At 40.3% G+C, this 72,089-nt stretch overlaps 1 protein-coding gene across 2 annotated transcripts; it reads right to left on the bottom strand.

The window, feature by feature from the left end:
- Positions 1–14,938: 14,938 nt before the first annotated feature.
- Positions 14,939–66,719, bottom strand: DYNLRB1 (dynein light chain roadblock-type 1). Of its 2 annotated transcripts, XM_053713141.1 has the most exons (5): positions 66,566–66,719; positions 66,126–66,308; positions 54,431–54,506; positions 53,601–53,768; positions 14,939–15,344 (listed from the first exon to the last, which is right to left on the bottom strand). In XM_053713141.1, the coding sequence occupies exons 2-5, from the start codon at positions 66,174–66,176 to the stop codon at positions 15,301–15,303; spliced, it is 339 nt and encodes a 112-aa protein (XP_053569116.1). In that variant the 5' UTR covers positions 66,177–66,308; positions 66,566–66,719; the 3' UTR covers positions 14,939–15,300. The 2 variants fall into 2 exon arrangements, 1 of the variants encoding a protein (XP_053569116.1); XR_008402439.1 differs by lacking the exon at positions 66,126–66,308.
- Positions 66,720–72,089: the final 5,370 nt, after the last annotated feature.

The following is a 72,089-nucleotide window of genomic DNA, read 5'->3' as shown; positions in this document are numbered from 1 at the left end:
CGAGTTCTTTGAAAGGACAAATCTCCGCTCTTTCTGTTCTTTTTCACAGAAAGATTGCTATTCTTCCTGATATTCATTGTTTTGTACAAGCTTTGGTTCGTATAAAACCTGTCATTAAGTCAATTTCTCCTCCATGGAGTTTGAATTTGGTTTTGGGAGCTCTTCAAGCTCCTCCGTTTGAACCTATGCATTCATTGGACATTAAATTACTTTCTTGGAAAGTTTTGTTCCTTTTGGCCATCTCTTCGGCAAGAAGAGTTTCTGAATTATCTGCTCTTTCGTGTGAGTCTCCTTTTCTGATTTTTCATCAGGATAAGGCGGTGTTGCGAACTTCTTTTGAATTTTTACCTAAAGTTGTGAATTCCAACAACATTAGTAGAGAAATTGTGGTTCCTTCATTATGTCCTAATCCTAAGAATTCTAAGGAGAAATCATTGCATTCTTTGGATGTTGTTAGAGCTTTGAAATATTATGTTGAAGCTACGAAATCTTTCCGTAAGACTTCTAGTCTATTTGTTATCTTGGTTGAAATCTTTAATTCATCTTGCCTATGTTGAGTCGGGTAAAATTCCGCCTCAAAGAATTACAGCTCATTCTACTAGGTCAGTTTCTACTTCCTGGGCGTTTAGGAATGAAGCTTCGGTTGACCAGATCTGCAAAGCAGCAACTTGGTCCTCTTTGCATACTTTTACTAAATTCTACCATTTTGATGTATTTTCTTCTTCTGAAGCAGTTTTTGGTAGAAAAGTTCTTCAGGCAGCGGTTTCAGTTTGAATCTTCTGCTTATGTTTTTTGTTAAACTTTATTTTGGGTGTGGATTATTTTCAGCAGGAATTGGCTGTCTTTATTTTATCCCTCCCTCTCTAGTGACTCTTGTGTGGAAAGATCCACATCTTGGGTAGTCATTATCCCATACGTCACTAGCTCATGGACTCTTGTTAATTACATGAAAGAAAACATAATTTATGTAAGAACTTACCTGATAAATTCATTTCTTTCATATTAACAAGAGTCCATGAGGCCCACCCTTTTTTGTGGTGGTTATGATTTTTTTGTATAAAGCACAATTATTCCAATTCCTTATTTTATATGCTTCGCACTTTTTTTCTTATCACCCCACTTCTTGGCTATTCGTTAAACTGATTTGTGGGTGTGGTGAGGGGTGTATTTATAGGCATTTTAAGGTTTGGGAAACTTTGCCCCTCCTGGAAGGAATGTATATCCCATACGTCACTAGCTCATGGACTCTTGTTAATATGAAAGAAATGAATTTATCAGGTAAGTTCTTACATAAATTATGTTATCTGATAAAAAGTTTGATGAGTCTGAATTGAATTTGTTAGCCAAAGGCATGAATTTTGCACCTACTAATAGTCCTAACCAGTTCGACTTATATATAGATTTCCAGAGATTCATTAGGAATCTTACATTAAAAAGGTATTTTCACAAACAGACAGATACTGATACATATTCATCTGGATCTACATTAGACCAGAATGACTTACAGATATTGGACACTATAATTAGTCTAGATAATAACACCAATACCAATAGTAATGACATTTCAAGTGATAACTCAGATTGGGCAGATATTTCTATGTATGAAGATGATGAAGATTTTCCCATAAAGCATTGTGATTTAAAAAGAAAATCAATTTTTTTATCCCCAACACACACAATCTGAGTATATTAAAATATTCAATAAATTAGTTTGTAAAGATTTAGAATCGCTTTCCCACAAATCAGTACCATATGTTTCAAATATAAGAGATAATCTTACAAAGGCAGAAAGAGTGGCCCTAAATAACCTCAGTAAATGCACAGACGTCGTCTTCAGGGCGGCGGACAAAGGGGGAGGTATTGTCGTACAAAATAGGTGCGACTACCTAAAAGAGGCCAATACTCTACTCTCTGATTCCAAAACCTATCAGAAGTTAACCTTTAACCCCACGGAAAAATATAAAAAAGAATTGTTTGAATTCTTATCCTTGGCTAAATTAGAGGGAATTTTAAACACCAATGAATACAATTACTTATATGAAGTTGCACCTAAAATTGCATGCTTTTACCATCTGCCAAAAATCCATAAGGATTCACTGAATCCCCCGGGTAGACCTATAGTCTCTGGGATAGGCTCTTTGTGTGATAATCTATCTAAATTTATTGACAATTATTTACAACCCATAGTCAAATCCACCAGAGCCTATCTCAGAGACACCATTGACGTGATAAATAAATATGAAGACACCCCCTGGGTCGACAATTACATATGGATTACTTGTGATATATCCTCCCTTTATACAAGCATACCCCACACTAAAGGGTTGGCAGCGATTAAAGATGTGTTGGGAAAGAATAAATTTGCAGAAAAACAGATAGAATTTTTATTGGAAGGAATTTCATTTATTTTAAACCATAATTATTTTTTATTTGAAGGCATTTACTATCGTCAACATCAAGGCACAGCGATGGGGACAACCTTCGCCCCATCCTATGCCAATTTATATGTATCTCATTTTGAGGATCATCTTATTTGGAATAACAATCCATTTAAAGATGATATTGCCAAATATCATCGGTACATAGATGATATTATTATCTGGCAAGGTCCTCAAAATAGGATAGATGATTTTTTAAATTATTTAAATAACAACACATATAATCTCAATTTCACATTGGAACAATCACCCGTCTCTCTTTCTTTTCTGGATCTTATTCTCTATCATGATGTATCTACAAAAAAAGCAGCTGTTAGAAACTACCGGAAACCTACTGAGAGAAATAGTCTACTAAACATTAAAAGTAGTCATTTGAGACAGTGGAAACATAATATTCCTCTGGGTCAATTCCAGAGAATAAGACGCAATTGCACCAATTCAGAAGACTATCATAAAGAATCAGACATTCTAATAGATAAATTCAGAGAAAAGGGTTATAGTATGGACCTTCTAAAGGAAAGTAAAGCGAAAGTGGATATGATGGATAGAAATTCTCTTTTGAATAAGACCGGTGCACCCAAATACAAAAATATAAACAAAAATAATCATCCTAAATTTGTAACACAATACAATAATCAGCATTTCAAAATAAAGAATATTTTGAGGAAACATTGGAATGTATTAAAACTAGACCCCGTTCTTAATCTTATTTTGGAAGATAAACCACAGGTAATTTTTAAGAAAAGTAAAGACATCAAAAATTATATTGCTCCCACAAAATTAAGAAATAATAGAAAACAATCTATCTCTCTTAACAAATGGCGTGGCGGGAAAAATGGTTTATATCCATGTAAAAAGATTGACTGTGTCTTGTGCCCCTTAATAGATCAAGACAGTACCCATTTTTCCAACTACAACCACAGTAAAAAGTATGCATGTAAAGATAGATACACATGTCACACCACATATGTGGTTTATCAACTAGTCTGCAAATGTGGCCATATTTATGTAGGGCGCACGAAAAGGAAAAATCAAGTATAGAATTAGAGAACATGTAAATAATATTATATCTGGCTTTGACAATCACAGTGTGTCTCGACATTTTAAAACCCACCATAATCAAAATCCCCAAGATCTTTCAGTTAAAATTATAGAGTGGATAAAACCTAATGTATGGGATACCAATAGGCTATTAAAACTTAGAAAACAGGAAACGTTTTGGATTAAAAGTCTCAATTGTTTGGAGCCTAATGGACTCAATATAGAAATTGACTTGCAGGCCTTTTTATAACATATATTTTTAATATATTTATATACTATTTTCCAATATTAATTGTGTGTTATTGTCTTTGTTATATATATATATATATTTATTATATGCATTTATTATGTATGGGTGCATATCCTGTTTTGTTTTATATATGTATATATACAGTTTTCTAGCATCTGATTGTTCAGCCATTTTAAGCATATCGATATTAACTTATTTTTATCATTGTTTTTATCTTTTGGTATCATGAATATGTTTGCTTTTCATATTAATTGATATGTAGATGTATTATGAATGTACTATTGTGATATTGTATATTATCCAATTTTTATCATTTTAACACTATGCTTTTAATCATCTACCAAATATCATCGTGTTTTACCTTACACGATTGGTTAAAAAAGAGGGTGTGTGTAGTGACACTCCCCTTCATAAGAGCCTCCCTGCCCCCCTCACACCGCACTCTTGAGAAAGTCACGCCGAGACGTGACGAAACGCGTAGAGAACCGCCCGCCCACCCTCTGAGCTATCCGTTCCTGTGAAGCCGCCCCAGCTCTAAGTCTGCAGCTACGAGTTTGGAGGTTAAAGAGCAGAGGAACGTTTTACTCATTGCTATAACGCACATTTAGCTTGCCATTCTCCTTGTTACCTATTCTAGTATTGGCTTAGAATTTTGGTTCACAATTGATACTATTCAATGAACTTTGCTTGGAGGTAATCCTCACGGACTGACTCTGACATACCTGAATCTGGCCACACTAAGGAGGAAGTAAAGGGACACGCTTACTCTGACATCTCCTCAACACAGAAGAATGCTGGCATGAGACGATAAGTCTATGGTTTTATTACATATACGCTGATTTTATATTTTTATTTTGTAAGTGGCCATTTGTCGTGTGTATTATTAAATTGTTGTTACTCTGCATTTGAGTCCGCGCTCTTCTCTTCTCTACTTTTAGAGAAAAACGTATTTGCAACCAAGGTCTGTGGAATCACCTGTTCCAGAGGAGCTGCTGGAGTCTTTTGCTTCATTTCAATTATCAATATATTTCCGGAACAAGTATTAAGAACTGTCCTTGTATCCAAAATAATTTTTTGAATTTTGTGTTGTTTTTTAATTTTGCAAAACCATATACATATTTCTGTCAGATATTGCTATTTATTTATAATATATGATATCTAATTGGTAATTTCCAGGTTCATTGCGCTGCTTTGGTGTGTGTGTCACACACACCTTAATCTGTGTTCTATTTTGATCTAGATTTAGCAGAGGGGACAAATCTGTGTAATCCCCATTCCACTGACTGAGCATGCATAGTTGCAGCAGTCTGAGATGTAGGCGCGCAAATGGCACTATGTCCATCGCCGCTACCATCAAGCCGATTACTTCCATACACTGAGCCACCGAAGGGCGCGGAATAGAATGAAGAACACGGCAAGATTTTAGAAGCTTTGATAACCTGGATTCTGTCAGGTAAATCTTCATTTTTACAGAATCTATCAGAGTCCCTAGGAAGGAGACTCTTGTGAGTGGGGATAGAGAACTCTTTTCCTCGTTCACCTTCCACCCATGTGACCTGAGAAATGCCAGAACTATGTCTGTATGTGACTTGGCAATCTGAAAGCTTGACGCCTGTATCAGGATATCATCCAGATAAGGGGCCACTGATATACCTCGCGGTCCTAGGACCGCCAGAAGCGATCCCAGAACCTTTGTAAAGATTCTTGGAGCTGTAGCTAACCCGAAGGGAAAAGCTACAAATTGGTAATGCCTGTCCAGAAAGGCAAACCTTAGGAACCGATGATGATCTTTGTGAATCGGTATGTGAAGGTAAGCATCCTTCAAATCCACTGTGGTCATGTACTGACCCTCCTGGATCATAGGTAGGATGGTCCGAATAGTTTCCATTTTGAACGATGGAACTCTGAGGAATTTGTTTAAGATCTTTAGATCCAAAATGGGTCTGAAGGTTCCCTCTTTTTTGGGAACCACAAACAGATTTGAATAAAAACCCTGTCCCTGTTCCGACCGTGGAACTGGACAGATCACTCCCATAACTAGGAGGTCTTGCACACAGCGTAAGAATGCCTCTTTCTTTATCTGGTTTACAGATAATCTCGAAAGGTGAAATCTCCCTTGAGGAGGGGAAGCTTTGAAGTCCAGAAGATATCCCTGAGATATGATCTCCAACGCCCAGGGATCCTGAACATCTCTTGCCCACGCCTAGGCGAAAAGAGAAAGTCTACCCCCTACTAGATCCGTTACTGGCTAGGGGGCCGATCCTTCATGGTGTCTTAGAGGCAGCAGCAGGCTTTCTGGCCTGCTTGCCTTTGTTCCAAGACTGGTTAGGTTTCCAGCCCTGCTTGGATTGAGCAAAAGTTCCCTCTTGTCTTATAGCAGAGGAAGTTGATGCTGCACCTGCCTTGAAGTTTCGAAAGGCACGAAAATTAGACTGTTTGGCCTTTGATTTGGCCCTGTCTTGAGGAAGGGTATGACCCTTACCTCCAGTAATGTCAGCAATAATTTCCTTCAAACCAGGCCCGAATAGGGTCTGCCCCTTGAAGGGAATGTTAAGCAATTTAGACTTTGAAGTCACGTCAGCTGACCAAGATTTAAGCCATAGCGCCCTACGCGCCTGGATGACGAATCCAGAATTCTTAGCCGTTAGTTTAGTCAAATGAACAATGGCGTCAGAAACAAAAGAATTAGCTAGCTTAAGTGTTCTAAGCTTGTCAAGTATTTCAGTCAATGGAGTAGCTGTCTGAAAGGCCTCTTCCAGAGACTCAAACCAGAACGCCGCAGCAGCAGTGACAGGCGCAATGCATGCAAGGGGCTGCAGGATAAAACCTTGTTGAATAAACATTTTCTTAAGGTAACCTTCTAATTTTTTATCCATTGGATCTGAAAAAGCACAACTGTCCTCGACAGGGATAGTGGTACGCTTTGCTAAAGTTGAAACTGCTCCCTCCACCTTAGGGATCGTCTGCCATAAGTCTCGTGTGGTGGCGTCTATTGGAAACATTTTTCTAAAAATAGGAGGGGGGGGGGAAACGGCACACCGGGTCTATCCCACTCCTTATTAATGATTTCTGTAAACCTTTTAGGTATTGGAAAAACATCAGTACACACCGGCACTGCATAGTATTTATCCAGTCTACACAATTTCTCTGGTACTGCAATTGTGTCACAGTCATTCAGAGCAGCTAACACCTCCCCAAGCAATACACAGAGGTTCTCAAGCTTAAATTTAAAAGTAGAAATATCTGAATCAGGTTTCCCCAAATCAGAAATGTCACCCACAGACTGAAGCTCTCCTTCCTCAGCTTCTGCATATTGTGACGCAGTATCAGACATGGGCCTTAAGGCATCTGCGCGCTCTGTACTACGTCTAACCCCAGAGCTATTGCGCTTTCCTCTGAATTCAGGCAGTCTGGCTAATACCGCTGACAGGGTATTATCCATGATTGCCGCCATGTCCTGCAAAGTAATCGCTATGGGCATCTCTGATGTACTTGGCGCCATTTTAGCGTGAGTCCTTTGAGCGGGAGTCAAAGGGTCTGACACGTGGGGAGAGTTAGTTGGCATAACTTCCCCCTCGCCAGAATCCTCTGGTGATAAATTTTTTAAAGATAAAAGCTGATCTTTATTGTTTAAAGTGAAATCAATACATTTAGTACACATTCTCATATGGGGTTCCACCATGGCTTTTAAACATAATGAACAAGGAGTTTCCTCTATGTCAGACATGTTTATACAGACTAGCAATGAGACTAGCAAGCTTGGAAAACACTTTACATCAAGTTAAACAAGCAATATAAAAAACGTTACTGTGCCTTTAAGGGAAACAAATTTTGCTAAAATTTGAAATAACAGTGAAAAAAGGCAGTTAAACTAACACATTTTTTACAGTGTATGTAACAAGTTAGCAGAGCATTGCACCCACTTGCAAATGGATGATTAACCCCTTAATACAAAAAACAGATTAACAAATTGAAAAAAAAAACAACGTTTTTTAAACAGTCACAACAACTGCCACAGCTCCACTGCGGCTTTACCTTCCTCAATATATGACTTTTGAAGCCTTTTGAGCCCTTCAGAGATGTCCTAAAGCATGCAGGGGACTGCTGAGGGAAGCTGAATGTCTCTGTAATTTTAACTGCGCAAAAAAGCGCTAAAATAGGCCCCCCCACTCATATTACAACAGTGGAAAGCCTCAGGAAACTGTTTCTACGCAAAAACATAATTTATGCTTACCTGATAAATTCCTTTCTTCTGTTGTGTGATCAGTCCACGGGTCATCATTACTTCTGGGATATAACTCCTCCCCAACAGGAAATGCAAGAGGATTCACCCAGCAGAGCTGCATATAGCTCCTCCCCTCTACGTCACTCCCAGTCATTCGACCAAGGACCAACGAGAAAGGAGAAACCAAGGGTGAAGTGGTGACTGTAGTATAATTTAAAAAATATTTACCTGCCTTAAAAAACAGGGCGGGCCGTGGACTGATCACACAACAGAAGAAAGGAATTTATCAGGTAAGCATAAATTATGTTTTCTTCTGTTATGTGTGATCAGTCCACGGGTCATCATTACTTCTGGGATACCAATACCAAAGCAAAAGTACACGGATGACGGGAGGGCTAGGCAGGCTCATTATACAGAAGGAACCACTGCCTGAAGAACCTTTCTCCCAAAAATAGCCTCCGAAGAAGCAAAAGTGTCAAATTTGTAAAATTTTGAAAAAGTATGGAGCGAAGACCAAGTTGCAGCCTTGCAAATCTGTTCAACAGAGGCCTCATTCTTAAAGGCCCAAGTGGAAGCCACAGCTCTAGTAGAATGAGCTGTAATTCTTTCAGGAGGCTGCTGTCCAGCAGTCTCATAGGCTAAACGAATTATGCTACGAAGCCAGAAGGAAAGAGAGGTAGCCGAAGCCTTTTGACCTCTCCTCTGACCAGAGTACACGACAAACAGGGAAGACGTTTGTCGAAATTCCTTAGTTGCCTGCAAATAGAACTTGAGGGCACGAACTACATCCAGATTGTGCAGAAGACGTTCCTTCTTTGAAGAAGGATTCGGGCACAAAGAAGGAACAACGATCTCCTGATTGATGTTCCTGTTAGTGACTACCTTAGGTAAGAACCCAGGTTTTGTACGCAGAACTACCTTATCTGAATGAAAAATCAAATAAGGAGAATCACAATGTAGGGCTGATAACTCAGAGACTCTCCGAGCCGAAGAAATAGCCGTTAAAAATAGAACTTTCCAAGATAACAACTTTATATCAATGGAATGAAGGGGTTCAAACGGAACTCCTTGTAAAACGTTAAGAACCAGGTTTAAACTCCATGGCGGAGCAACAGTTTTAAACACAGGCTTGATCCTAGCTAAAGCTTGACAAAAAGCCTGGACGTCTGGAATTTCTGACAGACGCTTGTGCAACAAAATGGACAGAGCTGAGATCTGTCCCTTTAATGAACTAGCCGATAAACCCTTTTCTAAACCTTCTTGTAGAAAGGACAATATCCTAGGAATCCTAACCTTACTCCAAGAGTAACCTTTGGATTCGCACCAGGATAGGTATTTACGCCATATCTTATGGTAAATCCTTCTGGTAACAGGCTTCCTAGCCTGTATCAGGGTATCAATAACCGACTCAGAAAAACCACGTTTTGATAAAATCAAACGTTCAATTTCCAAGCAGTCAGCTTCAGAGAAGTTAGATTTTGATGTTTGAATAGACCCTGAATCAGAAGGTCCTGTTTTAGAGGTAGAGACCAAGGTGGACAGGATGACATGTCCACTAGATCTGCATACCAAGTCCTGCGTGGCCATGCAGGCGCTATTAGAATCACTGATGCTCTCTCCTGTTTGATTCTGGCAATCAATCGAGGAAGCATCGGGAAGGGTGGAAACACATAAGCCATCCCGAAGGTCCAAGGTGCTGTCAAAGCATCTATCAGAACCGCTCCCGGATCCCTGGATCTGGACCCGTAGCGAGGAAGTTTGGCGTTCTGACGAGACGCCATGAGATCTATCTCTGGTTTGCCCCAACGTCGAAGTATTTGGGCAAAGACCTCCGGATGAAGTTCCCACTCCCCCGGATGAAAAGTCTGACGACTCAAGAAATCCGCCTCCCAGTTCTCCACTCCCGGGATGTGGATTGCTGACAGGTGGCAAGAGTGAGACTCTGCCCAGCGAATTATCTTTGATACTTCCATCATTGCTAGGGAGCTCCTTGTCCCTCCCTGATGGTTGATGTAAGCTACAGTCGTGATGTTGTCCGACTGAAACCTGATGAACCCCCGAGTTGTTAACTGGGGCCAAGCCAGAAGGGCATTGAGAACTGCTCTCAATTCCAGAATGTTTATTGGAAGGAGGCTCTCCTCCTGATTCCATAAACCCTGAGCCTTCAGAGAATTCCAGACAGCGCCCCAACCTAGTAGGCTGGCGTCTGTTGTTACAATTGTCCAGTCTGGCCTGCTGAATGGCATCCCCCTGGATAGATGTGGCCGATAAAGCCACCATAGAAGAGAATTTCTGGTCTCTTGATCCAGATTCAGAGTAGGGGACAAATCTGAGTAATCCCCATTCCACTGTCTTAGCATGCACAATTGCAGAGGTCTGAGATGTAGGCGAGCAAAAGGTACTATGTCCATTGCCGCTACCATTAAGCCGATCACCTCCATGCATTGAGCTACTGACGGGTGTTGAATGGAATGAAGGACACGGCATACATTTTGAAGCTTTGTTAACCTGTCTTCTGTCAGGTAAATCTTCATTTCTACAGAATCTATCAGAGTCCCCAAGAAGGGAACTCTTGTGAGTGGAAAGAGAGAACTCTTCTTTTCGTTCACCTTCCATCCATGCGACCTTAGAAATGCCAGTACTAACTCTGTATGAGACTTGGCAGTTTGAAAGCTTGGAGCTTGTATCAGAATGTCGTCCAGGTATGGAGCTACCGAAATTCCTCGCGGTCTTAGGACCGCTAGAAGAGTACCCAGAACCTTTGTGAAGATTCTTGGAGCCGTAGCCAATCCGAATGGAAGAGCTACAAATTGGTAATGCCTGTCTAGAAAGGCAAACCTTAGATACCGGTAATGATCCTTGTGAATCGGTATGTGAAGGTAAGCATCCTTTAAATCCACTGTGGTCATGTACTGACCTTTTTGGATCATGGGTAAAATTGTCCGAATAGTTTCCATTTTGAACGATGGAACTCTTAGGAATTTGTTTAGGATCTTTAAATCCAAGATTGGCCTGAAAGTTCCCTCTTTTTTGGGAACTACAAACAGATTTGAGTAAAACCCTTGTCCTTGTTCCGACCGCGGAACCGGATGGATCACTCCCATTAATAAAAGATCTTGTACGCAGCGTAGAAACGCCTCTTTCTTTATTTGGTTTGTTGACAACCTTGACAGATGAAATCTCCCTCTTGGGGGAGAGAATTTGAAGTCCAGAAGGTATCCCTGAGATATGATCTCTAGCGCCCAGGGATCCTGAACATCTCTTGCCCAAGCCTGGGCGAAGAGAGAAAGTCTGCCCCCCACCAGATCCGGTCCCGGATCGGGGGCCCTCGATTCATGCTGTCTTAGGGGCAGCAGCAGGTTTCCTGGCCTGCTTGCCCTTGTTCCAGGACTGATTAGGTCTTCAGCCTTGTCTGTAACGAGCAACAGCTCCTTCCTGTTTTGGTGCAGAGGAAGTTGATGCTGCTCCTGCTTTGAAATTACGAAAGGAACGAAAATTAGACTGTCTAGTCTTAGCTTTGGCTTTGTCCTGAGGCAGGGCATGGCCTTTACCTCCTGTAATGTCAGCGATAATCTCCTTCAACCCGGGCCCGAATAAGGTCTGTCCCTTGAAAGGTATATTAAGCAATTTAGATTTAGAAGTAACATCAGCTGACCAGGATTTTAGCCACAGTGCTCTGCGTGCCTGAATGGCGAATCCTGAATTCTTAGCCGTAAGTTTGGTTAAATGTACTACGGCTTCCGAAATGAAAGAATTAGCTAGTTTAAGGACTCTAAACCTGTCCGTAATCTCGTCCAGCGTAGCTGAACTAATGTTCTCTTCCAGAGATTCAATCCAGAATGCTGCAGCAGCCGTGACCGGCGCGATGCATGCAAGGGGTTGCAATATAAAACCTTGTTGAACAAACATTTTCTTAAGGTAACCCTCTAGTTTTTTATCCATTGGATCTGAAAAAGCACAGCTATCCTCAACCGGGATAGTGGTACGCTTAGCTAAGGTAGAAACTGCTCCCTCCACCTTAGGGACCGTTTGCCATAAGTCCCGTGTGGTGGCGTCTATTGGAAACATTTTTCTAAATATTGGAGGGGGTGAGAACGGCACACCGGGTCTATCCCACTCCTTAGTAACAATTTCAGTAAGTCTCTTAGGTATAGGAAAAACATCAGTACTCGCCGGTACCCGCAAAATATTTATCCAACCTACACATTTTCTCTGGTATTGCAACTGTGTTACAATCATTCAGAGCCGCTAAAACCTCCCCTAGTAATACACGGAGGTTCTCCAATTTAAATTTAAAATTTGAAATATCTGAATCCAATCTGTTTGGATCAGAACCGTCACCCACAGAATGAAGCTCTCCGTCCTCATGCTCTGCAAGCTGTGACGCAGTATCAGACATGGCCCTAGTATTATCAGCGCACTCTGTTCTCACCCCAGAGTGATCACGCTTGCCTCTTAGTTCTGGTAATTTAGCCAAAACTTCAGTCATAACAGTAGCCATATCTTGTAATGTTATCTGTAATGGCCGCCCAGATGTACTGGGCGCCACAATATCACGCACCTCCCGAGCGGGAGATGCAGGTACTGACACGTGAGGCGAGTTAGTCGGCATAACTCTCCCCTCGCTGTTAGGTGAAATTTGTTCAATTTGTACAGATTGGCTTTTATTTAAAGTAGCATCAATACAGTTAGTACATAAATTTCTATTGGGCTCCACCTTGGCATTGGAACAAATGACACAGGTATCTTCCTCTGAATCAGACATGTTCAACACACTAGCAAATAAACTTGCAACTTGGCTACAATTTTATTTAATAAAAACGTACTGTGCCTCAAAGAAACACTAAACGATTAATGACAGTTGAAATAATAAACTGAAAAACAGTTATAGCATCAATCCTTGTAAACAACACAACTTTAGCAAAGGTTTCCCATTAGCAAAGCAAAATTAATTAAATTACAGAGTAACGTTTTTAATCACAGTCAATATATAATTCTCACAGCTCTGCTGAGAGAATCTACCTCCCTCAAAAGAAGTTTTGAAGACCCCTGAGTTCTGTAGAGATGAACCGGATCATGCAGGAAATACAATGAGCAACTGACTGGAAATTTTGATGCGTAGCAAAGAGCGCCAAAAACGGCCCCTCCCCCTCACACACAGCAGTGAGGGAGAAACGAAACTGTCATAATTAGAATAAGCAACTGCCAAGTGGAAAAATAGCCCAAACATTTATTCACTCAGTACCTCACTAAATGTAAACGATTCTACATTCCAGCAAAAACGTTTAACATAATCAATACATATAAAAAAATTCTTATGTACTTTTTACAGAGTAATTCCAGTGAAGTACCATTCCCAGAATACTGAAGTGCAAAGTATACATACATGACATTATATCGGTATGGCAGGATTTTCTCATCAATTCCATTGTCAGAAAATAAAAACTGCTACATACCTCTATGCAGATTCATCTGCCCGCTGTCCCCTGATCTGAAGTTTTTACCTCTCCTCAGATGGCCGAGAACAGCAATATGATCTTAACTACTCCGGCTAAAATCATAGTAAAACTCTGGTAGATTCTTCTTCAAACTCTGCCAGAGAGGCAATAACACACTCCGGTGTCATTGTAAAATAACAAACTTTTGATTGAAGTCATAAAAACTAAGAATAATCACCATAGTCCTCTTACACATCCTATCTAGTCGTTGGGTGCAAGAGAATGACTGGGAGTGACGTAGAGGGGAGGAGCTATATGCAGCTCTGCTGGGTGAATCCTCTTGCATTTCCTGTTGGGGAGGAGTTATATCCCAGAAGTAATGATGACCCGTGGACTGATCACACATAACAGAAGAAAATCAAGCCAGCCATGTGGAAAAAACTAGGCCCCAATAAGTTTTATCACCAAAGCATATATAAAAACGATTAAACATGCCAGCAAACGTTTTATATTGCACATTAATCAGAGTATATACCTCTGATAGCAAGCCTGATACTAGTCGCTATTAAATCACTGTATTTAGGCTTAACTTACATTAATCCAGTATCAGCAGCTTTTTTCTAGCAAATTCCATCCCTAGAAAAACTTAAACTGCACATACCTTATTGCAGGATAACCTGCACGCCATTCTCCCTCTGAAGTTACCTCACTCCTCAGACATATGTGAGAACAGCAGTGGATCTTAGTTACTTCTGCTAAGATCATAGAAAAACGAAGGCAGATTCTTCTTCTAAATGCTGCCTGAGATAAAATAGTACAACTCCGGTACCATTTAAAAATAATAAACTTTTGATTAAAGAAAAAACTAACTATATTACAACACTTTCCTCTTACTACCTCCAGCTATGTTGAGAGTTTGCAAGAGAATGACTGGATATGGCAGTTAGGGGAGGAGCTATATAGCAGCTCTGCTGTGGGTGATCCTCTTGCAACTTCCTGTTGGGAAGGAGAATATCCCACAAGTAATGGATGATCCGTGGACTGGATACACCTTACAAGAGAAACTAACATTTTTGTCACCACACTTGCTATGCCTTTCCTAGTTTCTTAGAGTAGGCAAAGAGAATGACTGGTGGGTGGAGCTAAGGGGGGAGCTATATAGACAGCTCTGCTGTGGGTGCTCTCTTTACCACTTCCTGTTGGGAAGGAAAATATCCCACAAGAAAGGATGAATCCGTGGACTCGAAACATCTTACAAGAGAAAGTATGCTTTTTCTTTAAACTCCAGACAGGCTGGAAATTATATGCCATAACGAAGTGTGAACATGTTTATGTCTCTACTAGCGCAATTAAGAAACGCATCTAGTTGGTCATAATATTGATATACTGAAGAGAGATGCATAAGATCATACAGGGACATATATTGTATCTTGAAAATGTTAGAACAATACTTATTGGTAGGTCCATTGCTTTAATCATACATTTTCCTCTTTATCTTTAGTTTCTCCTTTGAATAGTAGGACAAAAATGACCATTCAAACCACAATTTGTAAAATGGATTTATTGTTCAAAGGAGTTTGAAGAGAACATAAATACAGAGCAGAACATAATACTTTTATTTTAGCTTCTATCCATATTAATAAGGGGTTTAGCTTGTGTGAGTAATATTCTGTTAGGACATGCAGAACACGACAGCTTGTCTACATCCATTTGCTGCTTATACATCACCAAATGTACTTCATTACAACATGTTTAACGATGAGCGTTGTAAACATCATTTTATGGGTTATAGGTAGGCAAATATAGTCCAAGGCTGCAGCTTGTCAATTTCCCCTCTTTAAAATAAAGGAAGAGACCATGGCAAATTAAATTTAACATAAAAATACAACTTTATTGGCCAGAAAGGATTCATTCTGTTGGCTGCTGAATGACGATTAAGAAATAGTCTTTATCTAGAAATAAAGAAAAAAGCAACATTAATTATGGCAGGTTAAAGAAATAATAAGCATAACACAACAAAAAACAAGTTTGTATTTTGGACTTGTCAGACAAAAAATTAATGCTTATTGCTTAATATCATATCCAAGAACAAATGTAACACTATTAAAGGGACATAAAAGTGTAAAAAGAATACACTCTAATGTGTTAAGAGTGTGTTATTATTGCCCTATTTCCTGCAAATCATTATGTGTTTAAACCCTGCAAAATGCTTAAACATGTCAGCTCCAGAGAAACCATGCACTACTGGGAGACAGCTAAATAAATCTGGTGAGCATATGTGTGTAGCCACCACTGACCAGCTAGCTCATTGTAATGCATTGCTGTTCCTGAGACTACCTAGAATTGTTTTTTTTAACACATTTCCTAACAGAAGTAAATTCAAATCGTTTAAAATTGTATGCTCTTCTCAGAGCCAAGAAAGCTTAAAAGCAAGTCAAGTCCAAAAACTTTCATGATTCAAATAGGACATGTAATTTTAAACAACTTTCCAATTTACTTTTATCACCAATTTTGCTTTGTTCTCTTGGTATTCTTAGTTGAAAGCTAAACCTAGGAGCAGGGCAGTCTTTAATACTGATTGGACCCTGGGCCAACAGTTTCTTGCCCTCCCCATGCAATTTCTCTCTCCACCCCAACATCACAAAAAACACAGCCTTTCCCAGTAGCCTATATAAAGGGATAACAATGCAGAGCTGCCATTCTGCCTCACTCACACACATAACCCCTCCCCACACACACACATTTATAGTGTGTGTGTGTATATATATATATATATATATATATACACACATACATACACACACACACAGTGTATATATGTAAATATATATACACACACAGTGTATAAGTGTATATATATATATATATATATATATATATATATATATATATATATATATATATATATATATATGTGTATACTTTGTCAACATAAAATAAATAAATTTTGTCTAAATGAACTGTGCTACATACAAGGATTAAGATGCACATTATAGGTAGATAGGGATAGACAGAGAAATAGTTCTTGTATCTAAACATCTAACATTTCATGCTTTAGCGCATTGTGTAAGCTAATGTAATTAATGCCTCTGTAGAACACACACACATTTGTCGGTCTGTCTCCTGTGGTTTACTGGAATATTTGTGACATTGCCAATGTTATTAGGGCACAGAAGGGCAGCCATAATTTTCCACCGTCGGGCAAAAAACACAATTTATGCTTACCTGATAAATGTATTTCTCTTGTGGTGTATCCAGTCCACGGATCATCCATTACTTGTGGGATATTCTCATTCCCAACAGGAAGTTGCAAGAGGACACCCACAGCAGAGCTGTTATATAGCTCCTCCCCTAACTGCCATATCTAGTCATTCGACCGAAAACACGCAGAGAAAAGAGAAACCATAGGGTTCAGTGGTGACTGTAGTTTAAATGAAAAAATGACCTGCCTTAAAATGACAGGGCGGGCCGTGGACTGGATACACCACAAGAGAAATAAATTTATCAGGTAAGCATAAATTGTGTTTTCTCTTGTAAGGTGTATCCAGTCCACGGATCATCCATTACTTGTGGGATACCAATACCAAAGCTAAAGTACACGGATGAAGGGAGGGACAAGGCAGGTACTTAAACGGAAGGTACCACTGCCTGTAAAACCTCTCTCCCAAAAATAGCCCCCGAAGAAGCAAAAGTATCAAATTTGTAGAATTTTGAAAAAGTATGAAGCGAAGACCAAGTCGCCGCCTTGCAAATCTGTTCAACAGAAGCCTCATTTTTAAAGGCCCAAATGGAAGCCACAGCTCTAGTACAATGAGCTGTAATCCTTTCAGGAGGCTGCTGGCCAGCAGTCTCATAGGCTAAGCGGATTATGCTTCTTAGCCAAAAAGAAAGAGAGGTTGCCGAAGCCTTTTGACCTCTCCTCTGTCCAGAGTAGACAACAACAAAGCAGATGTTTGACAAAAATCTTTAGTAGCTTGTAAGTAAAACTTTAAAGCATGAACCACGTCCAGATTGTGTAATAGACGTTCCTTCTTTGAAGAAGGATTAGGACACAAGGATGGAACAACAATCTCTTGATTGATATTCTTGTTAGATACCACCTTAGGTAAAAACCCAGGTTTTTTACGCAGGACTACCTTATCCGTATGGAAGATCAGATAAGGAGAATCACATTGTAAAGCAGATAACTCTGAGACTCTACGAGCTGAGGAAATAGCTACCAAAAACAGAACTTTCCAAGATAAAAGTTTGATATCTATGGAATGAAGAGGTTCAAACGGAACTCCTTGAAGAACCTTAAGAACCAAATTTAAGCTCCATGGGGGAGCAACAGGTTTAAACACAGGCTTGATTCTAACCAAAGCCTGACAAAATGCCTGAACGTCTGGAACATCTGTCAGACGCTTGTGCAAAAGAATAGACAGAGCAGAAATCTGTCCTTTTAAGGAACTAGCTGACAATCCTTTTTCCAAACCATCTTGGAGAAAAGATAATATCCTGGGAATCCTAACCCTTGGATTCACACCAATAAAGATATGTACGCCATATTTTATGGTATATTTTCCTGGTGACAGGCTTTCGTGCCTGTATTAAGGTATCAATGACTGACTCGGAGAAGCCACGCTTTGATAAAATCAAGCGTTCAATCTCCAGGCAGTCAGTCTCAGAGAAATTAGATTTGGATGGTTGAAAGGACCCTAAAGTAGAAGGTCCTGTCTCAGAGGCAGAGTCCATGGTGGAAAGGATGACATGTCCACCAGATCTGCATACCAGGTCCTGCGTGGCCATGCAGGCGCTATCAAAATCACTGATGCTCTCTCCTGCTTGACCTTGGCAATCAGTCGAGGGATCAGAGGAAACGGTGGAAACACATAAGCCAGGTTGAAAGACCAGGGCGCTGCTAGAGCATCTATTAGCGTCACCTTGGGATCCCTGGACCTGGATCCGTAACAAGGAAGCTTGGTGTTCTAACGAGACGCCATGAGATCCAGTTCTGGTTTGCCCCAACGATGAATCAATTGTGCAAACACCTCCGGATGGAGTTCCCACTCTCCCGGATGAAAAGTCTGACAACTTAAAAAATCCGCCTCCCAGTTCTCTACACCTGGGATATGGATAGCTGATAGGTGGAAAGAGTGAGTCTCTGCCCAGCGAATTATCTTGGAGACTTCTAACATCGCTAGGGAACTTCTTGTTCCCCCTTGATGGTTGATGTAAGCCACAGTCGTGATGTTGTCCGACTGAAATCTGATGTACCTCAGAGTTGCTAACTGAGGCCAAGCCTGAAGAGCATTGAATATCGCTCTTCCAGAATATTTATTGGAAGGAGTGTCTCCTCCTGAGTCCACGATCCCTGAGCCTTCAGGGAGTTCCAGACTGCACCCCAACCTAGAAGGCTGGCATCTGTCGTTACAATTGTCCAATCTGGCCTGCGAAAGGTCATACCTTTGGACAGATGGACCCGAGATAGCCACCAGAGAAGAAAATCCCTGGTCTCTTGATCCAGATTTAGTAGAGAGGACAAATCTGTGTAATCCCCGTTCCACTGACTGAGCATGCATAGTTGCAGCGGTCTGAGATGTAGGCGTGCAAACGGCACTATGTCCATTGCCGCTACCATTAAGCCGATTACTTCCATGCACTGAGCCACCGAAGGGCGCGGAATGGAATGAAGAACACAGCAGGAATTTAGAAGCTTTGATAACCTGGACTCCGTCAGGTAAATTTTAATTTCTACAGAATCTATCAGAGTCCCTAGGAAGAAAACTCTTGTGAGTGGGGATAGAGAACTCTTTTCCTCGTTCACTTTCCACCCATGCGATCTCAGAAATGCCAGTACTACGTCCGTATGAGACTTGGCAATTTGGAAGTTTGACGCCTGTATCAGGATGTCGTCTAAATAAGGGGCCACTGCTATGCCCCACGGCCTTAGGACCGCCAGAGGCGACCGTAGAACCTTTGTAAGGATTCTTGGGGCTGTAGCTAATCCAAAGGGAAGAGATATAAACTGGTAATGCCTGTCTAGAAAGGCAAACCTGAGAAACCAATGATGATTTTTGTTATCGGAATGTGAAGATAAGCATCCTTTAAATCCACTGTAGTCATATATTGACCCTCCTGGATCATAGGTAGGATGGTACGAATAGTTTCCATCTTGAATGATGGAACGCTGAGGAATTTGTTTAAGATCTTTAGATCCAAAATTGGTCTGAAGGTTCCCTCTTTTTTTGGGAACCACAAACAGATTTGAGTAAAAACCCTGTCCCTGTTCCTCCTTTGGAACTGGATGGATCACTCCCATAACTAGGAGGTCTCGTACACATTGTAAGAATGCCTCTCTCTTTATCTGGTTTACAGATAATTGTGAAAGGTGAAATCTCCCTTTTGGGGGGGAAGCTTTGAAGTCCAGAAGATATCCCTGGGATATAATTTCCAACACCTAGGGATCCTGGACATCTCTTGCCCACGCCTGGGCGAAGAGCGAAAGTCTGCCCCTACTAGATCCGTTACCGGATAGGGGGCCGTTCCTTCATGCTGTCTTAGAGGCAGCAGCAGGCTTTTTGGCCTGCTTACCTTTGTCCCAGGTCTGGTTTGGTCTCCATACCGTCTTGGACTGAGCAAAAGTTCCCTCTTGTTTGCATTAGAGGAAGTTGATGCCGCACTTGCCTTGAAGTTTCGAAAGGCACGAAAATTAGACTGTTTGGCCCTTGATTTGGACCTGTCCTGAGGAAGGGCATGACCTTTTCCTCCAGTGATATCAGCAATAATCTCCTTCAAACCAGGCCCGAATAGGGTCTGCCCCTTGAAGGGAATGTTAAGCAGCTTAGATTTTGAAGTCATGTCAGCTGACCATGATTTAAGCCATAGCGCCCTGCGTGCCTGTATAGCAAAACCAGAATTCTTAGCCGTTAGTTTAGTCAAATGAACAATGGCATCAGAAACAAAAGAATTGGGTAGCTTAAGTGCTCTAAGCTTGCCAAGTATGTCATCCAATGGAGTCGCTACCTGTAAAGCCTCTTCCAGAGACTCAAACCAGAACGCCGCAGCAGCAGTGACAGGAGCAATGCATGCAAGGGGCTGTAGGATAAAACCTTATTGAATAAACATTTTCTTAAGGTAACCTAATTTTTTTTCCATTGGATCTAAAAAAGCACAACTGTCCTCGACAGGGATAGTAGTACGTTTTGCTAGAGTAGAAACTGCTCCCTCCACCTTAGGAACTGTCTGTCATAAGTACCGTGTGGTGGAGTCTATTGGAAACATTTTTCTAAAAATAGGAGGGGAAGAGAACGTCACACCTGGTCTATTCCATTCCTTATTAATAATTTCTGTAAACCTTTTAGGTATTGGAAAAACATCAGTACACACCGGCACTGCATAGTATTTATCCAGTCTAAACAATTTCTCTGGCACTGCAATTGTATCACAGTCATTCAGAGCAGCTAAAACCTCCCTGATAAACACGTGGAGGTGTTCAAGCTTAAATTTAAATGTAGAAATATCAGAATCAGGTTGCATCATCTTTCCTGAGTCCGAAACATCACCCACAGACTGAAGCTCTCCTTCCTCAGCTTCTGCATATTGTGAGGCAGTATCAGACATGGTTCTTAAAGCGTCAGTATGCTCTGCATTTCGTCTAACCCCAGAGCTTTCTCGCTTACCTCTAAATTCAGGTAGTCTGGCTAATACCGCTGACAGTGTATTATCCATGACTGCCGCCATGTCTTGTAAAGTAATTGCTATGGGCGCCCTAGATGTACTTGGCGCCATTTGAGCGTGAGTCCCTTGAGCGGGAGTCAAAGGATCTGACACGTGGGGAAAGTTAGTCGGCATAACTTCCCCCTCGTTAGATTCCTCTGGTGATACATTTTTTTAAAGACAGAATATGATCTTTATTGCTTAAAGTGAAATCAGTACATTTGATACACATTCTAAGAGGGGGTTCCACCATGGCTTTTAAACATAATGAACAAGGAGTTTCCTCTATGTCAGACATGTTTGTACAGACTAGCAATGAGACTAGCAAGCTTGGAAAACACGTTAAATCAAGTTAACAAGCAAATATAAAAAACGGTACTGTGCCTTTAAGAGAAACAAATTTTGTAAAAATTTGAAAAACAGTGAAAAAAGGCAGTAAATCAAACGAAATTTTTACAGTGTATGTAATAAGTTAACAGAGCATTGCACCCACTTGCAAATGGATGATTAACCCCTTAATTCAAAAAACGGATTAAAAAAACGATATAGACGTTTTTTTAACAGACACAACAAACTGCCACAGCCTGCTGTGGCCCTACCTTCCCCAATAAACGACTTTGGAAAGCCTTTGAGCCCTTTAGAGATGTCCTATAGCATACAGGGGACTCCTGAAGGAAGCTGGATGTCACAGTTTGTAATTTTAACTGCAACAACTGTAACTTTTAAACTACAACAGTGGAAAGCCTCAGGAAACTGTTTCTAGGCAAAATTTAAGCCAACCATGTGGAAAAAACTAGGCCCCAATAAAGTTTTATCACCAAAGCATATATAAAAACGATTAAACATGCCAGCAAACGTTTTATATTGCAATTTTATAAGGGTATTACCCCTGAGAGTAAGCATGATACCAGTCGCTATTAAATCACTGTATTCAGGCTTAACTTACATTAATCCGGTATCAGCAGCATTTTCTAGCATTTTCCATTTCTAGAAAAAATTGTAACTGCACATACCTCATAGCAGAGTAACCTGCATGCCATTCTCCCGCTGAAGTTACCTCTCTCCTCAGACATATGTGAGAACAGCAATGGATCTTAGTTACAACCTGCTAAGATCATAGAAAACTCTGGCAGATTCTTCTTCTATTTACTGCCTGGGATAAAATAGTACAACTCCGGTACCATTTAAAAATAACAAACTTTTTGATTGAAGATAAAAAACTAACTATATTTCACCACTCTGTCTTACTACCTCCATGCGTGTTGAGAGTTGCAAGAGAATGACTGGATATGGCAGTTAGGGGAGGAGCTATATAACAGCTCTGCTGTGGGTGTCCTCTTGCAACTTCCTGTTGGGAATGAGAATATCCCACAAGTAATGGATGATCCGTGGACTGGATACACCTTACAAGAGAAACTCTCTTTATTGTCTACTCTGCATGATGGTTTGGTCTCTTTACTAGACTCCAAATACTTTGTAATGTACTAGTCTGCAACTCATTAGTCAGGTGCACTTGCATCCCCCAGCAGCTGGTGACTTATCTGCAGGTGTCACTGCTGCAGCACCCGGCCGGGGCTGGCAGATGAAACAAACAGATAGTGCTCATATCTCTCTTATCTTATCTACATACCTCTGTGGCTACTGTCAGGACTGAGCTCTAGCGAGTGCTCGGCTTACACTTCTGGCTGCATCTCTAACACAGTATTGGGTATAGGTGGCTGTTCAGAGGCTGTGCGTTCATGCGAGATGTTACATCTGTGTTTATATCATGTTGGTTATAATACGCTCCCATGCAATACAGGCACATGCATTTATAATGTGTTATACTGACCATAAGAAATAAGAATGTTGTTTAGAGATGGGTCGCCTCATCAATGTAAAGCTACAAAACTTGCAAATATATCATTAGACACCTACTGCTTGCCTCCTGAGTACCTCAGCTCGCTCAACTCGCCCGCTGCTTCCCTATCTTCCCGCGCGGGCGGCTGCATGCATAGATAGGCTGCTGGAACTGGGAGGGACTAACTCTGGGAGGAAGTAATTAGTGTCAGCTGTCAGGGCGGGGAGCAGCAGCGCCATGAGGGAGTTCACATGCAGACTGTCAGGTCACATGAGGCCCCTGATCCTCCCACCCCCAGCCTCAGATAGAACACCGGATCAATAGTTTTATAGCAGGCTAGCAGCGAGCGGCCCATTTTACAGACTTGTATATCAGTCTCAGAGAGGCCTAGTCCGCCCCTGCTGAGCGGGATCAAGGGGCAGATGCCCTTTTGCACTGCGTTAAAAAGACAGGTTTATATGCTAATTACTTAGACCTTGAAGACCTCTAATCTAAATGCATTTTGACAGTTTTTCACAACTAGAGGGCGTTAGTTCATGTGTTTCATATAGATAACATTGAGCTCATGCACGTGAATTTACCGAGGAGTGAGCACTGATTGGCTAAAATGCAAGTCTGTCAAAAGAACTGAAATAAGGGGACAGTCTGCAGAGGCTTAGATACAAGGTAATTACAGAGGTAAAACGTGCTGGAGGCGGAGCGTAGCCGTTTGAGGAAATGGCTGCATCTCAGTGAGGCTCCGTGGCTTTTTCGGTGTCATTAGCCCCTAGATGCATTGAATGGAGGTAATTAAGTCCCAAAAAGAGTTATAAGCTTTGGGAGCACTTGGACACAGCCTCTAATGAGTTGTATAGCGGAGAGGAGCATTTACACAGCTCACTTGTTAGTTTTGCGATCACACCCGGTCGCCATTTTGGAGTGAGGCCTATGCTTGACAGATCTCTGGTGGACAATACCTAATTAGTAAGATGGCATACCGGGTCACCAAGCACACAATGCGAGCAAGCAACGGAAGAAGTGGCTGAGACTGTGCTATCAAGTTGCGCTGATAAGGTGAGTCGTTGCGACTTTAAACTAAAACTGCAGGATGACACGCTTTCTCTGTCTCTATAAAACAAACGCCCCAACAAGTGTATAGCCCATGCTGTATAGAACCGGACTGAGAACACGACTAAATAAGCCCCTGCACTCTCAGTACTTAAGGGAAATGTTATTTTATTAAGGAGAATTCAATGTAAGCTAAAGACAGATTTGAAGTTTTGGTGCCAGGATACTTAGTTTACCCACAGTTTACAGGAGGCGACACACTTCATTATTCATGAGCCATGTAACTGTGCTGCCTGCTATCAGATTTATTAGATTCTTAGAGCTGTGGGGATAAAGCACAATTTAAAGGAGACAACAAATTATAGTGCTGGAAACCCTCACTCCAAAGGGACATAAAAGTTAAAACAAAAGCTACTAATAATAGTACTTCCATATACACTAAATCCAAGGGACTACCCCTGCAGGATATACTTGGGAGTGCAAGAAACAGGCCTTGGGTGACACCTAAGGGAGCTATAGTTTAAGATATACCTGCTCCTCTTTCAGCATATGGCAACTAAGAAATCTAAAAGAGTGGGCAGTAAACTGACAGCTTCTAAGACCCCTTCAGTCAGCTCTTTCTTTTCACAACAAGACCAGGACCTGAGCCAGTCATTAAGTGATAATTTGCCCCTGGCCATGGCAACTCCAACACCCCCGCAATCACTTCAGAACCCAACAGACCAGCTATCACAAATTCAATCTACAATCACAGCTCTCCCGTCTAAATCAGACATTGCAGATCTCAAATCTTTTATCAAATCTGAAATCTCTACTATCAGAAAAGACATCGGAGAACATGGTTCCAGAATTGAATGCTTGGAGGAGGGACAGGAACATCTGGAGGCCACCGTCAGCAACAATATTCAACATTTAAACTGTCAAGATTCTGTGATACAAGACCTGCAATCGAAAGTTGAGGACCTTGATAATAGAAACAGACGTAGCAACTTAAGGATCAGGGGGGTACCCGAAGACGTCTCTCAAGAAAATCTGATCACATATCTTCTCCAACTATTTAAGCAAATTGCTCCCTCACTGGAATTGTCTGAGCTATCTCTGGACAGAGCACATAGAGCCTTACGGCCAAGGCCCTAGCCTACAAGCCCCCCTAGAGACATAATTATGAAATTTGCTTTCTTCACACACAAAGAAACTATATGGAAACAAGCAAGGACCCAGGGTTCTATCTCCTTCCAAGACCATACTTTACAAATTTTTCAAGATCTATGCCCGACCACAATTGAAAAGCGACGCTCCCTTAAATTCATAACTGCAACCCTACAGGAAAATAAAATAAAATATAGATGGGGTTTTCCATTTAGCCTTTTGATACAGAAGGATGGTAAAACACTAACTTATAAAAACCCAGAAGACCTGGACAGCCTTTCTAAAAGCCTTGGTTTATCCTTTCAACAACCACAGCCGCAGCAACGGACAACACCAAATCTCATGCCGGGGGACTTGGGGAAACACCCCGGTTTTCAATGGCAGGTGGTTTCCAGAGGGAAAAAGAAGAGCTGAAGACTCTTCATGAACACGAACGGCTGTTAATTCGGTTCAACAATGAGCCGACACAGGCCTGGAGCACGATCACTTGTACTAAGGTCGTATGAACATTATCTAAGCAATCACTCTAAAGGGTAATATACACATTTTAGAGGGGTTACCGGGCGAGATTAGGCTCTGAACTTTAGGACATCTACACTGTGAATGTTAAGCATAATAAATATGGGTCATTGAACTTCTATAACAGACCATGTGTATTTTGCTCAAAACGGTCAGTAAATGATGTGTTTGGTTAACTGTTTTTCATTTATTCGAAATGTTTTTGAATGTTTTACTCATCGCACTCAATTATTTGGTGGGATAGACACAGAGACTAGATTGCATTCTTAAATAATCGTGAATGACACTGTGCTGTGCCGATGATTTGACATTGTAGTTATTTGTGTATATTCCTGCAAGGACCTGTTAGTTTCTAACGAGGACCTGTCCCACTAAGGTCACCTTAAGTATACTAACACCCCCACACAGCTGTTGGGAGAGACCCCGGTTTGAGAGGTCGTGACTAAGCAATAAAGCAACTGAGATGCTGTACTTTGTAAAATGTTAGTAAGAAGAAGACTAGCACTACACTGTTAAGAAACTAGAGAAGTAACCTCCCCAAGAGTTAAAATGTTAGAGTTTACATGAATAGTTGTTAATACTACTTTGTTCACCATTGATTAGGTTTGATTGGGCAATGATGCTGAAAACGCTTCCTCACCTAAGTCAACTTTTGACTAAGTAATGTTTTTATTATATGTACAATGTTATTTACTTGTTATCTTTTCCTTTCCTTCTTTTCTTGCTGCCAACTATGTCCACACACCCTACACTAGTACAGTTGCATGCTTCTCTATAACGAGAATGAACTTCTCAACAGACATCTGCATATTCTCCATTAGTAAATTTCTCAATGTCCAATACACACCAGACTAGAAAACCCTTAGATTCCATTAAATAAATATATCAGGCAAGCATAAATTTAGTTTTTCTTTCTTAAGATATGGTGAGTCCACGGCTTGAGTAATTACTGTTGGGAACCAATACCCAAGCTAGAGGACACGGATACATAGGGAGGGACAAGACAGGCAGTCCTAAACAGAAGGCACCACCGCTTGAAGAACCTTTCTCCCAAAAGAAGCCTCAGCCGAGGCTAAAGTATCAAATTTGGAAAATATATGTAGAGAAGACCAAGTTGCAGCCTTGCAAATTTGTTCCACAGAAGCTTCATTTTGAAAGTCAGGGAAGAGGAAACAGCTCTTGTGGAATGAACCATAATTCTCTCAGGAAGCTGCTGTCCAGCAGTCTCATAAGCCAAACGATTTATACTTTGTAACCAAAAAGAAAGAGTAATAGCAGTAGCTTTATGACCTTTACGTTTCCCAGAGAAACAGACAAAGAGGGCAGAGGACTGTTAAAAATCCTTAGTCGCCTGTAAGTAGAATTTAAGAACACGTACAACATCCAAATTGTGTAACAAACGTTCTTTGTAAGAAGAAGTATTAGGACACAGAGAGGAAATCACACTGCAGAGCTGAGAGTTCTGAGACTCTTCGAGTAGAAGAGATAGCAACAAGAAACAAAACCTTCCAAGATAACAACTTAATGTCTATGGAATGCAACGGCTCAAACGGTGCCAGCTGTAAAACTTTAAGAATAAGGCTAAGGCTCCAAGGAGGAGCAACAGACTTAAAGACAGGCCTGATTTTGACCGAGACCTGACAAAAAGATTGCACATCTGGCACATCCGCCAAACGTTTATGTAGTAAAACTGATAAAGCAGAAATCTGACCCTTCAGGTTACTGATTGAAAACTTCTCTGGATGGAGTTTCCACTCTCCGGGATGAAAAGTCTACTCAGAAAATCTGCTTTCCAGTTGTCTACACCTGGAATGTGGATGGCAGATAGACAGCAATTGTGGGTCTCTGACCACTGAAGAATCCGAGTAACCTCCTTCATGGCTAAGGAACTCCGAGTTCCTCCCTGGTGATTGATGCAAGCCACAGAGGTTATGTTGTTTGACTGGAACCTGATAAACTGGACTGAGGACAACGGAGGCCAAGCCAATAGAGCACTGTAAATCACCCTCAACTCCAAGATGTTGATGGAAAGAGCAGACTCCTCCCGAGTCCAAAGGCTCTTTAACGAGTTCCAGACTGCTCCCCAGCCCAACAGGCTGGCGTCCGTGGTCACGATCACCCAGGAAGGTTTCCGAAAGCATGTGCCCTGAGACAGATGTTCTTGAGAAATCCACCACGGGAGAGAATTCCTTGATCTAACTCTATTCTCTGAGATAGATCTGCATGGTCGCCATTCCATTGTCTGAGCATGCACAACTGGAGAGCTCTCAAATGGAATGATGTCCATGGAAGCCACCATCAGATCGATGACCTCCATACACTGACTCACTAAAGGATGAGCAGTAGCCTGAAGAGAGAGGCAAGAGGAAATTATTTTGTTTTTCCTGACCTCTGTCAGAAAAATCTTCATCAATAGAGAATCTATTATGTTCCCTAAGAACACTACTCTTGTAGCAGGGGAAATGGAGCTTTTTTCCAGATTCACATTCCATCCGTGGAAACGAAGAAAAAACAATATCTCTGTGTGAGATTTTGCTGGTTGAAAAGATGGCGCCTGAACCAATATGTCATCCAGGTAGGGTTCCACAGCAATTCCACGAGAACGGATAACTGCCAAAAGAGCCCCCAGAACCTTTGAAAAAATTCTGAGAGCCATGGCTAGACCAAATGGAAGGGCCACAAACTGGAAATGTTTGTCCAGAAAGGCAAATCTCAGGAATCTGTGATGGTCCCTGTGAATAGGAACATAAAGATATGCATCCTTTAGGTCTATGGTTGTCATGAACTGACCCTCTTGTACTAAAGGAAGAATAGAGCATATAGTCTCCATCTTGAAGGATGGAACTTTGAGAAACTTGTTTAGACACTTCAAGTCTAGAATGGAACAGAAAGTTCCCTCTTTTTTGGGAACCACAAATAGGTTGGAGTAGAACCCGAGCCTCTGTTCCTGCACTTGAACTGGGACTATCACTCCCTGGGAGGAAAGATGTTGTATACATTTCAAGAACTCCTTTCTCTTTATCTAGTTTGCAGATAATCTTGAGAGATGGAATCTGCCTCTAGCAGGAAAAGTTTTGAATTCCAATTTGTAACCCTGGGATGCTATGTCTACAGTCCAGGGATCTGGGACATCTCATAACCAGGCTTGAGAGAACTAAGAAATCCCCCCCTTTACCTGATCCAATCCTTGATCGGGGGCAAACCCTTCATGCTGATTTGGAATTAGCTGCGGTTTTCTTTGATTGTTTTCCCTTGTTCCAAGACTGATTGGGTTTCCAAGAAGACTTGGATTGTTCCTGCTTGGAAGAAGGGGAAGGCTTTCCTCTGAAGTTATGAAAGGAACGAAAATTACTCGGACGTCCTTTAGGCCTATTGTTATCTTAAGGTAGAAAAGACCCTTTTCCACCAGCAATATCAAAGATAATTTCTGCCAAACTGGGTCCAAACAAGGTTTTGGCCTTGTAAGGAATTGCCAGAAGCTTGACTTTAGAGGAAACGTACGCAGACCAGGATTTCAACCATAATGCCCTGCGGGCTAGAACAGCGAAAATAGAAGTTTTAGCTCCTAGTCTAACAACCTGTAAAATGGCATCTACAATAAAGGAATTGGCCAACTTAAGAGCTTTAATCCTATCCTGAATTTCATCCAAGGAAGTCTCGACTTGAAGAGAATCAGACAAGGCATTGAACCAATAAGATGCCGCACTAGTCACAGTGGCAATAACACACCACAGGTTGCCATTGGAGACCTTGATGGACATAAATCTTTTTCAAATAAGCTTCCAACTTCTTGTCCATCGGATCCTTAAAAGAGCAGCTATCCTCGATAGAAATAGTGGTTCTCTTAGCCAGAGTGGAAATGGCCCCTTTAACTTTGGGTACAGTATACCAAGGGTCTTTAATAGAGTCCTCGACAGGAAACATTTTCTTAAAAATGGGAGACAGGGAAAAAGACGCCCCTGGTTTCTCCCATTCCTATGAGATAATCTCCCTAGCAGGGTCTGGCACATAAACACTGAAGTGGAATGTTCATCAAATAAACTATTACATTTACTAGATTTCTTGGTATCCGAGTCATCCAAAGTAGCTAAAACCTCCTTTAACAATACACAAAGGTGTTCAAGCTTAAATCTGAAGGATACCACCTCAGTCTCAAAAAAAGGAATTATACTGCCCGAATCTGAGATTTCACCCTCAGAAAGTCCCGATGTATCTTCCTCATCAGACTTAAGAGAAAGGGCAACTTGCGAAGCAGAACGGAGGACAGGCACCTTACTTTCTGAATTTCTAGATTTCCTCTTGCGTTTTGGGAATGGCAGCTAATGCCGCAGATACCGCTGAAGATACCTGGGCAGCAATTTCTGCTTTTAAATAAACTGCACTAGGAGTTATAGAGGAACCACAGGGCACTGCATGTGACGCCATTGAGGCTTGAGACGTAGCAGGAGAAAGTTGAGGTATTATTTTAACAGCATCATCCTGAGAGACATTAGGCTCAAAAGTTTTACCTTTTATTTTGCAAGGTTTTCTTGACACATGAAGAACAAAAATTGCATAGGAGCTGCAATTTGTGCATCTAAACATAATAAGCATGAATTCATAAGAGCAGGCTCTTGATCCATATCAGACATGTTGTGAAACGGTAAATAAACTTGTACAGATACGTTTTAAAGATTTTAATATTCAATTAAAATAAGCTAAGGAAAAAATACACTTAAAATGTTATCCCAAATTAGGATCGATCCCCAGCTAAAATTATGTGAGAAAAGTTAAGAAAAAACCTTTAATAATATCAAATCTTCTAAAATACCCCTCAGACAACCCCACACCTTAATTACTGAGGTGCCTTACCGCTAACCAATTAAGATCGGATCATCGGAAATGGAGAAAAACTACTTTTTCCTCAGAAACGTTATGAAGTAAAGCTGGTGATGTGACCGCAAATAAAAATAGCTTCCTGGTACACTGAGTACCAGAAATAACCGTTATTTTCAATGCGGACAGTTTAAAATGTTGCATTGTTTTATTTTAAAGTGAAGGGGAAATGAATAAGCTACTGAAATAGAAAATTCAGCCTTACTTTCTGTTTAAACTTTAATAGTTTAATCAAGTAAATATGTGTCAGAAAATAAAGCCTAATAAAAACATTTTACCCTTTCTTTTTAAAAGAGTTTAAATGTTAGTCTCACACATACTACAGTGCCTGCTTCATACCCCAGTGTAACCTATACGACAGGATTATCTATGTCTCAATAAAAAAAGCAGTGTCTTTTAATTTAAGTGCATGGTCTCCCCAACTGGAAGAAAAAGCACTTATCTCCGCTGTCCGGCATGTAGACAGTTACAAGGTATGAGAAGACACAGTTCTTCCCAGAGACCTTTGAAAAAGAAAGAACAGAGTAGCCAACTCTGGCTTTCTAAACTAGGGTAGCAATTGTTTGAAAAACACAGTAAGTACCTCTTTACAAGTTCCTAACTGCTTTAAAGCCACCACTACCCGACTGCAAGTTCTGACGTGGATTACGGCTATACCCCAAAACTTGCTTGTATATTAAATCAAAATTTTTCTTCAAACACCTAAACTTCACCTCCTCCATGCACCGAAGGCAAAGAGAATGACTGAGAGTTGTGGGTAAGGGAGTGATACTTTAACTGTGGTGTTCTTTGCCTCCTCCTACTGGCCAGGAGTGATATCCCCAACAGTAATTACTCAAGCCGTGGACTCACCATATGTTAGGAAAGAAACAAACCTTTTTTTTTTAAAAAACACAATCTGTTTTGTTTTTAAAGCAGCATTCCAGCCAAATTTCTGGATTATATAGTAAAACGTGTAGCATTATTTACAGGACATTTACATCCTTTATCCCTGAAACGGGTCTATGTCACACCTGGCATTAATCCCAGATAATTCCTTAGTTTGTAAAAAGAAAATCCAGTATGCTTCTTTAGTTTGCCATATCTGTCCCCACCTCTTTTGCATGATGTAATAAAATATATTGCCTGCACCTCTAATATATCTGTATAACGTTGATTTTTTCGGAAAATGTTTGGCAACCTGTGTTTTTGGGAGAGTAACTTCAATTGCATTTAGATGTTCGCATACTCTTAAAGGGACACTAAACCCAAATGTTTTCTTTAATGATTCAGATAGAGCATGCAATTTTAAGCAACTTTCTAATTTACTCCCATTATCAATTTTTCTTCGTTTTGCTATCATTACTTAAACAGCAGCACTGTAAAGCATAAGACCCGGACCATTTTTGGTTGAGAACCTGGGTTACGCTTGCTTATTGGTTTGCTTAATGTAGCCTCCAATAAGAAAGCGCTATCCAGGGTGCTGAACCTAAAATGGGCTGCATCCTAAGCTTTAGATTCCTGCTTTTTAAGTAAAGATAGCAAGAGAACAAGGAAATATTGATAGGAGGAAATTAGAAAGATGCTTAAAATTGCATGCTCTATCTGAATCATGAAAGAAAAAAAACAAACAGAATTTATGCTTACCTGATAAATTACTTTCTCCAACGGTGTGTCCGGTCCACGGCGTCATCCTTACTTGTGGGAATATCTCTTCCCCAACAGGAAATGGCAAAGAGTCCCAGCAAAGCTGGCCATATAGTCCTTCATAGGCTCCGCCCACCCCAGTCATTCGACTGACGGACAGGAGGAAAAAATAGGAGAAACCATAGGGTGCCGTGGTGACTGTGTGAAAATAATTCATCAAACCTGATTAAAAAACCAGGGCGGGCCGTGGACCGGACACACCGTTGGAGAAAGTAATTTATCAGGTAAGCATAAATTCTGTTTTCTCCAACATTGGTGTGTCCGGTCCACGGCGTCATCCTTACTTGTGGGAACCAATACCAAAGCTTTAGGACACGGATGAAGGGAGGGAGCAAATCAGGTTACCTAAACAGAAGGCACCACGGCTTGCAAAACCTTTCTCCCAAAAATAGCCTCCGAAGAAGCAAAAGTATCAAATTTGTAAAATTTGGCAAAAGTGTGCAGTGAAGACCAAGTCGCTGCCTTACATATCTGATCAACAGAAGCCTCGTTCTTGAAGGCCCATGTGGAAGCCACAGCCCTAGTGGAGTGAGCTGTGATTCTTTCAGGAGGCTGCCGTCCGGCAGTCTCGTAAGCCAATCGGATGATGCTTTTAAGCCAAAAGGAAAGAGAGGTAGAAGTCGCTTTTTGACCTCTCCTTTTACCAGAATAGACGACAAACAGAGAAGATGTTTATTTGAACTCTTTTGTAGCTTCTAAATAGAATTTTAGAGCACGGACTACATCTAAATTGTGTAGCAAACGTTCCTTCTTTGAAACTGGATTCGGACACAAAGAAGGTACAACTATCTCCTGGTTAATATTTTTGTTGGAAACAACCTTTGGAAGAAAACCAGGCTTAGTACGCAAAACAACCTTATCTGAATGGAACACCAGATAGGGCGGAGTACACTGCAGAGCAGATAACTCAGAAACTCTTCTAGCAGAAGAAATAGCAACCAAAAACAAAACTTTCCAAGATAACAACTTAATATCTATGGAATGTAAAGGTTCAAACGGAACCCCTTGGAGAACTGAAAGAACTAGATTTAAACTCCAGGGAGGAGTCAAAGGTCTGTAAACAGGCTTGATCCTAACCAGAGCCTGAACAAATGCTTGAACATCTGACACAGCTGCCAGTCGTTTGTGTAGTAAGACAGATAAAGCAGAAATCTGTCCCTTTAGAGAACTCGCTGATAATCCTTTATCCAAACCTTCTTGTAGAAAGGAAAGGATCTTAGGAATTTTTATCTTATTCCATGGGAATCCCTTGGATTCACACCAGCAGATATATCTTTTCCATATTTTATGGTAAATTTTTCTAGTTACCGGTTTTCTGGCTTGAACCAGAGTATCTATCACAGAATCTGAAAACCCACGCTTTGATAGAATCAAGCGTTCAATTTCCAAGCCGTCAGCTGGAGGGAGACCAGATTTGGATGTTCGAATGGACCCTGAACAAGAAGGCGTCAGCTGGAGGGAGACCAGATTTGGATGTTCGAATGGACCCTGAACAAGAAGGTCCTATCTCAAAGGTAGCTTCCATGGTGGAACCGATGACATATTCACCAGGTCTGCATACCAAGTCCTGCGTGGCCAAGCAGGAGCTATCAAGATCACCAAGGCCCTCTCCTGCTTGATCCTGGCTACCAGCCTGGGAATGAGAGGAAATGGTGGAAACACATAAGCTAGGTTGAAAGTCCAAGGCGCTACTAATGCATCCACTAGAATCGCCTTGGGATCCCTGGATCTGGAGCTGTAGCAAGGAACCTTGAAGTTCTGACAAGACGCCATCAGATCCATATCTGGAATGCCCCATAATTGAGTCAATTGGGCAAAGATCTCCGGGTGGAGTTCCCACTCCCCCGGATGGAAAGTCTGACAACTCAGATAATCCGCCTCCCAGTTTTCCACACCTGGGATGTGGATCGCAGATAGGTGGCAGGAGTGATCCTCCGTCCATTTTATTATTTTGGTCACTTCTTTCATCGCCAGGGAACTCCTTGTTCCCCCCTGATGATTGATATAAGCAACAGACGTCATGTTGTCTGATTGGAATCTTATGAATCTGGCCTTTGCTAGATGAGGCCAAGCCCTGAGAGCATTGAATATCGCTCTCAGTTCCAGAATGTTTATCGGGAGAAGAGACTCTTCCCGAGACCAAACTCCCTGAGCTTTCAGGGATTCCCAGACCGCGCCCCAGCCTACTAGACTGGCGTCGGTCGTGACGATGACCCACTCTGGTCTGCGGAAGCTCATTCCCTGGGACAGGTGGTCCAGGGTTAGCCACCAACGGAGTGAGTCTCTGGTCTTCTGATCTACTTGAATCACTGGAGACAAGTCTGTATAGTCCCCATTCCACTGTTTCAGCATGCACAGTTGTAATGGTCTTAGATGAATTCGCGCAAAAGGAACTATGTCCATTGATGCAACCATCAACCCTACTACTTCCATGCACTGAGCTACGGAAGGACGAGGAATAGAATGAAGAACTTGACAAGCGTTTAGAAGTTTTGACTTTCTGACCTCTGTCAGGAAAATCCTCATTTCTAAAGAATCTATTATTGTTCCCAAGAACGGAACTCTTGTCGACGGAGACAGGGAACTTTTTTCTATGTTCACCTTCCATCCGTGAGATCTGAGAAAGGCCAGAACGATGTCTGTGTGAGCCTTTGCCTTTGAAAGAGACGACGCTTGTATTAGAATGTCGTCCAAGTACGGTACTACTGCAATGCCCCTTGGTCTTAGAACCGCTAGAAGGGACCCGAGTACCTTTGTGAAAATCCTTGGAGCAGTGGCTAACCCGAATGGGAGGGCCACAAACTGGTAATGTTTGTCCAGAAAGGCGAACCTTAGGAACTGATGATGTTCTTTGTGGATAGGAATATGAAGATACGCATCCTTTAGATCCACGGTAGTCATAAATTGACCTTCCTGGATTGTAGGTAGAATCGTTCGAATGGTTTCCATTTTGAACGATGATACTCTGAGAAATTTGTTTAGGATCTTTAAATCCAGAATTGGTCTGAAAGTTCCCTCTTTTTTGGAAACTACAAACAGATTTGAGTAAAATCCCATTCCTTGTTCCGCCGATGGAACTGGGTGTATCACTCCCGTCTTTAACAGGTCTTCTACACAATGTAAGAATGCCGGTCTCTTTATTTGGTTTGAAGATAAGTGAGACATGTGGAACCTTCCCCTTGGGGGTAGTTCCTTGAATTCCAGAAGATAACCCTGAGAAACTATTTCTAGTGTCCAGGGATCCTGAACATCTCTTGCCCAAGCCTGAGCAAAGAGAGAGAGTCTGCCCCCTACTAGATCCGGTCCCGGATCGGGGGCTACTGCTTCATGCTGTTTTGTTAGCAGCAGCAGGCTTCTTGGCCTGCTTACCCTTGTTCCAGCCTTGCATTGGTTTCCAGGCTGGTTTGGTTTGTGAAGCATTACCCTCTTGCTTAGAGGATGCAGAATTAGAGGCCGGTCCGTTCCTGAAATTACGAAAGGAACGAAAATTAGACTTATTCTTGGCTTTGAAAGGCCTATCTTGTGGGAGGGCGTGGCCCTTTCCCCCAGTGAAGTCTGAGATAATCTCTTTCAATTCTGGCCCAAAGAGAGTTTTACCCTTGAAGGGGATATTAAGCAATTTTGTCTTGGATGATACATCCGCTGACCAAGACTTTAGCCAAAGCGCTCTGCGCGCCACAATTGCAAACCCTGAATTTTTCGCCGCTAATCTAGCTAATTGCAAAGCGGCATCTAAAATAAAAGAATTAGCCAACTTAAGTGCGTGAACTCTGTCCATAACCTCCTCATATGGAGTCTCTCTACTGAGCGACTTTTCTAGTTCCTCGAACCAGAACCACGCTGCTGTAGTGACAGGAACAATGCACAAAATGGGTTGCAGAAGGTAACCTTGCTGTACAAAAATCTTTTTAAGCAAACCCTCCAATTTTTTATCCATAGGATCTTTGAAAGCACAATTATCCTCGATAGGAATAGTAGTGCGCTTGTTTAGAGTAGAAACTGCCCCCTCGACCTTAGGGACTGTCTGCCATAAGTCCTTTCTGGGGTCGACCATAGGAAATAATTTCTTAAATATAGGAGGGGGACAAAAGGTATGCCGGGCTTTTCCCACTCCTTATTCACTATGTCCGCCACCCGCTTGGGTATAGGAAAAGCGTCGGGGTGCACCGGAACCTCTAGGAACTTGTCCATCTTGCATAATTTTTCTGGAATGACCAGGTTGTCACAATCATCCAGAGTAGATAACACCTCCTTAAGCACTGCGCGGAGATGCTCTAATTTAAATTTAAATGTCACAACATCAGGTTCAGCCTGTTGAGAAATTTTTCCTGAATCTGAAATTTCCCCATCTGACAAAACCTCCCTCATGGCCCCTTCAGATTGGTGTGAGGGTATGACAGAGCAATTATCATCAGCGCCCTCCTGCTCTTCAGTGTTTAAAACAGAGCAATCGCGCTTTCTCTGATATGCAGGCATTTTGGATAAAATATTTGCTATGGAGTTATCCATTACTGCCGTCAATTGTTGCATAGTAATAAGCATTGGCGCGCTAGAAGTACTAGGGGCCTCCTGCGTGGGCAAAACTGGTATAGACACAGAAGGAGATGATGTAGAACCATGTCTACTCCCTTCATCTGATGAATCATCTTGGGCAACTTCATTATCTATGGCAGTACTGTCCTTACTTTGTTTGGACGCTATGGCACAATTATCACACAATTTTGAAGGGGGAGACACATTGACTTTCATACATATAGAACATAGCTTATCTGAAGGTACAGACATGTTAAACAGGCTTAAACTTGTCAATAAAGCACAAAAACCGTTTTAAAACAAAACTGTTACTGTCTCTTTAAATTTTAAACAGAGCACACTTTATTACTGAATATGTGAAAAAGTATGAAGGAATTGTTCAAAATTTACCAAGTTTTCACCACAGTGTCTTAAATCATTCAAAGTATTGCACACCAATTTTCAGAGCTTTAACCCTTAAAATAACGAAACCGGAGCCGGTTACAGTTTTAACCCCTCTACAGTCCCAGCTACAGCCTTTGCTGCAACTTTACCAAACCCAGGGGGGAATACGATACCAAATGAAGCCTTCTAGGAACTTTTCCAACTACTTTCAGATCCTCACACATGCATCTTCATGTCTTGCTCTCAAAAGTAACTGCGCAGTAATGGCGCGAAAATGAGGCTCAGCCTACAACTGGGAAGGCCCTTCCTGAAAAGGTGTCTAACACAGTGCCTGACGTTAAAAAACGTTCCCCAAGTTTATAAGTGTGAATTACAAGCATAAACATGTATAAAATGCCCAAATAAAGCAATCGATTTTGCCCATAAAAGTGTCTACCAGTTTTATAGCCCATATTAAGCCCTTTATTCTGTTTGAGACTAAGAAAATGGCTTACCGGTCCCCATGAGGGGAAATGACAGCCTTCCAGCATTACACAGTCTTGTTAGAAATATGGCTAGTCATACCTTAAGCAGAAAAGTCTGCTAACTGTTTCCCCCAACTGAAGTTACTTCATCTCAACAGTCCTATGTGGAAACAGCAAACGATTTTAGTTACTGTCTGCTAAAATCATCTTCCTCTCACAAACAGAATTCTTCATCTTTTTCTGTTTCAGAGTAAATAGTACATACCAGCACTATTTTAAAATAATAAACTCTTGATAGTAGAATAAAAAAACTACAACTAAACACCACATACTCTTAACCATCTCCGTGGAGATGTTGCCTGTGCAACGGCAAAGAGAATGACTGGGGTGGGCGGAGCCTAGGAGGGACTATATGGCCAGCTTTGCTGGGACTCTTTGCCATTTCCTGTTGGGGAAGAGATATTCCCACAAGTAAGGATGACGCCGTGGACCGGACACACCAATGTTGGAGAAATCTGGGTTTTGTATCCCTTTAAACCACTAGAACATCCTACATACTGTTTCAAACATTTTACACATTACGATATATATATATAAAATATATCCAGAAGTGCACTCTAATCGGATTTTACTCTGTTTTAGATTATCTAAAAGTATCTACCGTCTTGATGTAGGAGCATGTTTTATAAAGTATTCTCAGACACCTGAAGTTTCCCTTACGTCTTAGCCAAGTTTCTTTTATTTTACTTTGTTACATAGTTCGTCATACACATAAGTTATTAAAGGGACACTGAACACAAATTTTTTTCTTTCATGATTCAGATAGAGCATGCAATTTTAAGCAACTTTCTAATTTACTCCTATTATCAATTTTTCTTCATTCGCTTGCTATATTTATTTGAAAAAGAAAGCATCTAAGCTTTTTTTGGGTTCAGAACTCTGGACAGCACTTTTTTATTGGTGGATGAATTCATCCACCAATCAGCAAGGACAACCAAGGTTGTTCACCAAAAATGGGCCTGCATCTAAACTTACCTTCTTGCATTTCAAATAAAGATACCAAGACAATGAAGAAAATTTGATAATAGGAGTAAATTAGAAAGTTGCTTAGAATTTAATGCTCTATCTGAATACCGAAAGAAAAAATTTGGGTTCAGTGTCCCTTTAAGGCATCTCCTACGGTTGGCGCTCTTCTAGTTATATATATATATATATAAAAAATATAATATATTACAGCCTTTGGGTAGAACAATATCCAAAACAGGATCAGTCTGTAATATGTTTCAGTTAGTTTTTATGATGTTAACTACATCCCTCTATTGGCTACTATAATTAGAAATAAATCTAGTCTTAGAATCAAAACCAGATTTTAAAACTGTGAGATTCCTCACATTTTTCATATTTGTTTTCTTTTTTGGACTTTTATTTAGCGACCTCACTTGTTGTCTCATACCCATCAGTTTGTCTTTAATATAACCTCTCTGAATCAACCTTTCAACCAGATCCATAGAAAGTTTGTCATCTTTTTCTAGGGGTGTATGGTTACGCCTTATTCAGATCAGTTGTCCCCTCGGGATTCCTTTTTGCAAGTGATATGAATGACATCAATCAGATCTAAAGATGGTATTGCCTGTAAAGGCTTTCCTATATCGTTCTACTTTACCACTTTGGACCCTTTTCATAGGAACAAAATATCATCAATGTAGCGGACATACAAAAATATATGTCCGCCCCATTTATTATTTCCTGCAAAGATGCAGAACGATTCATACCAACCTAAAATTAGTTTGGCATAGGCAAAGCTTGCCCCCATAGCCGTACCACATCCCTGTAGGAAAAACTGCCTGTCAAACAAGAAAACATTATGTGTAAGCAAGAACAAACAGAAACTCCATCACATATTCGATTAATTCATCTGGAAAGGAAGAATACAATACTAAATTGTATTTCCCCACCCTCAGGCCAAAGGAATGGGGAATACAGGAGCAGAGTGAGCTGATGTAAACTGTCAGCCAGCTGTACTCTCGTCTGCACTATACATCATTCATTTTCTGCAATAAATGCTTTGTGTCTTTATGGTTAGTTACAACATTACCAACATAGACTAGGATAAAATGACACGTTTATGAAGTAGTTTTACCCCAGCTGGGCTACAAAGCAAACATACATTATTGTTAAAAATAAAAAAAATTGTTTTTTTTTTAAATAAATAAAAACATTTCAAATAAATGCTGCATTTTTAGTATATATGGTTTTACAAGATTATCTGCCAATTTCCCTTATTGTTCACTGGTGCTCTCTAGGATAGCATAACCAAATCTTTTATACTTAAAAGGGGCATTAAACACTTTGAGATGGTAATATAAAATGATAAATTGTATATAATAAAACAACTCTGCAATATACTTTCGTTATTTATTTTGTCCTCTTTGCCTGCAATTCCATTCTGAAATTGTGAGCTTTTCAGTTCCTGTTAGAAATGGAAGTGCAGAACACTGTTAAATCCAGCACGACCATTGGCTGCACACTCTAGTGACCTATTTATAACGGTCTCTAATTGGCCACAGCAGAGAAGGTAACACAAGTTACAACATGGCAGCTCCCAGTGTTTTATAGACACTAAAACTTTACACTTATTTTGTCACTTTTTAAACAACTAATGAAACTTTAAAAAACAAAATTTATGCTTACCTGATAAATTCCTTTCTCCTGTAGTGTGGTCAGTCCACGGGTCATCATTACTTCTGGGATATTAACTCCTCCCCAACAGGAAGTGCAAGAGGATTCACCCAGCAGAGCTGCTATATAGCTCCTCCCCTCTACGTCACCTCCAGTCATTCGACCAAGGACCAACGAGAAAGGAGAAGCCAAAGGGTGTAGTGGTGACTGGAGTATAATTCAAATTTTTTTTACCTGCCATAAAAAACAGGGCGGGCCGTGGACTGACCACACTACAGGAGAAAGGAATTTATCAGGTAAGCATAAATTTTGTTTTCTCCTGTTAAGTGTGGTCAGTCCACGGGTCATCATTACTTCTGGGATACCAATACCAAAGCTAAAGTACACGGATGACGGGAGGGACAGGCAGGCTCTTTATACGGAAGGAACCACTGCCTGAAGAACCTTTCTCCCAAAAACAGCCTCCGAAGAAGCAAAAGTGTCAAATTTGTAAAATTTGGAAAAAGTATGAAGAGAAGACCAAGTTGCAGCCTTGCAAATCTGTTCAACAGAAGCCTCATTCTTAAAGGCCCAAGTGGAAGCCACAGCTCTAGTAGAATGTGCTGTAATTCTTTCAGGAGGCTGCTGTCCAGCAGTCTCATAGGCTAACCGTATTATGCTACGAAGCCAAAAAGAGAGAGAGGTAGCCGAAGCTTTTTGACCTCTCCTCTGACCAGAATAAACGACAAACAGGGAAGACGTTTGTCGAAAATCCTTAGTTGCCTGTAGATAAAATTTCAGGGCACGGACTACATCTAGATTATGTAGCAGACGTTCCTTCTTCGAAGGAGGATTAGGACACAAAGATGGAACCACAATCTCTTGATTGATATTCCTGTTAGTGACCACCTTAGGTAGGAACCCAGGTTTAGTACGCAGAACTACCTTGTCTGAATGAAAAATCAGATAAGGAGAATCACAATGTAAGGCAGATAACTCAGAGACTCTTCGAGCCGAGGAAATTGCCATTAAAAACAGAACTTTCCAAGATAACAGCTTGATATCAATGGAATGAAGGGGTTCAAACGGAACACCCTGTAAAACATTAAGAACTAAGTTCAAACTCCATGGTGGAGCAACAGTTTTAAACACAGGCTTGATCCTAGCTAAAGCCTGACAAAAAGCTTGAACGTCCGGAACTTCTGACAGACGTTTGTGTAAAAGAATGGACAGAGCTGAAATCTGTCCCTTTAAGGAACTAGCGGATAAACCCTTTTCTAAACCTTCTTGTGGAAAAGACAATATCCTAGGAATCCTAACCTTACTCCATGAGTAACTCTTGGATTCGCACCAATATAAGTATTTGCGCCATATATTATGGTAAATCTTTCTGGTAACAGGCTTCCTAGCCTGTATTAAGGTATCAATAACTGACTCAGAAAAACCACGTTTTGATAAAATCAAGCGTTCAATTTCCAAGCAGTCAGCTTCAGAGAAATTAGATTTTGATGTTTGAAGGGACCCTGGATCAGAAGGTCCTGTTTCAGAGGTAGAGACCAAGGTGGACAGGATGACATGTCCACTAGATCTGCATACCAAGTCCTGCGTGGCCATGCAGGCGCTATTAGAATCACTGATGCTCTCTCCTGTTTGATTCTGGCAATCAATCGAGGAAGCATCGGGAAGGGTGGAAACACATAAGCCATCCCGAAGGTCCAAGGTGCTGTCAAAGCATCTATCAGAACCGCTCCCGGATCCCTGGATCTGGACCCGTAACGAGGAAGCTTGGCGTTCTGTCGAGACGCCATGAGATCTATCTCTGGTTTGCCCCAACGTCGAAGTATTTGGGCAAAGACCTCCGGATGAAGTTCCCACTCCCCCGGATGAAAAGTCTGACGACTTAGGAAATCCGCCTCCCAGTTCTCCACTCCCGGGATGTGGATTGCTGACAGGTGGCAAGAGTGAGACTCTGCCCAGCGAATTATCTTTGATACTTCCATCATTGCTAGGGAGCTTCTTGTCCCTCCCTGATGGTTGATGTAAGCTACAGTCGTGATGTTGTCCGACTGAAACCTGATGAACCCCCGAGTTGTTAACTGGGGCCAAGCCAGAAGGGCATTGAGAACTGCTCTCAATTCCAGAATGTTTATTGGTAGGAGACTCTCCTCCTGATTCCATTGTCCCTGAGCCTTCAGAGAATTCCAGACAGCGCCCCAACCTAGTAGGCTGGCGTCTGTTGTTACAATTGTCCAGTCCGGCCTGCTGAATGGCATCCCCCTGGACAGATGTGGCCGAGAAAGCCACCATAGAAGAGAATTTCTGGTCTCTTGATCCAGATTCAGAGTAGGGGACAAGTCTGAGTAATCCCCATTCCATTGACTTAGCATGCACAATTGCAGCGGTCTGAGATGTAGGCGTGCAAAGGGTACTATGTCCATTGCCGCTACCATTAAGCCGATCACCTCCATGCATTGAGCTACTGACGGGTGTTGAATGAAATGAAGGACACGGCATGCATTTTGAAGCTTTGTTAACCTGTCTTCTGTCAGGTAAATCTTCATTTCTACAGAATCTATAAGAGTCCCCAAGAAGGGAACTCTTGTGAGTGGAAAGAGAGAACTTTTCTTTTCGTTCACCTTCCATCCATGCGACCTTAGAAATGCCAGTACTAACTCTGTATGAGACTTGGCAGTTTGAAAGCTTGAAGCTTGTATCAGAATGTCGTCTAGGTACGGAGCTACCGAAATTCCTCGCGGTCTTAGTACCGCCAGAAGAGCACCCAGAACCTTTGTGAAGATTCTTGGAGCCGTAGCCAATCCGAATGGAAGAGTTACAAACTGGTAATGCCTGTCTAGAAAGGCAAACCTTAGATACCGGTAATGATCTTTGTGAATCGGTATGTGAAGGTAAGCATCCTTTAAATCCACTGTGGTCATGTACTGACCCTTTTGGATCATGGGTAAAATTGTCCGAATAGTTTCCATTTTGAACGATGGAACTCTTAGGAATTTGTTTAGGATCTTTAAATCCAAGATTGGCCTGAAAGTTCCCTCTTTTTTGGGAACCACAAACAGATTTGAGTAAAACCCTTGTCCTTGTTCCGACCGCGGAACCGGATGGATCATTCCCATTAATAAAAGATCTTGTACGCAGCGTAGAAACGCCTCTTTCTTTATTTGGTTTGTTGACAACCTTGACAGATGAAATCTCCCTCTTGGGGGAGAGGATTTGAAGTCCAGAAGGTATCCCTGAGATATGATCTCTAACGCCCAGGGATCCTGGACATCTCTTGCCCAAGCCTGGGCGAAGAGAGAAAGTCTGCCCCCCACTAGATCCGTTCCCGGATCGGGGGCCCTCAATTCATGCTGTCTTAGGGGCAGCAGCAGGTTTCCTGGCCTGCTTGCCCTTGTTCCAGGACTGGTTAGGTCTCCAGCCTTGTCTGTAGCGAGCAACAGCTCCTTCCTGTTTTGGTGCAGAGGAAGTTGATGCTGCTCCTGCTTTGAAATTACGAAAGGAACGAAAATTAGACTGTCTAGCCTTAGGTTTGGCTCTGTCTTGAGGTAGGGCATGGCCTTTACCTCCTGTAATGTCAGCGATAATTTCTTTCAACCCGGCCCCGAATAAGGTCTGCCCTTTGAAAGGTATATTAAGCAATTTAGATTTAGAAGTAACGTCAGCTGACCAGGATTTTAGCCACAGTGCTCTGCGCGCCTGAATGGCGAATCCGGAATTCTTAGCCGTAAGTTTAGTTAAATGTACTACGGCATCCGAAATAAATGAGTTAGCTAACTTAAGGGCTTTAAGCTTGTGTGTAATCTCATCTAATGGAGCTGATTCAAGTGTCTCTTCCAGAGACTCAAACCAAAATGCTGCTGCAGCCGTGACAGGCACAATGCATGCAAGAGGTTGCAATATAAAACCTTGTTGAACAAACATTTTCTTAAGGTAACCCTCTAACTTTTTATCCATTGGATCTGAAAAGGCACAGCTATCCTCCACCGGGATAGTGGTACGCTTAGCTAAAGTAGAAACTGCTCCCTCCACCTTAGGGACCGTTTGCCATAAGTCCCGTGTGGTGGTGTCTATTGGAAACATCTTTCTAAATATCGGAGGGGGTGAGAACGGCACACCGGGTCTATCCCACTCCTTAGTAACAATTTCAGTAAGTCTCTTAGGTATAGGAAAAACGTCAGTACTCGACGGTACCGCAAAATATTTATCCAACCTACACATTTTCTCTGGTATTGCAACTGTGTTACAATCATTCAGAGCCGCTAACACCTCCCCTAGTAATACACAGAGGTTTTCCAGCTTAAATTTAAAATTTGAAATGTCTGAATCCAGTTTGTTTGGATCAGAACCGTCACCCGCAGAATGAAGCTCTCAGTCCTCATGTTCTGCAAATTGTGACGCAGTGTCTGACATGGCCCTAATATTATCAGCGCACTCTGTTCTCACCCCAGAGTGATCACGCTTACCTCTTAGTTCTGGTAATTTAGCCAAAACTTCAGTCATAACAGTAGCCATATCCTGTAATGTGATTTGTAATGGCCGCCCAGATGTACTCGGCGCTACAATATCACGCACCTCCCGAGCGGGAGATGCAGGTACTGACACGTGAGGCGAGTTAGTCGGCATAACTCTCCCCTCGTTGTTTGGTGAAATATGTTAAATTTGTACAGATTGACTTTTATTTAAAGTAGCATCAATGCAGTTAGTACATAAATTTCTATTGGGCTCCACTTTGGCTTTAGCACATATAGCACAGATATCTTCCTCTGAATCAGACATGTTTAACACACTAGCAAATAAACTAGAAACTTGGAAATACTTTTCAAGTAATTTACTATAATATGAAAACGTACTGTGCCTATAAGAAGCACAGAAAAAGTTATGACAGTTGAAAATTAATAAACTGAAAAGTTATAGCATCAAATCTTTGTAAAAACACAATTTTAGCAAAGGATTGCTCCCATTAGCAAAGGATAACTAACCCTGATAGCAGAAATAAAATACAGAAATAAACGTTTTTTATCACAGTCAACTACAATCTCACAGCTCTGCTGTGAGTGATTACCTCCCTCAAAACAAGTTTTGAAGACCCCTGAGTTCTGTAGAGATGAACCGGATCATGCAGGGAAGACAATGAACTTCTGACTGAATTTTTTGATGCGTAGCAAAAGCGCCAAAAAAGGCCCCTCCCCCTCACACACAACAGTGAGAGAGATCAGTAAACTGTCATAAATTAAATAAAACGACTGCCAAGTGGAAAAAAATAGTGCCCAAAACATTTTTTCCCCCAGTACCTCAGAAAATTAAACGATTTTACATGCCAGCAAAAAACGTTTAACATTAAATAAATTAAGTGTTATTAAAAAGCCTGTTGCTAGTCCCTGCAAATTAGGCTAAAGTCTTATGCATACAGTATAATTCCAGTGAAGTGCCATTCCCCAGAATACTGAAGTGTAAAATATACATACATGACAGCCTGATACCAGTTGCTGCTACTGCATTTAAGGCTGAGTTTACATTATATCGGTATGGCAGAATTTTCTCATCAATTCCATTGTCAGAAAATAATAAGCTGCTACATACCTCTTTGCAGATTAATCTGCCCGCTGTCCCCTGATCTGAAGTTTACCTCTCCTCAGATGGCCGAGAAACAGCAATATGATCTTAACTACGCCGGCTAAAATCATAGAAAAAACTCAGGTAGATTCTTCTTCAAACTCTACCAGAGAAGGAATAACACACTCCGGTGCTATTATAAAATAACAAACTTTTGATTGAAGGTATGAAACTAAGTATAATCACCACAGTCCTCTCACACATCCTATCTATTCGTTGGGTGCAAGAGAATGACTGGGGGTGACGTAGAGGGGAGGAGCTATATAGCAGCTCTGCTGGGTGAATCCTCTTGCACTTCCTGTTGGGGAGGAGTTAATATCCCAGAAGTAATGATGACCCGTGGACTGACCACACTTAACAGGAGAAAAAACATAATTTATGTAAGAACTTACCTGATAAATTCATTTCTTTCATATTAGCAAGAGTCCATGAGCTAGTGACGTATGGGATATACATTCCTACCAGGAGGGGCAAAGTTTCCCAAACCTTAAAATGCCTATAAATACACCCCTCACCACACCCACAATTCAGTTTAACGAATAGCCAAGAAGTGGGGTGATAAGAAAAAAGTGCGAAAGCATATAAAATAAGGAATTGGAATAATTGTGCTTTATACAAAAAAATCATAACCACCACAAAAAAAGGGCGGGCCTCATGGACTCTTGCTAATATGAAAGAAATGAATTTATCAGGTAAGTTCTTACATAAATTATGTTTTCTTTCATGTAATTAGCAAGAGTCCATGAGCTAGTGACGTATGGGATAATGACTACCCAAGATGTGGATCTTTCCACACAAGAGTCACTAGAGAGGGAGGGATAAAATAAAGACAGCCAATTCCTGCTGAAAATAATCCACACCCAAAATAAAGTTTAATGAAAAACATAAGCAGAAGATTCAAACTGAAACCGCTGCCTGAAGTACTTTTCTACCAAAAACTGCTTCAGAAGAAGAAAATACAACAAAATGGTAGAATTTGGTAAAAGTATGCAAAGAGGAACAAGTTGCCGCTTTGCAAATCTGATCAACCGAAGCTTCATTCCTAAACGCCCAGGAAGTAGAAACTGACCTAGTAGAATGAGCTGTAATCCTATGAGGCGGAGTCTTACCCGACTCAACATAGGCAAGATGAATTAAAGATTTCAACCAAGATGCCAAAGAAATGGCAGAAGTTTTCTGGCCTTTCTAAAACCGGAAAAGATAACAAATAAACTAGAAGTCTTTCGGAAAGACTTAGTAGCTTCAACATAATATTTCAAATCTCTAATAACATCCAAAGAATGCAACGATTTCTCCTTAGAATTCTTAGGATTAGGACATAATGAAGGAACCACAATGTCTCTACTAATGTTGTTGGAATTCACAACTTAGGTAAAAAATTCAAAAGAAGTTCGCAACACCGCCTTATCCTGATGAAAAATCAGAAAAGGAGACTCACAAGAAAGAGCAGATAATTCAGAAACTCTTCTGGCAGAAGAGATGGCCAAAAGGAACAAAACTTTCCAAGAAAGTAATTTAATATCCAATGAATGCATAGGTTCAAATGGAGGAGCTTGAAGAGCCCCCAGAACCAAATTCAAACTCCAAGGAGGAGAAATTGACTTAATGACAGGTTTTATACGAACCAAAGCTTGTACAAAACAATGAATATCAGGAAGAATAGCAATCTTTCTGTGAAAAAGAACAGAAAGAGCAGAGATTTGACCTTTCAAGGAACTTGCGGACAAACCCTTATCTAAACCATCCTGCAGAAACTGAAATATTCTCGGTATTCTAAAAGAATGCCAAGAAAAATGATGAGAAAGACACCAAGAAATATAAGTCTTCCAGACTCTATAATATATCTCTCTGGATACAGATTTACGAGCCTGTAACATAGTATTAATCACAGAGTCAGAGAAACCTCTTTGACCAAGAATCAAGCGTTCAATCTCCATACCTTTAAATTTAAGGATTTCAGATCCTGATGGAAAAAAGGACCTTGAGAAAAAAGGTCTGGTCTTAACGGAAGAGTCCACGGTTGGCAAGAGGCCATCCGGACAAGATCCGCATACCAAAACCTGTGAGGCCATGCCGGAGCTACCAGCAGAACAAACGAGCATTCCTTCAGAATCTTGGAGATTACTCTTGGAAGAAGAACTAGAGGCGGAAAGATATAGGCAGGATGATACTTCCAAGGAAGTGATAATGCATCCACTGCCTCCGCCTGAGGATCCCGGGATCTGGACAGATACCTGGGAAGTTTCTTGTTTAGATGAGAAGCCATCAGATCTATTTCTGGAAGTTCCCACATTTGAACAATCTGAAGAAATACCTCTGGGTGAAGAGACCATTCGCCCGGATGCAACGTTTGGCGACTGAGATAATCCGCTTTCCAATTGTCCATACCTGGGATATGAACCGCAGAGATTAGACAGGAGCTGGATTCCGCCCAAACCAAAATTCGAGATACTTCTTTCATAGCCAGAGGACTGTGAGTCCCTCCTTGATGATTGATGTATGCCACAGTTGTGACATTGTCTATCTGAAAACAAATGAACAACTCTCTCTTCAGAAGAGGCCAAGACTGAAGAGCTCTGAAAATTGCACGGAGTTCCAAAATATTGATCGGAAATCTCACCTCCTGAGATTCCCAAACCCCTTGTGCCGTCAGATACCCCCACACAGCTCCCCAACCTGTAAGACTTGCATCTGTTGAGATTATAGTCCAGGTCGGAAGAACAAAGAAGCCCCCTGAACTAAACGATGGTGATCTGTCCACCATGTCAGAGAGTGTCGTAAAATCGGTTTAAAGATATTAATTGAGATATCTTTGAGTAATCCCTGCACCATTGGTTCAGCATACAGAGCTGAAGAGGTCGCATGTGAAAACGAGCAAAGGAGATCGCATCTGATGCGGCAGTCCTAAGACCCAACATTTCCATGCATAAGGCTACCAAATGGAATGATTGTGACTGAAGGTTTTGACAAGCTGATATCAATGTTAAACTTCTCTTGTCTGACAAGGACAGAGTCATAGACACTGAATTTATCTAGAAACCTAAAAAGGTTACCCTTGTCTGAGGAATCAATGAACTGATTGGTAAATTGATCCTCCAAACATGAACTTGAAGAAACAACACAAGTCGATTCGTATGAGATTCTTCGAAAATGAGAAGACTGAGCAAGTACCAAGATATCGTCCAAATAAGGAAATACCAAAACCCTATTCTCTGATTACAGAAAGAAGGGCACCGAGAACCTTTGAAAAAAATTCTTGGAACTGAGGCTAGGCCAAACGGTAGAGCCACAAAACTGGTAATGCTTGTCTAAAAAGAGAATCTCAGACACTAAAAGTGATCTGGATGAATCGGAATATGCAGATACACATCCTGTAAATCTATTGTAGACATATAATGCCCTTGCTAAACAAAAGGCAGGATAGTCCTACAGTAACCATCTTGAATGTTGGTATCCTAACATAACGATTCAATAATGATAGATCCGGAACTGGTCTGAAGGAATTGACCTTCTTTGGTACAATGAAGAGATAAAATAAAACCCCAGCCCCTGTTCCAGAACTGGAACTGGCATAAATACTCCAGCCAACTCTAGATCTGAAACACATTTCAGAAATGCTGATCCTTTGCTGTGTTAACTGGGACACGGGAAAGAAAAGAATCTCTTAGCAGGAGGCCTTAACTTGAAGCCAATTCTGTACCTTTCTGAAACAATGTTTCTGAAACCAGAGATTAAGAACGGAATTGATCCAAATTTATTTGAAGAAAACGTAATCTGCCCCATACCAGCTGAGCTGGAATAAGGGCCGCACCTTCATAGGTATTTAGGAGCTGGCTATAGGTTTCTATAAGGCTTGGATATGTTCCAAACTGGAAATAGTTTCTAAACTGATACCACTCCTGAGGATGAAGGATCAGGCTTTTGTTCCTTGTTGTGAGGAAAGGAACGAAAATGATTATTTACCCTGGAAAGAAAGGGAAAGCAAAGTTGACTTAGAAGACATGTCAGCATTCCAAGTTTAATCCATAAAGCTTTTCTAGCTAAAATAGCTAGAGACATATACCTGACATCAACTCTAATGATATCAAAAGATGGTATCACCAATAAAATTATTAGCATGTTATAGAATAATAATAATGCTATAAAATTATGATCTGTTACTTGTTGCGCTAAAGCTTCTAACAAAAAAGTTGAAGCTGCAGCAACATCCGCTAAAAATATAGCAGGTCTAAGAAGATTACCTGAACATAAGTAAGCTTTTCTTAGAAAGGATTCAATTTTCCTATCTAAAGGATCCTTAAATGAAGTACTATCTGCCGTAGGAATAGTAGTACATTAGCAGGAGTAGAGACAGCCCCATAACCTTAGGGATTTTTGTCCCAAAAAACTCTAATCTGTCAGATGGCACAGGATATAATTTGCTTAAACGTCTAGAAGGAGTAAATAAATTACCCAAATTATTCCATTCCCTGGAAATTACTTCAGAAATAGCATCAGGGAGATAAAACACTTCTGGAATAACTACAGGAGATTTAAAAACCTTATTTAAACGTTTACATTTAGTATCAAGAGGACCAGAATCCTCTATTTCTAATGCAAATAACACTTCTTTAAGTAAAGAACGAATAAATTCCATCTTGAACAAATACAAAGATTTATCAGCATCAACCTCTGAGACAGAAACCTCTGAACCAGAAGAACCATTATCAGTATCAGAATGATGATGTTCATTTAAAAATTCATCTGAAAAAAGAGAAGTTTTAAAAGACTTTTATGTATACTAGAAGGAGAAATAACAGACATAGCCTTCTTAATGGATTTAAAAAATAAAATCTCTTATGTTATCAGGAACACTCTGAAAATTAGATGTTGACGGAACAGCAACAGGTAATGTAACAGTACTAAAGGAAATTTTATCTGCATTAATAAGTTTGACATGACATGCAATACAAATAACAGCTGGAGAAACAGATACCAAAAGTTTATAGCAGATACACTTAGCTTGGTAGCTCCAGCACTGTGCAGTGATTTTCCTGAAGTATCTTCTGACTCAGATGCAACGTGGAACATCTTGCAATATGTAAAAAAAAAAAACAAAAAAAAAAAAAAAAAAAACAACATATAAAGCAAAATTGATCAAATTCCTTAAATGACAGTTTCAGGAATGGGAAAAAAATGCCAGTGAACAAGCTTCTAGCAACCAGAAGCAATAAATAATGAGACTTAAAGGGACATTAAACACTTTGAGATGGTAATATAAAATGATACATTGTATATAATAAAACAACTCTGCAATATACTTTCATTATTTATTTTGTCCTCTTTGCCTGTAATTCCATTCTGAAATTGTGAGCTTTTCAGTTCCTGTTAGAAATGGAAGTGCAGAACACTGTTAAATCCAGGACAACCATTGGCTGCACACTCTAGTGACCTATTTATAACTGACCATAATTGGCCACAGCAGAGGAGGTAACACAAGTTACAACATGGCAGCTCCCAGTGTTTTATAGACACTAAAACTTTACACTTATTTTGTCACTTTTTAAACAACTAATGAAACTTTAAAAAATCCATCTACATGTTAGTCATGGACTAATCTTTTCTTTGAATGCATCATTCTATCTAGCATGTATTTAGTGTTTAATGTCCCTTTAAATAATGTGGAGACAAAAATGACGCCCATATTTTTTAGCGCCAAAAAAGACGCCCACATTATTTGGCGCCTAAATGCTTTTGGCGCCAAAAATGACGCCACATCCGGAACGCCGACATTTTTGACGCAAAAAAACGTCAAAAAATGACGCAACTTCCGGCGACACGTATGACGCCGGAAACAGAAAAAATTTTTTGCGCCAAAAAAGTCTGCGCCAAGAATGACGCAATAAAATGAAGCATTTTCTGCCCCCGCGAGCCTAACAGCCCACAGGGAAAAAGTCAAATTTTTTAAGGTAAGAAAAAATGATTAAAACAAATGCATTTATCCCAAATATGAAACTGACTGTCTGAAAAATAAGGAATGTTGAACATTCTGAGTCAAGGCAAATAAATGTTTGAATACATATATTTAGAACTTTATAAATAAAGTGCCCAACCATAGCTTAGAGTGTCACAGAAAATAAGATTTACTTACCCCAGGACACTCATCTACATGTTTGTAGAAAGCCAAACCAGTACTGAAACGAGAATCAGCAGAGGTAATGGTATATATAAGAGTATATCGTCGATCTGAAAAGGGAGGTAAGAGATGAATCTCTACGACCGATAACAGAGAACCTATGAAATAGACCCCGTAGAAGGAGATCACTGCATTCAAATAGGCAATACTCTCCTCACATCCCTCTGACATTCACTGCACGCTGAGAGGAAAACCGGGCTCCAACTTGCTGCAGAGTGCATATCAACGTAGAATATAGCACAAACTTACTTCACCACCTCCATCGGAGGCAAAGTTTGTAAAACTGAATTGTGGGTGTGGTGAGGGGTGTATTTATAGGCATTTTAAGGTTTGGGAAACTTTGCCCCTCCTGGTAGGAATGTATATCCCATACGTCACTAGCTCATGGACTCTTGCTAATTACATGAAAGAAATACATCTACATGTTACTAATGGACTAATATTTTCTTTCAATGCATCATTCTATCTAGCATTTATTTAGTGTTTAATGTCCCTTTAAGGGACAGTAAAGTCAAAATTAAACTCTCATGATTCAGATAGAGCATGTAATTTTAAACAACTTTCCAATTTACTTCTGTTATCAAATTTGCCTCAATCTCTTGGTATCTTTTATTAAAGAGTAAAACTAGGTAGGCTCATAAGAGCTCAGGAGTGTGCATGTGTCTTTAGCACTCTATGGCAGTCGTGTTTTGCAACAATATTTGTAGCTTTGTTATACAATGTTGCAAAACACGGCTGCCATAGAGTACTAAAAAAACGTGCACACTCCTGAGCTCTTATGAGCCTACCTAGTTTTACTCTTCAATAAAAGATACCAAGAGAATGAAGCACATTTGATAACAGAAGTAAATTGGAAAGTTGTTTAAAATTGTATGCTCAATCAAAATCATGAACGTTTAAAGTGACAGACAAGTCCAAAAAAAACCTTCATGATTCAGATAGGGCATGTAATTTTAAACAACTTTCAAATTTACTTTTATCACTAATTTTTCTTTGTACTCTTGGTATCCTTAGTTGAAAGCTAAACCTAGGTGGTTCATAGGCTAATTTCTTAGACCTTGAAGGCCACCTCTAATCTGAATGCATTTTGACAGTTTTTCACCACTAGAGGGCCTTAGTTCATGTGTGTCATAGATAACATTGAGCTCATGCACGTGAAGTTACCTAGGAGTGAGCACTTATTGGCTAAAATGCATGTTTGTCAAAAGAACTGAAATAAGGGGGCAGTTTGCAGAGGCCTAGCTACAAGGTAATTACAGAGGTAAAATATGTATTATTATAACTGTGTTGGTTATGCAAAACTGGGGAATGGGTAATAAAAGGATTATCTAGCTTTTTAAACAAGAAAAATTCTGATGTTGACTGTCCATTTAATTATAACTTTACTGTCCCTTTAAAAAAAACATCTAAAATGCTCTCATCTTAAAAACTCTCAGTGAGTGTGTGAATAAGCACTATCAATATATATTATAGACAAACAAAACAAAAAATTGCACAGCAAAGCATATTAAATATAACATTTTTTCAATGGAAAGCTGAGAGCTCTGAGTACCTGGAGCAATCATGATCTCATTCTTCTTGGACCGAATCCTGAGGAAAGTCAGATCATTCTGGGGGTCTATATCCCTGATAGAACCACGTGCCTTCATTACTAGCTGGTGCATGAGGCCTGCATACTGCATTGTAGTGGGGTTATCCAATGTGCTCTTAATAGGAATGCCTACCAAAAAACCTAAAAGTTAGTACACACTGCACACACCAACAAAAAACACAAAGGTAGTTGTTTCTGTGGAACAGCTGAAACTAACAGTTAAGACTCTTGTTATATCTATCCGAAAAGTAATTCATGTTCATGAAATACACAGCTGCCTGATAATCCACAAGTTTTTATAATGGACAAAAATGTATTATTTCCTATAACATCTTTATTCTCAACTTACTCAAGTTTAAAAAACAAATAGGAGAATATTGAGGTCAATGTAAATAAGAAGAATCTAAAACATGCAAGTTTGCATTTATACAAAAAAGAAACCATTTAAAAGAATATGTATCGAGAATGAAATTGATGTCTAGTTCTCGGTTACTGCATGTCATATGTGAAATATTAGACAGGACGCTACGATATAAAACCTAATCTGAAATACATCAGAACATATAGTTCATAAATCATTGATTATTAACTATATACAAAGTAAATATTTGAGGCTTAGATTTCTAACTATAACAGGTAGACATAGCACAAATTTACCAGCGCTACGTAATTTTGTGGTACTATACAAATAAATTATATTACTATTATTAATAATAATGCCAAATACAGCATAATCCTCACTATGAATAAACCAAATGAACAGTATGACTGCTTTAAAACATAGCTGTTACCTTCAGAATTAACAATGATGATTCCTTGGACACCTTTTTGACTCTGGATCCTCTTTAATGTTTCTTCAACATCCGCCTGCAGTAAAATATATTAACATACCTCATATTTACAACTTGCTAGTCAGAACTCTATATAATAAATACAAGAGAAGCATCAAACACAAATATTATGTTTAATATAGGACTTGACAAATAGGAGCCAAAGCATCTATGTATGCAAGTATGTATACACACACACATTTTTTATATATATATATATATATATATATATATATATATATATATATATATATATATATATATATATATATATATATATATATATATATATATCAATCAACGATTGGGTGCACACTTATCCCGGGATTTATTCTAGGTGCAGACAATCATATACTATTAATTAACAAAAGAAAAAGAGAGAAGACAACCACAATTATACGTGGGTATCAAAGGATGACAAGGTTGCACACTTAAATCCTCATTATAGAAAAAGCGTTTATTTAATCTTAATGTAGGTCATCAAACGGACTCCCCTTACCCCTCACAAGTGCAAAAGAACATGTGATAACATATAATGAATAACAACAGTTACAGCAACATTCAAAGTAGAGAGCCTTATGTCCCTTTAAGTCCGTGAACCAAGAGCAAATTCAGTGAGCACTGAGTTTGTGTCGGCTCCTAGTTTGAAGTTGCCGCTTAGATGAGCGCCAGCGGCTAATTGATATATATGATCAATTAGCAAGTGGCCCAGCACTCCAACCTAGGCGATGTATTAACAACCTGGGTGCAATCCTCAAGGAATCATGTATACATATGTTTGAAGAAGAAGGGCACACTCAGGATTTTTAGAGAGACAATAGCTGTATTTATTTTGAAAAAAAAAGTGTCATAAATAGAACATCAGGGTCGACGTTTCGGCTCACATCTGAGCCTTCTTCCGGACAAATATAATATTTACAGCGATAACAAACACCCAGCACCATAACTACACTAAATTAAAATCATTGAAGGATAAACTTTAGCTCCATCTAACCGAGAGGATACACAGACCACCCAATAACTATTGTAAAATCCAAAGCTCAAAAGTCAAGCTAGTTGAGAACCTAATTGCTAAGTTGTATCAGCCGGTAAACGGAACCTTTAATATAACACATATTAACTGCAATACAATGACCAGACTTAGAAACAAAAGAGATGTAAACCCACAACAGAATTCCCACACTCTGTATCCCTAACTGGGTCAGGGCCATCACTTCATATCTCCTCACTAAGGAGATATGCCAATAAGCAAATGCAGATGACAGACAGCATAATGCAGACCAATACCCATATAAGCCTAAATGACAGGCTGTGTATACTTTCCAGAATGATTAATAAGTACATATAGTGGAGCAAAACAAAACAGAAATTAGTGTAATTTATTGCAAATGTGTAGATGTCCACTAATATGACCATTAAGAAGGGCCTGAAGTATACTATAATATCACCCATTACAAAAATAGAATAAAAGCATTTACTAAATCCAATCACCAGGTAGCGATATACATTGTTTCATGTACCTATCAATCCAGAGATTTGCAGCTGATTAGAAAAACAGCTGCTACCGTTACTCAATACTTGTATCCATAAAGCTGAACATTGCTAACTACTTATATGTGAAAATACAACATGCTTAGAACACGACCCTCAAATGCCAAAAGTTAGAAAACAATAATGTATGCACAAGTTAGAAAAGCACCACCGTAGCAAGTGTAAAACCAAGCCAGAATTGCAAACGAATAAACCGCTAGCATTTCGTTAATCAATCACTGTGTAAACCCGTTACAGGGACAACGCAAATTAGAAAACAGCTAAAAAACAAGATTATTTAGTGCCAACTTATTATGGAGCATAACTGATTCAAACTTGGAACTACACACCAGTACAAAAACAAATGGGAGGTATCGTCAGTAATATTTCAACTCAAAAACATATGGTTTACCAACCCCTATATACCATAGCAAATAGAAAATGTATAAACAACAGAAAATAAGCAAAAAGCCACAGAACTGCAGCTCATACCTTTAGTCGGCTTGTAGCCGTGCTCCCAGAATAGGAAATGTACTTATAATGAGTGAACAACCTGTGTAGTCTGATAAAGCGTAAGAGACGTGTCCATTGCTCGGAACTCGGCGGTAATTATCTTATCCCCTTCCTCAGACAAAGAATACAAGTGAAATGCATTCCTTTATACAAACAACCAACCAATGAAACACAAATCCCACCCCCTAGGTGAAAAAAAACACCATGCATTTCACTTGTATTCTTTGTCCGAGGAAGGGGATACGGTCCCGGAAACGTCACAAATAAAAGCACATATGTAAAAGGACCAGTGAGTGCTAGCCATCTGTTTATTAATATTCATTCCCTGCATGCACCCTGGCAAGTTGACCTAAGAAGTGCGAGTGCTCTCCAGGTGTGTGTGTGTGTGTATATATATATCTCAAACACAGATGAAAGGCGCACTCCCACTCGCTCTTGGAATAAAAGACCAGGGTGCAACAAACTCTAAATACCACAGTCCAATGATTGCACTCTCTGGATTTAACTCACAGCAAACTTTATTGTGAATTTGAAGAAAATTCTAGGAATCCGATCCCTACTCCCTTTAAAAATATCCTTTGGATTCGCACTAGTATAAATATTTACGCCATATCATATGGGTAAAGATCATCTAGACACAGGCTTACAAGCCTGATTCATGGTCTCAATGACCAATTCCTAATCCACGCTTGTACAAAATAAAGCTTCCATCTTTCAGTAGATAACTTCCGGGAAAATATTTTCGAATAAAAGAAGGGTCCTTGACGTAGAAGGTCCTTCCTCCACAGAGATTCCCAGGTGGAAGATGTGACATGTCCCCCAGGACTGCATACCAATCCTGCGGACCACGCCGGTGAAATGAGGACCAAAGACGCCCTTTCCTGCTTAGTTCGAGCCAAGGTTCCAGGAGAAAAATCAAATGGAGGAATTAAATATGCCATATTGAAATTCCAAGTTAACGCCAAGGCGTCTATTAGAACAGCCTCAGGAATCTTTGACCTCAATCCGTACCTCAGGCGCTTGACCTTGTGACGAAAGTCATGAAATTCAATTGCAACTGACCCCATTGAGAATCAGGCTGGAAAGCACTCCCACCACAGATGAAGTAAGATCTAACAAACCTGACAAACCCCGCCGAAGCTAACCGAGGCCAGGCTAGGAGAGGTTTGAAGATTACTCTTGTTTTTAAAAACCTTATGGGGATAACAAACTCCTCCCGAGTCCATGTTCCCTGCTCTTAGATGGCCCCAAACAGTTCCCCAGCCCACATGCTGGTTATCTGTTGGCACATTCACCCAGAAGAACTTCGAAAGCTGGTTCTTAAATGCTGCACTGAGCCACCGATGTGACTGGCGAGTTAGGCAAGAATTCTTGAATTCCTGACTACTGTCAGCTTCATTGATGAGGAGACTAATATAGTTCTCCAAGAAAAATTAACCTTGTAGTTAGAACTAAGGAACTCTTTTCCAAATTAACCTTCCAAACAGGAGACCGCAGGAAAAATTGTGCGTAATCCTGCTCGTTGAAAGGAAGGAGCCTGAACCAGAATGTTGTCACTGAAGTGTTCCGCAATCGGGGTACCACTAACAGTGAGCCTAGAACCCTCGAGAAAATTCTGAGAACTGTGACTAGGCCAGAAAATGTCACAAGTTGAAATGTTTGTCTTGAAAAGATAAACCTTAGAAATTTAAGATAGTCCTTGTTGATGGGAACATGCATTTAGTATGCATCCTTTAATTCCCCTGTGGTCTTAATTGACCCTTTTGGATCAAAGAAAGAATGGAAAGATAGTTTCCTTCTTGAAATACGGCACTCTGAGAACCCTGTGTGGATTGGGAACCACGAACAGATAGGAATAGTATCCCCAACCTCATTCCTGCATTGGACCAGGAACTGTCATTTCCAGGTCGGAGAGGATCCGTACACAGTGTAAGAGCGCCTCTCCCTTTGTCTGGTCTGACGATAATCCAGAAGCAGGAACCTGCCCCTGGGAGGAAAGTCTTGACTTGAACTCTAATTTGCATCCCTGGGACACAAAGTACACCCCCCCAGGGATTGTGACCACCAAACCAAACCTGATTAAAAAAGGAGAACCTGCCCCCTTACGGATCGAGTGCATGCCCCTCATGCTGTCTTTGATTTACCAGCAGGCTTCTTGGACTGTTCTCCCCTATTCTAAACCAGATAGGGTCTCCAGGAAATCTCGAAAAGAACAAAATTATCGGACATCCTTTTCGCTATTCCTCTTATCCTGTAGATGAAACATCCGCAGACAAAGATTTTAACTTAGCACTCTGCGGTCCTTCTCCTGCATAGAGTCCTTAAGGAACTACTATCCTTCATGCGAATAGTATCTCCCTTGGCTAGCATGGAAATTCTCATTCACCTTGGATATCGTCTTCTTCTAAGGGTAGGAGAAAAGGGGGTATCTCTATAGCCCTATCTGGTACAGGAAATACTTCCACCATGAAGGGCACATCACAATATTAGTATAACCTAATGGTGTCGGAGTCACTCAGAGTAGCTAAAACCTCCTCAAGTAGCAAATGGAGGTATTCAAGCTAAAACAGAAGGAAAACAAACTCAGGATCAGATAAAGGTATTACCTCATCTGAGACTGAGAATTCCTTATCCGATACTACCGAAGTATCTTCCTCCTCAGTTACAGGGAAGAAACAGTCGGAATAGCTACAACTGAATCAATCACACTATTCTGAGTGAATATGTCCTCTTACACTTTTTCCCTACAGCGTGGGGAAAACAGACAATGTATTAAATGCAAGGTAACTCCAGGTGGTGTGAGAGGAAACGCAGGGCACTGCATGTGAGCTATAAATTTACTTTGGAACACCTTAGGAGAAATTTGTGGCATATCTTGACCATTGTCAATAGGCTCCTAAGCAGCATGCACCTTAGGGGGACTAGGTTCAGAACAAGTCTATCTTTATCAATTAAAGATCTCTCAATAAATGAGAAATAGAAGCGGATTGGTAGTACCACATTGGCATCCAAGCCTAAAAGAAAAGACCCCTAGCAGGGCCTCTTGGTCACAATGGATGAAGTAGGCAAACAGCTGAAATGTTTTAATAAAAATTAACACATCAAAAACGTTACTGTCTCTTTAAATTTTAAAATGTAACTTTTTATTTTTGAGTGCATAAAATGAGCATTGGCATTAGACTCCTGAACAGCATCCTCTTTAGAAAATGATGGTTCAACAAAAAGACTATCCCTATAACTTAAAGTCCTCTCAATACATGAGGAATAGAAAGGGATTGGTGGTTCCAAATTGGCCTCAAAACAGTTACAGCAAGTGACAGCTTGCAAAGACTCTTGGTCCATCAACTCACAACTGGTCACAAAATTAGGCAATTTTATAAGCAATTTTAGAGTTATACAAAAAACGTTACTGTCTCTTTAAATAATAAAATGGTAACTTTTTTCCTTCATTATTATGTGTGTGCATAAAACGAAACTTTCCCTGCAGAGCATCTCTACACCTCAGCAGCACTTTGCTGAGGTGCCTAGCTGCTAGAATAAAGCGACATCCTCAACTGAACTCTGCAGATAATATGACACGCATCCATTTTAATATGCTTAGCTGAACTAACAAGCGCTATTTCTCTATTCAGAGCGCAATAATTGGATAACAAGCTTCCTCTTCGGAACGGACAGGAAGAGGAAGCTAGAAAAGGGCACGCAGAGCTTTCCCTAGAAACGGCCATCGTGGGCGTGTCAAGTCAGCCATCTCCCGATCATAATCTATTACATGAGGAGAGAACCACCATAAGCCTCGTTGTCCAGCCTCCATGTGAACATCTGTTTCTCGGTCCTAGAAGCGCTTGTTCTGGCTTAAAACATGCGCTTCTAGGGAGAGACTGGAACCTTCTGCCCTGCTTCCGTATCACTGAAGCGCAATGTAACAGGCGCGTAAAGCAGAAGGACCCGCCCATCGTGGGCGTTACAAGTAACAACTAAGTCTCCCAGCCGTTATGAAGCAAAATATAACGCCATAAGTGAAACCACCAGAGCCAACTGCCACCCAGTGCCTGCTTAATGCTGCCCAACCCATAATAAAGCGAATCTTATGTGTCACCCATATTATGAATTATTGATAGTGAAGTGCTCCCTTTTTCTGAGTGTCTATTCCTGTATTAGCCCCAGAAACAATGAAGAAGCACTTACCTCCAATGTCTGCCTGACAGCAAGGCAGATCACCAGACTTGAGAGGTCCTCTCCCCCACATGGGCCTGTGAGAGAAATTCTTGAGTAAATATCCCTCAGGTATTCTGATTTAGGGCAGCATTCAATATATGGGAGGCGCAGTGAGAATTATGTCCCACAAGTTCCCATTGCTCTAAAGCCACCAATGCTCTACTGAAAAGACTGATATGGACTACGGCTACACCCTAGAACAAAGCAGCACAATCGTGCACTACTTTAAAAATAATAAACTCTTGATTGAAGAATCTATTCTAACACCTCACTTTACCACTTCCTATCACTAACGTAGGCAAAGAGAAAGATTTGGGGTGGGAGGGAAGGGAGGAGCTATTTAACAGCTTTGCTGTGGTGCTCTTTGCTGACCAGGAGGTGAATATCCCATTAGTAATTAAGATGATCCGTGGACTAATCGTGTCATTAAAAAGAAAAAGGTTCAAAGCTACCTCTAAACTGTAAGCTCCATGGGCAGTCTCTTATCATACCCCCCTAGAATGTAAGCTCTTTGGGCAAAATTTCCCATTATGTACCTGTATAATACTTCTAAAATGATTTGAAGCTTCTTAATAATATAGCCACAAAAAAGTGCCGCCCCTTCTTAATCTGTGCCCTAGGCAAGTGCCTTACTTGCCTAGGCCAAGATACGCCCCTGTGTTATATACATAAAGGTATACCTCACTTTACAGCCATTCACTTTACAGCACTTCGCTAATACAGCGCTATGTGGAGCTGAAGTTTAACCTTCAAGGATTTTGAAACAGTGCTGCAATCATCGTGATATTGCGAGAAAAGTGACTGCCACCATTTTGTTATGTTTAGTTCACTCTGTTTACAGCTTTAAAGTGCAATCTGTGTCAGTGTTATAGTCTGGCAAATTTTACTACAGTAATTGTCACTATTTTACAGGTACAGTATTTATTGAATACTGTGCTGTGCTAGTGTTAAACTAAATGTAGCACTATTGCATCACTAATATATGTTAGTTCAAACATGTGTTCAAGTTTTTGTATACACATGCCCACACACACTTTTATAAACATACACACACTGTTATATATATATATATATATATATATATAAAACCTAGGAATGTGAAATTTAGAAGATACGCTGTTTTTATGATGGGGGTAAAAGGGGGAGGGGATTTATGAGGATAATTAATCTCAAAAATCAAAGATGTTTCAGACGTGAAAATTGGTATATACAGTCTCATTTAAAAATAAAGAAACATGTGTTTCACCATTTCCCGAAAATCCACCAAAAGGGGATGAAAAGGGGGGGGGGGGGGGAGATTTATGAGGATACCTATATCTCAAAAACTAAAGATGTTGCAGACGTGAACATTGGTATTTACATTCTCCTTTAAAAATAAAGAAACAAGTAGTTTACCATTTCCCGAAATTCCAGTTAAAGGGGTTGAAAAGGGGGGGGGGGGGGGATTTATGAGGATATCTATATCTCAAAAAAAGAAGAAAATGTTACAGACGTGAAAATTGGTATTTACATTCTCCTATAAAAATAATGAATTACGTGTTTTAACATTTCCCGAAAATCCACTTAAAGGGGGTGAAAAGGGGGGGTTTGATTAAGGAGGCTACCTATATCTCAAAAACCAAAGATGTTACAGACGTGAAAATTGGTATTTATATTCTCCTTTAAAAATAAATTGGTTAAAGGGGGTGAAAAGAGGGACATTTATGAGGCTACCTATATCTCAAAAACCAAAGGTTACAGACTTGAAATTTGGTATTTATATTCTCCTTTAAAAATAAAGAAACACGTTTTTTACCATTTCACAAAAATCCACTTAAAGGAATAGTCTAGTCACAATTAAACTTTCATGATTCAGATAAAGCATGCAATTTTAAGCAACTTTCTAATTTACTCCTATTATCAATTTTTATTTGTTCTCTTTGTATATTTATTTGAATAAGCAAGAATGTAAGCACAGGAGCTGGCCCATTTTTAGTTCAGAATCAGGGTAGCACTTTCTGATTGGTGTCTGAAATGTAGCCACCAATCAGCAAGCACTAACCAGGTGCTGAATCAAAAATGGGCCCGGCTCCTTAAGCTTACATTAAAATAAAGATACAAAGAAAATTTTATATTAGGAGTATAATAGAAAGTTGCTTAAAATTGCATGCTCTATCTGAATAAAAAAACTTTAATTTTTACTAGACTATTCCTTTAAAGGGGGAGGGGATTTATGAGGATACATATATCTCAAAAACCAAAGACGTTAGAAAAGTTAAAAATTATAATTTAAAATCTTCATTATAAATTAAGTTTACATGCCACATTTCTTGTTCCTAACTTCAGCAGCTCTAAAAATATGGATATCACTAAAAAAAATTAACACTCTTTTTTCATATATTCTATATATATATATATATATACACACACACACACACATATATACACATACACACACTGTAAATATACACACAGTTACCCAAATTTATAAACCCAGATTTCCATTTTATTTTGAAGAATATTGATTTTAAGCTGTCAGTTCTGATTCCAAACTATCAGCTACCATCTATTAGTATATGGTATTGGTGCTTGACAGCTCTATACATTTTCACTGAATTTTCTATGCAAACTGTATCTGTAAATAAATCATTTTAAACATGGTTTTTACTATTTTGGTTATTTAACATTTAAGACCTTTTGTTCCTTTCTATCTGTCTGCAATGGATTCAAAACATGCACATGCTACAAGACATTATGTAAGATAAACTTTAAAAACTTTTTTATACAAAAATATGCAAATAAACAAAGAAAATATGATAATAGAAGTACATTTGAAAATGGTCTAAATTGTAAGGCTCTATCCAATCCATTAAATTCTTTACTGTGCCTTTAAATAGGCTACCATGATTCTATCTCCATCATGAACTTTTCACTTCATTGTCCCTTTAAGCATGGATGAACTAGCACCTGAAAATTAGGGATGCCCTCTTTCACATGAGTGGGTGAAGGCAGTGAAGTGGATTTTCCCAGATTTATTAAGAAACTAAATGATAACACTTTAGATACTGGTTTAACTTTTGAATTTAATAAAGCTAAAATCAACTTTTAGACATTACACTTTGTGGGATCCCTGCTCGGTTGGTGGAAATCAAGGTGTACATGAAACCCATATCTGGGAATACCCCTGTTACACGCCAGTTGCTGCCACCTAAAAAGGGTGTTTAAAGCAGAAGCCAAGGGGCACTTCATAAGACAAAAAAGCCCTGCTCAGAACAGGACTTGTATGAAAAACAAAACAGCTCTCCTAGCTGAACGGTTTAGGGAGTGTGGATATGGGAGAGGAATAATCCAAGGAGCTCAGAAATTGGTGAACCTATTGGACAGACAAAGGCCTCTATTTATCAAGCTGTCTACTTTCTAGCATTCGCCGTCCCCAATACGCTCGCCTAACATCGCCGCCGCGGACCTGAATACGTTCGCCAAATTTATCGAGAAAGCGGTCAAAAAGCCGCGCACCAAGTACGGTGTGAGATGAGCAGCGGACTGTTGTTAACTAACAGTCATCGATCTCGCTGCTCTTCGGCTTATTCGCAGCTTTCTTGCTACCCTGTCACTAAGCACCGACACTGTACTATACTGTTTTACCCTCTATACCGCCGCTCCCGGAGCCCCCCACAACTATAATATAACTAAATACATTTTTTAACCCCTAAACCGCCGCTCCCAGACCCCGCCGCCACCTACATTATACATATTAACCCCTGCCCCCCTACACCGCCGCCACCTACATAAAGTTATTAACCCCTATCCTGCCGATCCCGGACCCCGCCGCAACTAAATATATTTTTTAACCCCTAAACCGCTGCTCCCGGAGCCCACCACCACCTACATTATACATATTAACCCCTATCCTGCCCCCCTACACCGCCGCCACTATAATAAAGTAATTAACCCCTAAACCTAAGTCTAACCCTAACACCCCCTAACTTAAATATATTTAAAATAAATCTAAATAAATATTACTATTATTAACTAAATAATTTCTATTTAAAACTAAATACTTACCTATAAAATAAACCCTAAAATAGCTACAATATAATTAATAATTACATTGTAGCTATTTTAGGATTTACTTTTATTTTACAGGCAACTTTCTATTTATTTTAACTAGGTACAATAGTTATTAAATAGTTATTAACTATTTAATAACTATCTAGCTAAAATAAAGACAAAATTACTTGTAAAATAAAACCTAACCTAAATTACAATTACACCTAACACTACACTATAATTAAATTAATTACATAAATTAACTACAATTAACTAAAATTAACTAAAGTACAACCCCCCACCACTAAATTACAGAAAATAAAAAAAGAATTACAAGAATTTTAAGATAATTACACCTAATCATTCACCCTTGTCATTCCATAGAAAGCAGTTATAATCTGAAGTAATCTCTCTTTCAGAATATGCTACTGTACCTGGTAAATATCTATTTGATATTTCTCATATTTTTGTTGCTATAGAACTTTTAAATGTAATCCCATTATAGTCTATGGGCATTCTATCTTGTCATTCACCTTTGTCATTCCATAGAAAGCAACTATAATCTGACGTAATCTCACTTTCAGAATGTGCTATGTACATGGGGAACATATCTGGTAAATATATATATGATATGTCTGATATTTTTGTTGCTATAACACTAAATGTAATCCTATTATAGTCTATGGGCATTCCATCTTGTCATTCACCCTTGTCATTCCATAGAAAGCAGCTATAATCTGACATAATCTCACTTTCAGAATATGCTACTGTACCTGGGGAACATATATGGTAAATATCTAGTTGATATGTCTCATAGTTTTGTTGCTTCAACACTTTTAATTTTACATCCCATTAAAAGCTATGGGCATTCCATTTTGTCATTCACCCTTGTCATTCCTTTTAGTACATCCCAGAAACAATGCATCTTTTTGTTATATTAAATGGTAAATTATATTTAAAAAGCGATTTTACCTAAAAAGCGTATGTTTTGTGTAAATGTGGTAATCTATTGCACAGGGGTTAACGTACACACTTTCGTTTATTAAGATATTCGTGTTTAAGCACTTTATATCGCTCTACTCACAAAATACATGGCCACATAAACCAATAGGGAAGCGAAATCATAACGTAAGTCAGCCTGGTAACAGACGATTGTAAAATGGTGAATTCATTTTAAACCAATCGAAAAGCAGAGCTTGTGAAGTCAACACACCTAGCAACAGTAACCCAGGCACGGCCTTCTTACCGTTTATACAAGAATTAACGACCATGTTACTTTCTACATTGTATAATAGTAAAGCAGAACTATATGCCAGTGGCTAAAAGTCGCAGTGTCTAGCCACCACCCGCTATCACCCATACCACTTACCATGTTTGCTTCCGCCCAGGAATAGCCAAACTGCCCAATCACACCGCGCATGCGTGATCGTTGACGTGAATGACGTACGAGCAAAGTGAGTGTCAGTGACTGTGGGATCCGCCTTGAAAGCGCTACACGATAAACAGTGGTGGGAACCGGGAACCACTAGAGAGCGTGCATCGTTGTAATTGACTGAAATATACGGTTTGCTATTAGTGACTATTGAATTTGGGGAGTGAAGTAGTGAACAAATCTGTTGTTGTTTTTTTTTTTTTAAAAAAGCGCATTTAGATCTATACGTACATACTGTAATATTAACATTCAAGTGAAGGTAAAGTTTAAACATTCTAAATACGATAATGAATTTGTCAAGCTTTCAATAAGCTGATTGCTAACTTTTTATCTCAATTTCTTTTACATTTATGAAATAAAACATTTTTTTTATTCACCACCGTTCCGATGTTGACTCCTCCCAACCGCTTTTTCCTTATTTTCTAGTCTCTGACATATAGAGCGGTTTCGCCCGCTGTAAACATCTGTCAAAAGCTTGTTCGCAGTGCTCCATTAAACTGCTCCTGTGCAAATCAGCAATTTCCCTCCCTATTGCGCATGCGCTAATCGGCAAATCGCTTGTCAGGATTGTAGACGTCTGTAGCAAGTCTATTATCTAATATGGGTATTCAAACATAATACGCATGCGCAAAACGGGTGCGCGTGTGGATTCCAAGATAAAAATGTTTCACACCGCGCATGCGTGATCGTTGACGTGAATGACGTACGAGCAAAGTGAGTGTCAGTGACTGTGGGATCCGCCTTGAAAGCGCTACACGATAAACAGTGGTGGGAACCGGGAACCACTAGAGAGCGTGCATCGTTGTAATTGACTGAAATATACGGTTTGCTATTAGTGACTATTGAATTTGGGGAGTGAAGTAGTGAACAAATCTGTTGTTTTTTTTTTAAAAAAAAGCGCATTTAGATCTATACGTACATACTGTAATAACATTCAAGTGAAGGTAAAGTTTAAACATTCTAAATACGATAATGAATTTGTCAAGCTTTCAATAAGCTGATTGCTAACTTTTTATCTCAATTTCTTTTACATTTATGAAATAAAACATTTTTTTTATTCACCACCGTTCCGATGTTGACTCCTCCCAACCGCTATTTCCTTATTTTCTAGTCTCTGACATATAGAGCGGTTTCACCCGCTGTAAACATCTGTCAAAAGCTTGTTCGCAGTGCTCCATTAAACTGCTCCTGTGCAAATCAGCAATTTCCCTCCCTATTGCGCATGCGCTAATCGGCAAATCGCTTGTCAGGATTGTAGACGTCTGTAGCAAGTCTATTATATAATATGGGTATTCAAACATAATACGCATGTGCAAAACGGGTGCGCGTGTGGATTCCAAGATAAAAATGTTTTATAGCGCATGCGCAGATCATCCAGGAGGCGGATGAAAAAACGTGAAAAACACACAGGAGGGCGCTCAAAGTGGTGTTAAATAACAATATGTGATCAATAAATGTTATACATATATATTGGTGAAAATAGTAGAAAATTATTTAAATATTTAGGATTATTCAAATCCGAAATAACTCATAAAAAATATCAACTTAATAAAAAATATATAATATTTATTTTAAAAATCAGGCTAAATGTCCTGAGAATATGCAAATATCCGGAAAATAAACGTGTAAGAAGTGGGTGTTCAGTGCGGTATATGAATAGCTACAAATATATACAATACGTTCAATAAGTCAGAATGTTTAGATGCACTTGAATGTTACACATGATAAAATACACATCGCAATAAATCCAAAAATATTTGAATAGCAAATAAATATTGAGCAAGTCTTATATAAAACCTGACTATAAAAACAATAAAGGGTCCACATATTATGATATATTTGCGGGACGTCTCCCAGAAATACCACCTCATAGAAGTTAAAAGTCCAGAACAGGTTAAAACAAACACATTCAGTGGCGTGTGTGTGTTGTCAGTTTGAGCATATGTTCATAATATCTTCAATCACAGCTAATAGCCATAAGTGATCTATAGTAATACTGCAAATCTGAAACAGGAGCAAAGTACTCACCCTCTCGTTCTTTGTTAATAAGTTTAGGTTGTGTTGCGATAAGGAAAATTATACCTCTTACAATCGGCTCCTCACGGACACTTTGATCCGGTCCTGCTTATGCTGTGGGTATGTTCACCACAAGGATTCTGTTGTGAACGTCACATATGCTGGGAGTGCTTGGATCCGAAATCAGCTGTGGGAATCCTCTGCTGATCTCTAAGTACCTGCACTTAGTTCAATTGCACGCAGGTCAATGGAAGATTACTGAATCCTCTTTTAGTACATGTGATCGTAATAATCAGTCTGATAACGAGTTTGGCCAAACTCTTACTTCAAAAATGATGAAATGCAGGAGCAAATATTTCAGATTAAAACTGGCAGTGCTTCAACGCATTTCACCCGCAACTCGGGCTTTCTCAAGATAGTTTGCCAGCTGTGATTGATCATCCTAATATACCTATACTTCTCTTCTCATTGGTTGATTCAAACAGGTAGTTGTTGTCAGGGTGCCAGGAATCAGACTGAGACGAGAAGTGCAAAAATAATCACACCTTTATTAATAGCAAGAAATAATAAAAAGTCCACAAGTCAAATAACAAGCCAGGAGTCAAAACCAGAGCTGGTAGTCAGACGAGCCGAGTCAGGAGCGAAAGCGAATAGTCAGACGAGCCAGAATCAGGAACAAGGAAAACAGCAGAGTCAGGAACAAGCCAGGGATCAGGAACCAGGAAGGACGTCCGACAGCCAGGTAATACACAGGAACTCTCACAAATAGGTCTGAGACAACGCAAAGGCAAAGCATACTGAACAGAGGCCCTTTAAATAATAAGTGATGACATCACAATTCTGAGACTGCATCCTGTCTCACATGGATGATGCACACCAGTATGGCATAAAAGGAAGTGCAGGAAATGAGCAGCACCCCCCACAATGCACCATAGTCAGGAACATTGTTTCTTTTCAAAGGACCAGTAAACACAGATTTGCATAATCAACAAATGCAAGATAACAAGACAATACAATAGCATTTACTCTGAATTTCAAATGAGTAGTAGATTCTTTTCTAACACATTTTAAAGTTATGTATATTTCCACTCCCCCTGTACCATGTGATGGCAATCAGCCAATCACAAATGCATATACGTATAGTCTGAGTTCTTGCACATGCTCAGTAGGAGCTGGTGATTCAAAAAAGTGTAAATATAAAAGAATATCCACATTTTTTTTTTAATGGAAGTAAATTGGAAACTTGTTTAAAATTACATGCTGTATCTGAATCATGAAAATGTAATAAAACCTGAGTGTCCCTTTAAAGCCAGTTTTGTGTGCAATCCAGCAGTGAAACAGTTAATTAGATCAATTATCAAACACTACAAAATGCAGACTGCAAGGTGTGGTTCACTAATTAACTGCTGAGTCGCTCACAAAACTGGCCTTAGAGGGAACACTGGTCAGGAAGAGAGGTGAGTAAAATGGTTGCCAGCAGCACATGGCAAACACAACAGGGAAAAAACCCTGACAGTACCCTCTCCTCAACGACCTCTCCCCCGCGGGAGGACAAAAGGCTTATTGGGGAAACGGCATTGGAAGGCACGGAGGAGAGCGGGAGCATGAACATCAGAGGAGGGAACCCAAGAACGCTCCTCCGGACCGTAGCTGCTCCAGTGAGCCAAATACTGTACACGGCCCCTGGAAATACGAGAGTCAATAATGCTGCTGACCTCATACTCCTCATGGTTGTCAACAAAGATAGGACGGGGACGAGGCAACACAGTTGTAAACCGATTACAAACCAATGGTTTCAAGAGGGAGACATGAAAAACATTGGAGATGCGCATAGCAGGAGGAAGGTCAAGAACATAGGCCACAGGATTAACCCGTTGGAATATTCGAAAAGGACCAACATAACGGGGAGCCAATTTATTGGAAGGCACACAAAGGTTCAAGTTGCGGGAGGACAGCCAAACTCTCTCACCAACCTGGTAGGAAGGTGCGGGCAGACGCCTACGATCAGCCTGGAACTTTTGGCGCTGCATAGAACGGTGAAGGCAATCCTGAATCTGTACCCACGTGGAACGGAGTTGCCGGAGATGCTCCTCCAAAGCCGGAATACCCTGAGACATGAATGAATCGGACAACAAGGATGGTTGAAACCCATAATTCGCCATGAACGGGGATAACTTGGAGGAAGTATTAATAGCACTATTACAAGCAAACTCTGCCCAAGGTAACAGTTCAGACCAATTATCGTGGTGATCTGAGACATAGCAACGGAGGAACTGTTCCAGAGCTTGATTAGACCGTTCCGCAGCCCCATTGGATTGAGGGTGATATGCAGAGGAGAAGGAAAGCTGGATCCCCATTTGAGCACAAAAGGAATGCCAAAATCTGGAGACAAACTGGCTACCCCGGTCCGACACTATCTCCTTGGGTAACCCATGTAAACGGAAGACCTCCCGGGCAAAAATTGAAGCAAGCTCCTGAGCGGTAGGCAGCTTCATCAAGGGAATGCAATGTGACATTTTACCACCATAAGGATAACAGTATTGCCATTGGAAACAGGGAGCTCGACAATGAAGTCCATGGAAAGATGTGTCCAAGGACGCTCACCATTAGCAATAGGTTGAAGAAGACCCACAGGAAGATGTCGAGGAGTCTTATTCTGTGCACAAACTGAGCAGGAGGCAACATACGCAGCAACATCAGAACGAAGACCTGGCCACCAGAATTGTCGAGTGACAGACCAAATCATTAGGTTCTTGCCTGGGTGACCTGCGGCTTTAGGATAGTGGTAAGTGTGCAAAAGTATAGTTCGAAGATTCTCAGGAACAAAACACTTACCACTAGGTTTCTTAGGAGGGGCATTGGTTTGTGCATCCAGGATCTCCTCCCTCAAGGGAGAAGTCAAATTAGTATGTATGGTAGCCAAAATATGGTCAGGAGGTATAACAGGAGTAGGTACAGACTCCTCCTTGGACAGAGTCGAAAATTGTCGAGAGAGGGCATCAGCCGTAACATTCTTACTACCAGGCAGGTAGGAGACCACATAATTAAACCAAGACAAAAATAGCGCCCATCTGGCCTGTCGGGGCGACAAACGTTTTGCTTCAGATAGATAAGTTAAATTCTTGTGGTCAGTAAGAATGAGCACTGGCACGCTAGTACCCTCGAGAAGATGCCTCCATTCCTTAAGTGCCAAAATTATGGCCAGTAATTCCCTGTCACCAATTTCATAATTGCACTCCGCTGGAGACAATTTCTTAGAGAAGAAACCACTCGGATGCAAGGAACCATCAGGCATAGGACGTTGAGACAAGAGGGCACCTACTCCAGTCTCAGACGCATCCACCTCAAGAACGAAAGGCAGGACAGGGTTAGGATGAGCCAGAACTGGAGCGGCAGCAAAGGCAGTCTTAAGACTATCAAAGGCCTTAATGGCAGTAGGTGACCAATGGAGTGGATCATTCTCTTTACAGGTCATGTCTGTGATAGGTTTGACCAAGGAAGAAAAGTTTTTAATAAACTTTCTATAGTAATTGGCGAACCCCAAAAAACGTTGAATAGACCGAAGACCAACTGGGCAAGGCCACTGCAGAACTGCAGATAACTTGTCAGGATCCATGGAGAACCCTGCAACGCAGATAACATAACCTAGGAAGGTTACTTGAGTCTGATGGAACTCACATTTCTCGAGATTACAAAACAGGCCGTTCTCACGTAGTCTCTGAAGAACCTGTGTAACATCAGAACGATGAGCCTCAAGTATGGGTGAGGATGTCGTCTAAGTACACCACAACACACTGTTGCAACATATCTCATAGGACATCATTAATAAATTCCTGAAAAACAGCAGGAGCATTACATAGGCCAAAGGGCATTACAAGATACTCA

Source organism: Bombina bombina, chromosome 1, assembly GCF_027579735.1.
Source record: "Bombina bombina isolate aBomBom1 chromosome 1, aBomBom1.pri, whole genome shotgun sequence".
Classification (NCBI taxonomy): Eukaryota; Metazoa; Chordata; class Amphibia; order Anura; family Bombinatoridae; genus Bombina; species Bombina bombina.
The sequence above is the reverse complement of the archived record's forward strand: the minus strand, read 5'-3'. Positions and strand labels throughout refer to the sequence as shown.

What these genes read in the sequence shown, in the direction of transcription:
- DYNLRB1 (XM_053713141.1), bottom strand. Translation starts at nt 66,176, where the DNA reads ATGCGCGGTGTGATTGGGCAGTTTGGCTATTCCTGGGCGGAAGCAAAC. An exon ending in CCTGGGCGGAAGCAAACATG is followed by an intron (nt 54,507 to 66,125) that starts GTAAGTGGTATG and finishes ATTTTACTGCAG; the next exon opens with GCGGATGTTGAAGAAACATT. An exon ending in TGAGATCATGATTGCTCCAG is followed by an intron (nt 15,345 to 53,600) that starts GTACTCAGAGCT and finishes CTTTATTTCTAG; the next exon opens with ATAAAGACTATTTCTTAATC.